The following is a 72,089-nucleotide window of genomic DNA, read 5'->3' as shown; positions in this document are numbered from 1 at the left end:
TCAATTAAAAAAATAAACATGCTGAATGCAGCTGCCCACACTTTTAATTGCAGCACCTTAAAAGTCAAAGCAGGAGGATCACTTGAGCCCAGGAGTTCAAGACCAGCCTGGGCAACATAGTGATACCCCAGTCTCTGCAAAAAAATAAAGAATAAATTAAAAAGTAAAAGTAAATATGAGCCTGTCTGCAAGTAGAAAAATAAATAACTAAATAAAATTATTGAGAAATTATTTTGCTCATGTTCTGTGCCAAGTACAGAAAAACCTCTACAGAGTTAAAGAGATGGAAAATAATAGCCAGTATCATTCAGCTCTTGCTATGTGCCCATTCAGTAATAAGCACTTGAGGTGTATTAACTCACTGAATCTCACAATCACCCTATAAGGAATATACTGTTAATATCCCCATCATTAGCCAGGTGCAGTGGTTCACACCTATAATCCCAGCACTTTGGGAGGCGGAGGCAGGTGGATCATGAGGTCAGGAGATGGAGACCATCCTGGCTAAAACGGTGAAACCCCATCTCTACTAAAAATAGAGAAAATTAGCCGGGCTTTGTGCCCGGCATAAAAATAGATATTAAAATAGCTTAATTTTAATTTAATTGATTTTATTCATGGTTCCATATATTCAGTTTCCTGAAGCCTCCCCAGAAGCTGAACAGATGCCAGCATCATGCTTCCTGTAAAACCTGTGGAATGATGAGTCTGTAGTCCCAGCTACTTGGGAGGCTGAGGCAGGAGAATCACTTCAACTTGGGAGGTGGAGGTTGCAGTGAGCCAAGATCGCACCACTGCACTCCAGCCTGGGTGACAGAGCGAGACTCTGTCTCAAAAACAAAAAAAAAGAAAAAAAAAATTCCCTGTCATACAGTTCAAGAAACAGGCAGAGAGAGGTTTAGTATTAAGGAGTAGCAAGTGGCAGAGATCATTATGTCCTACTGCCTCTGAAGACTCTGCCCTTAAAGAATTTTTAATTTACCCAGGAAGACAGACAGAGTCTTGAACCTGCTTGTCTAACATATGTCTCTGCTCCTGTCATCTCCCCCACCCACTCCCATGCTAAGGTACACATTCTAGTCAACTATTCAGGAGCTATTCTAGACAACTAGGTGCGCATTCTAGACAGCTATTTGAAAGCTGCCCTGTACAGTGGCTCACCTGCGTTGAAGCCGAGCACGTGTGCAACTTCCCTCTCCACAATCACCACCTTGCCTTTGCCCTGGATATAGGCGGCAGTGGCTGGTCTGTTGGAAAGCAAGATCTCAAAGAGCCTTGCGCTGAGCTGCACTGCACACAGGCACTGCTATGTCCCTTGCTTGGGGTCTACGTCCATCTTGTATGTGTGGAAGACTTGGTGGAACATGGTCTTCATTACCTATGAGGAGAAAGCAAGAGAATTGGGAACCTGGCTCTCTGCTTCAGGAAATCCATCATGCAGACTGACAAAAATACTTTCTCAGCATGATTTTAACAAGAACTCAGGAAGCTAACTAAATTTCTTACAATTGGTGGTGGAGGGTAAAACTAATGATTAAGCAGTTATTTAAATTTTTGTTTGTAAAGGACTAATAATTTAAAAATGCATATGGTGCAATCTTTTTTTTTTTTTAGAACAGAGTCTCGCTCTGTTGCCCATGCTGGAGTGCAGTGGTGCTATCTCGACTCACTGCAATCTCTGCCTCCTGGGTTCAAGCGATTCTCCTGCCTCAGCCTCCAGAGTAGCTGGGATTACAGGTGCCTGCCACCAGGCGTGGCTAATTTTTGTATTTTTAGTAGAGATGGGGTTTCACCATATTGGCCAGTCTGATCTTGAACTTCTGACCTCAAGTGATCCACTCACCTTGGCCTCCCAAAGTGCTGGAATTACAGGCATGAGCCACCGTGCCCAGCCTATATCTGGATGTCTTAATCTGAGGTTTGGGGAGAAAAATTACAATTCTATTTTGATTAACCTCAAACTGAAATGTAGCAGTTTCTTCCATTGTGGCACCTATGGTTTGTCAGTGGTAAAAATCATGAATATTTTTATATGACATTACAGTTGTTGCAGAAATCCCAAAGTATTGTTTATGCTAATTGTTTCCTGAAATTATGTAAGCTATTAGACTTGCCTCTAGATCTTGTTTCTTGAATTATTAAAGAAGCGCTTGTATTCTGTATAATAAATTTTGAAAACATCTTGATAACAATATTTAATTCTATAAATTTTTGTCATCCATATATTTTATTTTATGCATTTAAACTTATAATCCTGAGAAGGGGTCTGTAGGATTCATCAGACTGCCAAAGTGCTCCATGATGCAAAAGAGGTTGACATTTTACATACATTTTATATAAACAAAATTAAGTTTGTTACTGTCTTTCCTACAAAAGCACAATCCTATGAACTGTGTGCTGCTGTTTGTATTCTCATTATAGAGATGAGTTGAGACACAGACAGGTTAAGTAACTTTCCAGAGATCACACAGTAAGTAGCAGAACTTGCCTTTGAAGCCAGGTCCCAACTCTTTTTCTCCCCTGTGTGGGGGGACATGCTAATCTTCTCTGTGTCATTTCAATTTTAGTATATGTGCTGCCAAAGCGAGCACAAGGCCCTAACTCTTAATCATCATGTTAAGCTGCCTCTTCCAATGTGGTCCTTGCCCTTAAAAAATTTATAATCTTTGTTTTTGGGGTGGTGAAACAGGTCTCATGCTGTCACCCAGGCTGGAGTGCAGCGGCAACTACAGCCTTGACCTCACAGACTCGAACGATCCTCCCACCTCAGCCTCCCGAGTAGCTGGGATTACAGGTATACACCGCCATACTCTACTAATTTTTTTACTTTTGTAGAGGCAGGGTCTCGCTGTGTCAGCCAGGCTGGTCTCAAACTCCTGGGCTCAAGTGATCCTCCTGCCTTGGCCACCCAAAGTGCTGGGATTACCAGCATTAGCCACCATGTCTGTCTGAAACGTTTATAATCTGCTGAAGAAGACAGATTTGTTCTATCTGCCTCACTACCTCCTGCACACAATTTCACTTCCTTTCCTACTCCTATCCCCAGAGAGGTTTCTGAATTTGTTAGATTTTTATTAAATTCAGATGATATAGTCAGAACGATTTAATCTAGCTTAGCCTGCAGACCTTAGATGAAGAAGTCACCTAAATTTTCTTACATATGAATTAACTGGGCACAGAATTTTAAAGATTTTGTTAATTAGCCGGGGGATGTGCTGCACATGTCCATTAAGTGTTTGAGGTGATTGATCTGAGAAATTGTCTCTTGTAGACACTGATAGACATTATTCCAGGAGAGAAAAAAGTCACCCACACCCAATAAAGAGTACATCTCTGTTATATCTGCAAGAGGTAAAACAAGAAGAAAAAAAAGGGATTTGGAGGTAACCTAAAAATGTATTCTACAAGGGATACTGGCCTCAGAGTCTTTAGGAAGAAATAGGCTCCTCTGTTGGCAAATGACAGGGACTTTTGAGATGAAGGGCTTCCGCTGGTCAACTAAGATTCATACTAGGGCAGACTCTCTGCGATACCTGCTCATAGCTGTTCCTCTGATGCGTTGCAAAGAGAGCTCTGAATTTGTCTGACAGCAATGTGACCTGATGTGGTTTGGATCTGTGTCCCCACCCAAATCTCATGTTGAATGTAATCCCCAATGTTGGAGGTGAGACCTCGTGGGAGGTGATTGGATCATGGGGGTGGATCCTTCATGAATGGTTTAGCATCATCTCCTGATGCTGTTCTCATGATAGTGAGTGAGTTCTCACGAGATCTGCTTGTTTAAAAGTGTGTAGCACTCACCCCGCCCCATCCTTGCTCTTCCTCTGGCCGTATGAAGTGCCCACTCTCCCTTTGCCTTCTGCCATGATTGTAAGTTTCCTGAAGCTTCCCCAGAAGCTGAACAGATGCCCTCATCATGCTTCCTGTAAAGCCTGTGCAACTATGATCCAATGAAACCTCTTGGCTTTATAAATTACCCAGTCTCAGGTATTTCTTTATAGCAGTAGGAGAATGGACTAATGTGTGCCCTGACATAGGAATTAATTCACCATTAGTCCAACTCATTCAAGGCAACCCATTCCTCTTGGCCCTAGTCAAGACCTGACCCTCGTCCCACAAGGCTCAGCACAAATACAGCTTCCCCTGGAAGTCTTCACAGGCCCTCCAGAACACTTGCTGTGATTTATCTATTACCCTATATGTCTCCTTATAGCATTTATCTTTATTTTAGCTGAAAAAAATTATTTTAAGTGCGTTAGTCATTTAATGTCTGTTTCACCCAACAGAATGTTAGTGACTTTAGATAGGGACCATGTCTTAGTCATCACTGTAATCCTCAGTACCTAGTAAAGTGCCTGGCAAATAATAGGTGCTTAGTGAATAGTTGCTGAGTGAATGACGGCTTTCTGAAGAGAAGTTTGAAATGATGCAGATACTCTATCACCTGGCATGTTCTGCTCTGAGATGCAGGTTAGCAAGCTGCAACTATAAGTGGCTTATACAGTTAGGACAAAAGTATTTCTTATAATCAGACCTCCTGTCTCAGCGTGGTTTCAGGGCTAGTTAATTCCAGAAACCAGGTTCTTTTTTTTTTTTTTTACACAGGGCCTTGCTCTGTCATTCAGGCTGGACTGCCATGGCATGATTGTCCACCTTAACCTCAAACTCCTGGGCTCAAGTGATCCCCCTGCCTCAGCCTCCCAAGTAGCTGGGACTACAGGCGTGCAGCACCATGCCTGGCTAACCCAGCCTCTTTTAATCTTTTCATTCTGCTATTCACTTCAGGACATCAGCTGACTCCACTCCTGCTTCCAACATCCTGGCCATAATTCCAAGGTGAGAAGATTACATCCAGGAGCAGAAAAACATTCCTTCCTTGTGCCCTTGTTCAAGAATGAAGGAAATCTCCCAGTACACCCCTCATTGGCCAGAATTTTGCAACACACCCATCCTTGATCATTGGCAAGGGTGATGGCATTCTGATGATCACTTTAGACTAAACCAGACTCAACCTTGAGTCCAGGAAGGGGCGCAGTTTTACCACTGTCCTGGCCCATGAATGCAGTCATGACTGCGTTGGCACAAAAGATGCCGGGTGTGTGTGCTGATGCTGGGGTGAGAAGGGGAGTTTTATAAGCACCCAAGAATGCCTGCCATCCACCCTCACTGCGCATCAATAGGCTAGTAACATGCAGAAACTCATTAGAAGAAATATTGGCATCCAAATACTGTGTGTAGCCATGGAAGAAAAGTGCAATTTGCCTTAAAAACATTCCTATTTTTCAGGGTCATTCAGATGGCAATGGAGTGCTGATTAAATCCACTGAAGTCAATAATTCACTGCAGACAAAAAATAAAAAAAAAAGGGCCTCATAGTTGCTTTCACTGTAATTCAAATATTAATGGCCTCATTTTCAGAAGTTTAAAAGAAGTCAGATTACACAGATTTAGTGACTAATATAAAAACCAAAAGAAGGTGAACATTACAAGATACCAAGTCAAAATATTTACCATATAACAACAATAATAGCAGCAAGTAACATTAGGTATATAGTGTTTATTTTGTGTTTTAGTGCCAGGCACTGTTAGTGGTATACTGGCATTATTTTACCTGATCACAAATATAAGGAATTCACAGGCTGCCTTGATGGTTTTAAAAATCTTTTTATAGAGCAATTGGAATATTTATATTCAATAGGCAAGAAGAGAGAAATATGTAATACATAGTACTATAATATAACAATAATACAATAAGTATAATATATTGAGCCAATTGAAAGAACTAGGCACAGTGGCTTATGCCTGCAATCCCAGCACTTTGGGAGGCCGAGGCAGGCGGATCACCTGAGGTCAAGAGTTGGAAAGCAGCCTGGCCGGGGGTTGGAGCCAAGATGGCCAAATAGGAACAGGTCCAGTCTACAGCTCCCAGCATGAGCGACACAGAAGATGGGTGATTTCTGCATTTCCATCTGAGGTACCAGATTCATCTCACTAGGGAGTGCCAGATAGTGGGTGCAGGACAGTGGGTGCAGCGCACCGTGCACGAGCCAAAGCAGGGTGAGGCATTGCCTCACTCCAGAAGCGCAAGGGGTCACGGAGTTCCCTTTCCTAGTCAAAGAAAGGGGTGACAGACGGCATCTGGAAAATTGGGTCACTCCCACCCTAATACTGCGCTTTTCCCACAGGCTTAAAAAACGGCGCACCAGGAGATTATATCCTGCACCTGGCTCTGAGGGTCCTACGCCCACGGAGTCTCACTGATTGCTAGCACAGCAGTCTGAGATCAAACTGCAAGGCGGCAGCGAGGCTGGGGGAGGGGCGCCCGCCATTGCCCAGGCTTGCTTAGGTAAACAAAGCAGATGGGAAGCTCAAACTGGGTGGAGCCCACCACAGCTCAAGGAGGCCTGCCTGCCTCTGTAGGCTCCATCTCTGGCGACAGGGCACAGACAAACAAAAAGACAGCAGTAACCTCTGCAGACTTAAATGTCCCTGTCTGACAGCTTTGAAGAGAGCAGTGGTTCTCCCAGCATGCAGCTGGAGATCTGAGAATGGGCAGACTGCCTCCTCAAGTGGGTTCCTGACCCCTGACCACCGAGCAGCCTAACTGGGAGGCACCCCCCAGTAGGGGCAGACTGACACCTCATACGGACGGGTACTCCTCTAAGACAAAATTTCCAGAGCAACGATCAGACAGCAGCATTCGCTGTTCACAAAAATCAGCTGTTCTACAGCCACCGCTGCTGGTACCCAGGCAAACAGGGTCTGGAGTGGACCTCTAGCAAACTCCAACAGACCTGCAGCTGAGGGTCCTGTCTCTTAGAAGGAAAACTAACAAACAGAAAGGACATCCACACCAAAAACCCATCTGTACATCACCATCATCAAAGACCAAAAGTAGATAAAACCACAAATATGGGGGAAAATACAGAGTAGAAAAACTGGAAACTCTAAAAAGCAGAGCGCCTCTCCTCCTCCAAAGGAACGCAGCTCCTCACCAGCAACAGAACAAAGCTGGACAGAGAATGACTTTGACGAGTTGAGAGAAGAAGGCTTCAGACGATCAAACTACTCCGAGCTACAGGAGGAAATTCAAACCAAAGACAAAGAAGTTGAAAACTTTGAAAAAAATTTAGACCAATGTATAACTAGAATAACCAATACAGAGAAGTGCTTAAAGGAGCTGATGGAGCTGATAGAGCTGAAAGCCAAGGCTCGAGAACTACATGAAGAATGCAGAAGCCTCAGGAGCTGATGTGATCAACTGGAAGAAAGGGTACCAGTGATGGAAGATGAAATGAATGAAATGAAGCGAGAAGGGAAGTTTAGAGAAAAAAGAATAAAAAGAAACAAACAAAGCCTCCAAGAAATATGGGACTATGTGAAAAGACCAAATCTATGTCTGATTGGTGTACCCGAAAGTGACAGGGAGAATGGAACCAAGTTGGAAAACACTGCAGGATATTATCCAGGAGAACTTCCCCAATCTAGCAAGGCAGGCCAACATTCAGATTCAGGAAATACAGAGAACGCCACAAAGATACTCCTCAAGAAGAGCAACTCCAAGAAACATAATTGTCAGATTCACCAAAGTTGAAATGAAGGAAAAAATGTTAAGGGCAGCCAGAGAGAAAGGTCGGGTTACCCACAAAGGGAAGCCCATCAGACTAACAACAGATCTCTCAGCAGAAACTCTACAAGCCAGAAGAGAGTGGGGGCCAATATTCAACATTCTTAAAGAATTTTCAACCCAGAATTTCATATCCAGCCAAACTAAGCTTCATAATTGAAGGAGAAATAAAATACTTTACAGACAAGCAAATGCTGAGAGATTTTGTCACCACCAGGCCTGCCCTAAAAGAGCTCCTGAAGGAAGCGCTAAACATGGAAAGGAACAACGGGTACCAGCCACTGCAAAATCATGCTAAATTGTAAAGACCATCGAGGTTAGGAAGAAACTGCATCAACTAATGAGCAAAATAACCAGCTAATATCATAATGACAGGATCAAATTCACACATAACAATATTAACTTTAAATGTAAATGGACTAAATGCTCCAATTAAAAAGACACAGACTGGCAAATTGGATAAAGAGTCAAGACCCATCAGTGTGCTGTATTCAGGAAACCCATCTCACGTGCAGAGACACACATAGGCTCAAAATAAAAGGATGGAGAAAGATCTACCAAGCAAATGGAAAACAAAAAAAGGCAGGGGTTGCAATCCTAGTCTCTGATAAAACAGACTTTAAACCAACAAAGATCAAAAGAGACAAAGAAGGCCATTACATAGTGGTAAAGGGACCAATTCAACAAGAAGAGCTAACTATCCTAAATATATATGCACCCAATACAGGAGCACCCAGATTCATAAAGCAAGTCCTGAGTGACCTACAAAGAGACTTAGACTCCCACACAATAATAATGGGAGACTTTAACACCCCACTGTCAACATGAGACAGATCAATGAGACAGAAAGTTAAAAAGGATACCCAGGAATTGAACTCAGCTTTGCTCCAAGCAGACCTAATAGACATCTACAGAACTCTCCACCCCAAATCAACAGAATATACATTTTTTTCAGCACCACACCACACCTGTTCCAAAATTGACCACATAGTTGGAAGTAAAGCTCTCCTCAGCAAAAGTAAAAGATCAGACATTATAACAAACTGTCTCTCAGACCACAATGCAATCATACTAGAACTCAGGATTAAGAAACTCACTCAAAACCGCTCAACTACATGGAAACTGAACAACCTGCTCCTGAATGACTACTGGGTACATAACGAAATGAAGGCAGAAATAAAGATGTTCTTTGAAACCAACGAGAACAAAGACACAACATACCAGAATCTCTGGGACACATTCAAAGCAGTGTGTAGAGGGAAATTTATAGCACTAAATGCCCACAAGAGAAAGCAGGAAAGATCCAAAATTGACACCCTAACATCACAATTAAAAGAACTAGAAAAGCAAGAGCAAACACATTCAAAAGCTAGCAGAAGGCAAGAAATAACTAAAATCAGAGCAGAACTGAAGGAAATAGAGACATAAAAAATCCTTCAAAAAATTAGTGAATCCAGGAGCTGGTATTTTGAAAGGATCAACAAAATTGATAGACTGCTAGCAAGACTAATAAAGAAGAAAAGAGAGAAGAATCAAATAGACGCAATAAAAAATGATAAAGGGGATATCACCACCGATCCCACAGAAATACAAACTACCATCAGAGAATACTACAAACACCTCTACACAAATAAACTAGAAAATCTAGAAGAAATGGATAAATTCCTGGACACATACACCCTCCCAAGACTAAACCAGGAAGAAGTTGAATCTCTGAATAGACCAATAACAGGAGCTGAAATTGTGGCAATAATCAATAGCTTACCAACCAAAAAGAGTCCAGGACCAGATGGATTCACAGCCGAATTCTACCAGAGGTACAAGGAGGAGCTGGTACCATTCCTTCTGAAACTATTCCAATCAATAGAAAAAGAGGGAATCCTCCCTAACTCATTTTATGAGGCCAGCATCATCCTGATACCAAAGCCGGGCAGAGACACAACCAAAAAAGAGAATTTTAGACCAATCTCCTTGATGAACATTGATGCAAAAATCCTCAATAAAATACTGGCAAACAGAATCCAGCAGCACATCAAAAAGCTTATCCACCATGATCAAGTGGGCTTCATCCCTGGGATGCAAGGCTGGTTCAATATATGCAAACCAATAAATGTAATCCAGCATACAAACAGAACCAAAGACAAAAACCACATGATTATCTCAATAGATGCAGAAAAGGCCTTTGACAAAATTCAACAGCCCTTCATGCTAAAAACTCTCAATAAATTAGGTATTGATGGGACGTATCTCAAAATAATAAAAGCTATCTATGACAAACCCACAGCCAATATCATACTGAATGGGCAAAAACTGGAAGCATTCCCTTTGAAAACTGGCACAAGACAGGGATGCCCTCTCTCACCACTCCTATTCAACATAGTGTTGGAAGTTCTGGCCAGGGCAATTAGGCAGGAGAAGGAAATAAAGGGTATTCAATTAGGAAAAAAGGAAGTCAAATTGTCCCTGTTTGCAGACGACATGATTGTATATCTAGAAAACCCCATCATCTCAGCCCAAAATCTCCTTAAGCTGATAAGCAACTTCAGCAAAGTCTCAGGATACAAAATCAATGTACAAAAATCCCAAGCATTCTTATACACCAATAACAGACAAACAGAGAGTCAAATCATGAGTGAACTCCCATTCACAATTGCTTCAAAGAGAATAAAATACTTAGGAATCCAACTTACAAGGGACGTGAAGGACCACTTCAAGGAGAACTACAAACCACTGCTCAAGGAAATAAAAGAGGATACAAACAAATGGAAGAACATTCCATGCTCATGGGTAGGAAGAATCAATATCGTGAAAATGGCCATACTGCCCAAGGTAATTTACAGATTCAATGCCATCCCCATCAAGCTACCAATGACTTTCTCCACAGCATTGGAAAAAACTACTTTAAAGTTCAAATGGCACCAAAAAAGAGCCCACATCGCCAAGTCAATCCTAAGCCAAAAGAACAAAGCTGGAGGCATCACGCTACCTGACTTCAAACTATACTACAAGGCTACAGTAACCAAAACAGCATGGTACTGGTACCAAAGCAGAGATATAGATCAATGGAACAGAACAGAGCCCTCAGAAATAACGCCGCATATCTACAACTATCTGATCTTTGACAAACCTGAGAAAAACAAGCAATGGGGAAAGGATTCCCTATTTAATAAATGGTGCTGGGAAAACTGGCTAGCCATATGTAGAAAGCTGAAACTGGATCCCTTCCTTACACCTTATACAAAAATTAATTCAAGATGGCTTAAAGACTTAAATGTTAGACCTAAAACCATAAAAACCCTAGAAGAAAACCTAGGCATTACCATTCAAGACATAGGCATGGGCAAGGACTTCATGTCTAAAACACCAAAAGCAATGGCAACAAAAGCCAAAATTCACAAATGGGATCTATTTAAACTAAAGAGCTTCTGCACAGCAAAAGAAACTACCATCAGAGTGAACAGGCAACCTACAAAATGGGAGAAAATTTTCACAACCTACTCATCTGACAAAGGGCTAATATCGAGAATCTACAATGAACTCCAACAAATTTACAAGAAAAAAACAAACAACCCCATCAAAAAGTGGGCAAAGGACATGAACAGACACTTCTCAAAAGAAGACATTTATGCAGCCAAAAAACACATGAAAAAATGCTCACCATCACTGGCCATCAGAGAAATGCAAATCAAAACCACAATGAGATACCATCTCACACCAGTTAGAATGGCAATCATTAAAAAGTCAGGAAACAACAGGTGCTGGAGAGGATGTGGAGAAATACGAACACTTTTACACTGTTGATGGGACTGTAAACTAGTTCAACCATTGTGGAAGTCAGTGTGGCAATTCCTCAGGGATCTAGAACTAGAAATACCATTTGACCCAGCCATCCCATTATTGGGTATATACCCAAAGGACTATAAATCATGCTGCTATAAAGACACATGCACACGTATGTTTATAGTGGCACTATTCACAATAGCAAAGACTTGGAACCAACGCAAATGTCCAACAATGATAGACTGGATTAAGAAAATGTGGCACATATACACCATGGAATACTATGCAGCCATAAAAAAGGATGAGTTCATGTCCTTTGTAGGGACATGGATGAAATTGGAAATCATCATTCTCAGTAAACTATCGCAAGAACAAAAAACCAAACACCGCATATTCTCACTCATAGGTGGGAATTTAATGATGAGAACACATGCACACAGGCAGGGGAACATCACACTCTGGGGACTGTTGTGGGATGGGGGCAGGGGGGAGAGATAGCTTTAGGAGATATACCTAATGCTAAATGACGAGTTAATGGGTGCAGCACACCAGCATGGCACATGTATACATATGTAACTAATCTGCACATTGTGCACATGTACCCTAAAACTTAAAGTATAATAATAATAAAATAAAAAATAAAAATAAAAATAAAGAAATGGCATGCCTTATCTCAAAGTTGTGAGTTGCTCTGCACCATAAATATTTAAAGATAATATGAATGTCTTCAAATATTTTGAAGATGAGTTCACTAACCAATGGAAAATTGACCTGAACTTCCCTTGAATTTTCATAATCTTAATTTTTTACAAATTAATGTTTAATCATTGTCACATCTAATATGGAGATATTATCAATCTGTGACTGTATATCACTTCCAGTTTTGTACCACATAAAGAGAACACAATCAAAAAAAAAAAAAAAAAAGAAAAAGAAAGCAGCCTGGCCAACATGGTAAAACCCCATCTCTACTAAAAATACAAAAATTAGCTGGGCATGGTGGGGGGCGCCTGTAATCCCAGCTACTTGGGAGGCTGAGGCACGAGAATTGCTTGAACCCGAGAGGTGGAGCCTGCAGTGAGCTGAGATCATGCCATTGCACTCCAGCCTGGGTGACAGAATGAGACTCCTTCTCAAAAAAAAAAGAACTAGAATGAGCGTGGAGGTTCATGCCTATCATGCCTGTAATCCAGCACTTTGGGAGGCCAAGGTGGGTGGATCGCTTGAGTCTGAGAGTTTGAGTTCAGCCTGGGCAACATGACAAATACCCATCTCTACCAAAAAAAAAAAAAATTATTCAGGCATGGCGGTTCCCACCTGTAGTCTGAACTACTTGAGAGGCTGAGACGGGAGGATCACTTGAGCCCAGTAGGCAGAGGTTGCAGTGAGCCCTGATTGTACGACTGCACTCTAGCCCGGCTAACGGAGGGAGTCTCTGTCTTAAAAAGAAAAAAGAACTAATTTTTTTTTATTGATTTAGGAAAGTTAGGGCATTAATAAATGTGAAAACCTTAGATGGCACTAAAAATTGCCAATTTTTATTTGTTTGTTTTTGAGACAGAGTTTTGCTCTTGTCACCCAGGCTGGTGTGCAGTGGCACAATCTTGGCTCACTGCAACTTCCACCTCTCGGATTCAAGCAACTCTTCTGCCTCAGCCTCCCAGGTAGCTGGGACTACAAGGGCCCACCACCATGCCTGGCTAATTTTTGTATTTTTGGTAGAGACGGGGTTTCACCATGTTGGCCAGGCTGGTCCCGAACTCCTAACCTCAGGTGATCCACCCGCCTCCGCCTCCCAAAGTGCTGGGATTACAGGCGTGAGCCACTGAGCCCAGCTTAAAAGTGTCAATTGTTATTTAGTGTGAGGCAATGGTCAGCAGATCAAGGTAACCATTGAACCAGTTAGTGTCCTCTTCAATGTCACATCCCTGCCTGCCCTACCTCTGGGGTAAGGCTGCCCCTCCAGCACTACGCAGTGCGGCAGCCCATGAGAGGCCAGTCTTCTCCAAACTTCCCTGTTGGGAAATGGCACCACCATACTCCCAGCTACAAAAGCTCCATAGCTTGCAGCCAAGCTTGACCCTGTTGATTCTGTCCCAAAATGCGTGAATCCCATGCATGAACATTGGGTGTTGTCTGGGAGTGTTGGCTCACATTTACTGCCTCTGGAACCCAGCATGGTGGAACAGCTGCTCTTTCAAGTGATGCTGGTTGCTAATTGCCATGGCATAAAGAAAGAGAGCTCTGGAGGGTCGCACAATGGTGGTTAAATGACCTGTCGCTTCTATTCACAAAGCATTGGTGAGAGCAAGTTTCATAGCCCTACCCAACCACAAGGGGCCGAGGAAGCACAATCCTATGAAGGGCCCAGAAGGCAGGCAGTTGGAAGCATTCAGGAAACAGCACCATTCACCAGCTCCCCAGCCCTCTCGTCATTTCAAATACCTTTGTCACCCTATTTATTTCTTTCATAGGAAACCACTGTGAGAAATATCACTAACATCTTATTCATCATTTGCAGTTTTATTGTCTGTCTCCCCCTCTAGAATTGAATCTCCAAGATGACGCTGCTCTTGTCTGTCTTGTTTGACATTAGGTCTTCAGTACCCAGTGCAGTGCCTGCCACACGCTGGGAGCTCGTTCATTTACTCATTCATTCATACTACCAAATTATTGAACATATTAGTGTCCTTGAGTTAGCCTCACAAATTGTCACAAATTGGGCAGCTTACAACTAATTCATTTTCTCATAGTTCTGAAAGTCAAATGTCAGTCAGAAATTAAGGTATCAACAAGGCCACACTCTGCTCCCTCTGAAGGCTCTAGGGGGTGATCTTTACTTGCCTCTTACAGTCTCTGGTGGCTCAAGGGCTCATGGCCACATCACCCCAATCTCTGCTTCCATCTTCAATGGCTTTTTCCTTTCTGTTGCTTAAAAAGATACTTGTCATTAGATTTAAGGCCTACTCAGGTAATCCAGGGTGATATCATCTCAAGATTCTTAACATAAGTATATCTTCAAAGACCTTTTTTTTTCCCCAAGTAAGATCACATTCACAGGTTCTAGGGCTTAGGATGTGGACATGCATTTTGAGGGGGCCACCATTCAACTCACTGTAAGCACCTACTATGTGCCACACACCATTCTAAGTGCTGAGATGACCACAGTGAATGATATGAATACAAGTCTCTGACCTTATAGAGCTGAAACATTAGTGGGTGATTCAGAAAGCAGGCACAATAAACACGGGAAGTCTACACTGTGTTGGGAAATGAGTTCTACGGAAAACAATAAGGAAAGAAGGGGAGGTAGGGAGTTTAAGAGACAGGCTTTTAAATGTAAATACAGGTGGCAAGGGAAGGCTTCGATGGGAAGGTGATATTCGAGTAGACCCTGGAGAAAGGTGAGCTTGAAGATGATTTGTCACATAAACAAACAAAAGATTGACTCTTGAACTGTGAGCAGCACATATTTTCTCCTTCTCGTTTCACAGTCATTATCTTGCTCTGATTAATACAAATCATGAATCTTGAAAAAGCCACTTCTCCTGTTTCAGGCAAGGTGTTAGGTTATTAAATGAGATAACACTGTACTGGTCCCTTTAGACTTCACAGCAACCCTGTAAGGACAATGAACTCCCAAGAACCAAGAACCAAGCTGAGATCTTCTGACTACATCAGTGGTTTTTCAAAGCACAGTCTCCTGACCCCACAACATCAGCATCACCCTGGAGTTTGTTAGAAATGCAATTTTGGGCCAGGCACGGTGGCTCACACCTGTAATCCCAGCACTTTGGGAAGCCAAGATGGGAAGATCATTTGAGGCCAGTAGTTCAAGACCAGCCTGGGCAACAAAGCGAGACCTTGTCTCTAGTTTAAAAATAAGACAATTAGCTGGGTGTGGTAGCATGTGCCTGTAGTCCCAGCTACTTGGAAGACTGCAGCAGGAGGATGGCTTGAGCCCAGGAGTTCGAGGCTGCAGTTAGCTGTGATTGCACCACTGCACTCCAGCCTGGACAAGAGAGCAAATACTGTCTCTTAAAAAAAAGGCCCAGTTTGGGGGACCTCACTCAAGACCTGCTGGAGCCCATTCCAGAAACTCTGCCTTTTTGAACGCCAACTCGTCCCTGTGAGTCTGACCCCAAATTCCCAGAAAGTCTTGGACACTCAATCCAAATCCTACCTCCTTTCCTACCACCTCTAGCCAAGGATCTGAGACATATTTATCTCAGACAGGTCCCCAAGTGGTAGGCCAAAGCTAGCTTTCCCTAGCCCTGAAGTCCTGAACGGTAGACTGCTCACCAGGTGGAAATAAAGATTTTAAAATTAAGCATCTCCTTAGTAAGAATCTTCCTTGAAATAATAGGCTGCTAGATCCTAGCAACATCCGAAGACCTCATTAGAGAATCACAACATGCAGGAAAAAGGTTTTCCCCTCCCTGTCTTCAGAGGCCATCCACTGCCTTTCTCATTTACTCATCAGCTAGTATTAGCTGAGTACCATGCTTATTAAGTTCCAGACACTGTTCAGTCCTAAAAATGGACACTGAACCAAACAGACACGATCCCTGTGATTTTGGAGTTGCAGTCCAGAGAAGTAGACAGATAATTCATCAGATAGACAAACACATCACCAGATTGTGAAATGTGCTATGAAGAAATGAACAGGGTTCAGAGGTGGAGAACCACCTGAGGACTTTATTTTTTTAAACTATCCAAAGCAGTGGTTTTATTTATGACCTCTTTTTCTATTTTTAATTTTCATGGGTACATAGTAGGTGTATATTTATGAGATGTTTTGGTACAGGCATGCAGTGTGAAATAAGCACATCATAAAGAATGGGGTATCCATTCCCTCAAGCATTTACCCTTTGAGTTACACACAAGTCCATTATACTGCTTAAGTTATTTTAAAATGTACAGTTACTGTTGACTATCATTGCCTTGTTGTTCTATCAAATTGTCAGTCTTATTTATTCTATTTTTTTCATACCCATTAACCATCACTACCTCCATCCTAGCCCCCCAATGGTCTTCTTAGCCTCTGGTAATCATCCTTTGAGAGCCTTTTTTAGATCGGGTGGTTCGGGAAGGCCCTACTCACTGGTGTCCTGTTGTTTGCTGCAAGAACACATGAATGAATGAGTGAACGGTTCTTCACTTTATTCTCACACACATTTCAAGTGGCCTTCTTTTCCAGTTTTTATTTTTCCTTTGTCTGGTTTCTGAGAAACACTTGTTTGAGAAGCACAGGACAATGGATGTCCCCCACTTCAGCTATAACGGTGTTAACTCAGGCATCCCTCCTTGAACTGGCAGATCAATGACCAGTGTAGAGGGGAACTCAACTGCTTTGATGATCCCTGTTAAACATACACACACACACACAAACACATACACAAAGAGAGAGAGAGAGAGAGAGAGAGAGATTGAGAGAGAGACCGAGTGAGTTATTCCGGCATAGAAAAAGAGAAATGTGGATTCATTTTGATTGAAAAAAATTACTTTGCAATAATTTGTTTTTATTTTCCTATAACTCCTGCCGTTTCAATATGACTTTTTAAAAATATATATATATGTGCTTAGTGGAAAGGGCAGCTTTCCCAGCTTATTATCTTAACAGGTGCCCTTGAGTCACAGTTAGCAGTAGACAATTCAGCCTTTTTCAGGAAGCATTGCTTTCAAGGTTAGCCTACCTGGGTTATATCCCTGAGTCAACATTTAATCAGCAGCATGGCTGTAGGCAATTTAACCTTTCACTGCCTTAGTTTCTTCATGTGTAGAATACTACCACCTGCTAAGTAGGGTAATTGAAATTGCATATGTAAAGTACACCGAGGTTTCCTGGGGGTGACATTCATTCTACTTCTCCTAATTCCTTCAGATAGGCTTTGTACTACCTGGGGCACCAAAGGCCAGAAAAGCAATCAAGGCAGCAAATGGCCATAACTGCCAGCAAAACAGGTCCATTCATCAAAACCCATAGGCCAAGAAAATGACTGCTTCTCTCAGTTTCCAGCTCTAGGGTTCCTTCTATGCGGCTCTGACTCTAGGTAGAACCGGTGAGAAAAACTACTTTATTTTATTTTGAGACAGGGTTTTGCTCTTGTTGCCCAGGCTGGAGTGCAAGGGCACGATCCGTGCTCACTGCAACCTCCGCCTCCCAGGTTCAAGCAATTATCCTGCCACAGCCTCCCAAGTAGCTGGGGTTAGAGGTGCCCGCCACCATGCCCAGCTAATGTTTTTTATTTTTGTAGAGACGGGGTTTCACCATGTTGGTCAGGCTGGTCTCAACCTCCTGACCTCAGGTGATCCACCCACCTCGACCTCCCAAAGTGCTGGGATTACAGGCATGAGCCACTGTGTCCGGCTGAGAAAAACTATTCTTGAAAATGCCTTGCTTATTTACCTTGCCTACATCTGCGAAGACAATGAGTCTAAATTAACTTCCTGGGAAGCTTGATGCAACCAGCTTTTGGTTTTTTGTTTTGTTTTGTATTTTTAAGAGACCAGGTCTGGCTCTGTCATCCAGTTTGGAGTGCTGGAGTGCAGTGGCATGATCACAGCTACAGCTCCCAGCAGCCTCGACTTCTGGAACTTAACTGATCCTTCCATTTCTGGAGTAACTGGGATTACAGGCACGAACCACCATGCCCACCTAATCAATTTTTTTTTAAGAGACAGGGTCTGGAGTTCCAGGCTGGTCTGGAACTCTGGGCCTCAAGCAATCCTCCCAAGTAACTGGGATTACATGTGTGAACCACCATGCCTGGCTGCAACCAGTTTTAATTACAGCAATGAGTTCCTCATTTTTTCTTGAATAAATCTCCCCCTGCCCAAATCCCTCTTGGCTCCTCAGGCAAAGCTAACAAGACCATGTATTACTCCATCTGTAGTTCTGCTGCCTCATTTGCAGGTGGACAATTTTCTTCTCTTTTTTTTTTTCAACAAAGTCTCACTCTGTTGCCCAGGCTGGAGTGCAGTGGCGTGATCTGGGCTCACTGCAACCTCCACCTGCCAGGTTCAAGTGGTATCTTCTGCCTCAGGCTCCCCAGTAGCTGAGATTACAGGCATGCACCACCATGCCCGGCTAATTTTTGTATTTTTAGTAGAGACAGGGCTTCATCATGTTGGCCAGGCTGGTCTAGAACTCCTGACCTCAAGTGATCTGCCCACCTCGGCCTCCCAAAGTGCTAGGAATACAGGAGTGAGTCACTGCCGCTGGCCTAGATGGACTTTTCATTCATATAGTAGGAACATGAGGACAGGCCCCTGTCCAAGGCAGTTTATCTCACTTGAACTGTCTGCTGCTGTTGGATGATTTTGGCCTGTATTCTTCGTTCATCTTAATCTTCTTTTCTCAAGATTTAAACAATTTGAATGGTCAAAAACCAAAATTACGCCAAATTTAAAGATCTCAACTGACTTGATGATTCTAGGATAAGGCAATACTTCGTTCCATAAAATAGAATTATTTTATGGAGGAAGAGGAGAGGAGGCTGGCCTTGTAACACAGAGTAAGGCTGCAGAAAACAGAAACCAAGAACAGAGTGTGTACAGAGTGTATTCATTACTTTTCATAGTTAATTTTTCTTAAAAGGCATGTACAAGAAGACAGAACAATAGAAAAATTGAAGATTTAAACGGGCGTGTTTGGGAAATTGGTTATTTTTCCTTCTCCTGATTTCTAGGAAGGTCAGACAAAAACTTAGTTTAGGTTTGGTGACACGAAACTTTAACATGCGTGACTCCATTTTGATTTTTAATCAGTTCCATTGGGTCCTTGTGCAGGACAATGGCCTCTTATAATTTTTATCTAAAGGAAGTCTCCTCCATATTATTGTAACAGAATGCAGGTCCAGGTATTCGCCATTTGCAGAGTTCAATTAACAAGAGCAAACTCTGGTAGAAAGAAAGTGACTTTATCAACCAAAACTATTGAAGGCGAAGCAACTGGATTCATATCCAAAGTAACTGCTTCAGTTGTGGTTGAGGGGGAAGGCAGGGGTTTTAAAAAGGGAAAACTTGATAAGGAAGGCATGCAAGAATTGGGCTGAGTACAATGTCCTCGTGTCTTGTTCTGGTGGCCGCCCTGGGTCCCAGTCCACCTGGACATCAGGCTGACGTCATCTCAGCAATGGCCGGGTTGTTAATTCGCCACCTTGAAGCCATCTCTGGAACTTTGCAACTGGGTCTCCAGGCTTAGTCTTTTTCAAGATTAGCTCCTAGAACTTCTAATAAGACACATAATTAGATACTAGCATACAGTTAGATAAATGTGAAGAGAGTGAGAATGGGAGGGCCGTGGAGTCTATTTTAAGGATAAGGAAATGCTGGGCGCGGTGGCTCATGCCTGTAATCCCAGCACTTTGGGAGGCCGAGGCGGGCGGATCACGAGGTCAGGAGATCGAAATCATCCTGGCTAACACGGTGAATCCCCGTCTCTACTAAAAATACAAAAAATTAGCCGGGCGTGGTGGCGGGCGCCTGTAGTCCCAGCTACTCGGGAGGCTGAGGCAGGAGAATGGCGTGAACCCGGGAGGCGGAGCTTGCAGTGAGCCGAGATCGCGCCACTGCCCTCCAGCCTGGGCGACGAGCGAGACTCCGTCTCAAAAAAAAAAAGATAAGGAAAGGCTGCTGCAGTTTGCCTCAAGCTTATATCTTGAAACCCAAGAGAAAGGAAAAATAAAAATGTTTAATGCGTTTTGAAGCTAAGTTGTCCAACTACATTATGTCTATTTTCCCAAATACCTTTTCCTGCACTATGCACTGATTCATCATATTCAGTTTAATACCTAAGCCCTTACACTACAATAGTTAACCTTTTCATCAATATTATCCAATGCTTGGCACAGAATAGAACACTAAATAGAAAGTAACCATTGTCATTATTACTATTGGGACTGTCGTTATACATGTAAAAAGACTCTTCCTGTGTTCAAACTGTAGACAAGATTGAATGACAAGAGGTTGTCTTTACACCAATATTTAATATTTGAGTCTCCAGAGTCACCATATTACAATCAGGAGAATTAAAACATGATATCAAATTGCTCAGTAATGAATTTATCACCTATAAAATACCATAAAACATAACTTCATTATTGACAGTAACTTCTGATTTATCCCTGCCCATTATCAATATCTTTTTGATTGACCTAACTGATAGTCAACATCTAGCAATACAATGCAAGTACAGTCAATGTAAATAGATTGCAAAGCCGAATTGCAAATCTTTCCAAAAGCGTGGGCTTTCATAAAATCAGTTTGGGGGATTTCAGAGAACTGCTTCAATTATAGGTAAAGGAACTCACAGAAGAAAACTAGTTAACAACTGAGTTGGATAGAGGATGATGATGGATACTTAAATATATTTGGATTAAAGGGTTTAAAAAAAGCCACTGTTAAAAATTCATGAAGTTCTTGACTATTCTTTTGTAAACAGGACCCTCTTTATGATGTTAATGTTCAAGTCAATTGTGAAGGGTAAGGTCTGTAATGCTGTCACACAATTTTGTAGAAAAAATTAACCATCTCCTCCAAAAAATTAACATTTTATTCATTTTTTATTCTAAGATTCAGTGAAGTTGCTATTATGAACTACATTTGGATAAATATATAAACTTACTCTCATAATTTATAGCTACAGCTTTTCATCTATTCATAATAAAATTTTGATTACATTTTAGTAGGGTGTAAGGCCTTACTTTAAGAGAAAAAGTAATTTTGCGATAATGAAGATCTCTAGTATGTTAAAATGATGGTGCTGCCAGGCATGGTGGCTCAAGACTGTAATCCCAGCACTTTGGGAGGCTGAGGGCGGGCAGATCACTTGAGGTCAGAAGCTCAAGACCAGCCTGGCCAACATGGCGAAACCCCATCTCTACTAAAAAAATACAAAAATTAGCCAGGCATGCTGGTAGTGCATTCCTGTAATCCCAGCTACTTATGAGGCTGAGGCAGGAGAATCATTCATTTGAACCCAGGAGGCAGAGGTTGCAATGAGCTGAGATTGCACCACTGTACTCCAGCCTGGGTGATGAAGTGAGACTCCATCCCAATAAAAATAAAATAAAATGATTATGAGGATTGCCTGGAAATGTGGTTGATGCTTTGTAATATGATGCCAAGTGTTAAAAAATGGGAACCAAAGACTATAAAAAATTATAATCATGTAAAAGTATTTATATATTTGAATAAGAACTAAAGACAAAAATAAAAATGTATGTTAGTGTGGGGCAATTAAAGATAATTTCCTCCCTTCCTCCTTTTCTTCCCCCCAATATATTTTATTCTTAATAATTTTTGGCTAAATAAACAATAAGCTCAGAAGAATAATCCAATATGCATTTGAGCCATTGAGTCTGGAATGTTAGCAATGCTGCATGTTCATTAAGGACATCCCTGACTTAATGCTCAAAGGGTATAAATGACAGCCTCCCATGAGGCCTTGAGTGACCCTACCCCCTGGTATTCATGCCCTTGAAATCCCCTCTTCTTGCATGTGGGCTGGACTGACTGACATTCTTCTCATGTGAAGAACGTGGAGAAGAAATGGGATAGCACATCCAACATTAGGTCACAAAAAGTCTGTGGCAGCTACTCGGGAGGCTGGGGCAGGAGAATTGCTTGCACCCAGGAGGTGGAGGTTGCAGTGAGCAGAAACCACGCCATTGCACTCAAGCCTGGTCTACAAGAGCAAAATTCTGTCTTAAAAAAAAAGTCTGTGGCTTCAATCTTGGGTGCTCTGCCTCTCTGGCTCTTTGCTCACTTACTCTGAAAAAAGCCAGGTGTCCCACTGTGAGCTGTCCTATAGAGAGGCCCATGTCGCAAAGACCTTATGTCTTCTGCCAAGAGCCACATGAGTGAGCTTGGAAACTGAGTCACACGCTGCACATTCATGTACACAAGGGCTCCAGTTAAGCCTTGAGATGACTACAGCCCTTGCCAACACCTTGATTGCTGCCTTGTGAGAGGCCCAGAGCCAGAAGCAGGTTTTTTTTTTTCTCATATACTAAGCACATACAACTTTAATCAACACACCCCAGAAAAAGTACCAAATGTAAAAGTGAAAAAAATCTAGTTGACACAAGCTTAACTAATATCAGCTGCTTTTATATACAGCTGTGTACACTGAAAAAAGCTGTCCTATATGCATATACAAAAGTGGTTCACATAGGTCTGTACAGAACAGTAATGAAAACGCAAAGAAAACAGTGACATCATAAATGCTATTTTAAGCTACTAATTTGTGGGGGCCATTTGTTACACGACAATCAATAACATATATAAAAATTTATATTCAAATCTCTGGAAGTTTGTTCTTTAAGAGGACATGAAATTTACTTGATTTACTAATACTGTGCCTAGAAACATTTTTAACATCTCTGGGTTGAGAGTTACAGAAGTGCTTTTTAGAAATAAATAAAAACAAGAAGTTGGAGTGTATCAAGGAAGGGATTATTAGCTAAATGATTCGGGTGGCCTCTAGGAGCTGAAAAAGGCAAGGAAGGCCGAGCACGGTGGCTCAGGCTTGTAATCCCAGCACTTTGGAGGCTGAGGTGGGGGGATCACCCGAGATCAGGAGTTTGAGTTGAGCCTGGCCAACATGGTGAAACCCTGTCTCTACTAAAAATACAAAAATTAGCTGGGTGTGGTGTCATGCACCTGTAATCCCAGCTACTTGAAAGGCTGAGGCATGAGAATTTCTTGAACCCAGGAGGTGGAGGTTACAGTGAGCAAAGATGGCGCCACTGCACCCCAGCCTGGGTAAAAGAGTGAGACTCTGTCTCAAAAGCAAAAACAAAATAAAAAGGCAAGGAAACAAATTCTCCCCTCAGAATTTCAGAAGGAACCAACCCCACTGACAACCTTGATTTTAGCCCAAGGAGACCACCTTTGGACATCTGACCTCCCAAACCATGAGATAATAACTTTGTACTGTGTGACATCAGTGAGTTTGTGGCAATTTGTGACAGCAGTGATGGGAAACAAATAATAAAGCTGATTAAGCTTTAACAGGGCAACAGTTTCCTCATCTATAAAATGAGGATATTAAGTGTCTACCCAATGGAACAGAAGAGAGCCCTCAGAAATAATGCTGCATATCTACAACTATCTGATCTTTGACAAACCTGACAAAAACAAGATATGGGGAAATGATTCCCTGTTTAATAAATGGTTCTGGGAAAACTGGCTAGCCATATGTAAAAAGCTGAAACTGGATCCCTTCCTTACACCTTATACAAAAATTAATTCAAGATGGATTAAAGACTTAAATGTTAGACCTAAAACCATAAAAACCCTAGAAGGAAACCTAGGCAATACTGTTCAGGACATAGGCATGGGCAAGGATTTCATGTCTAAAACACCAAAAGCAATGGCAACAAAAGCCAAAATTCACAAATGGGATCTAATTAAACTAAAGAGCTTCTGCACAGCAAAAGAAACTACCATCAGAGTGAACAGGCAACCTACAGAATGGGAGAAAATTTTTGCAACCTATTCATCAGACAAAGGGCTAAATCCAGAATCTACAATGAACTCAAACAAATTTACAAGAAAAAAACCAACAGCCCCATCAAAAAGTGGGCGAAGGATATGAACAGACACTTCTCAAAAGAAGACATTTATGCAGCCAAAAGACACATGAAAAAATGCTTATCATCAATGGCCATCAGAAACATGCACATCAAAACCACAATGAGATACCATCTCACACCAGTTAGAACGGCCATCATTAAAAAGTCAGGAAGCAACAGGTGCTGGAGAGGATGTGGAGGAATAGGAACACTTTTACACTGTTGGTGGGACTGTAAACTAGTTCAACCATTGTGGAAGTCAGCGTGGCGTTTCCTCAGGGATCCTGAACTAGAAATTCCATTTGACCCAGCAATCCCATTACTGGGTATATACCCAAAGGATTATAAATCATGCTGCTATAAAGACACATGCACACGTATGTCTATTGCAGCACTATTCACAATAGCAAAGACTTGGAACCAACCGAAATGTCCAACAGTGATAGACTGGATTAAGAAAATGTGGCACATATACACCATGGAATACTATGCAGCCATAAAAAAGGATGAGTTCATGTCCTTTGTAGGGACATGGATGAAGCTGGAAACCAGCATTATCAGCATACTATCACAAGGACAAAAAACCAAACACCTCATGTTCTCACTCATAGGTGGGAATTGAACAATGAGAACACATGGACACAGGAAGGGGAACACCACACACCGGGGCCTGTTGTGGGGTGGGGGGAGGGGGGAGGGATAGCATTAGGAGATATACCTAATGTTAAATGACGAGTTAATGGGTGCAGCACACCAACATGACACATGTATACATATGTAACTAACCTGTACGTTGTGCACATGTACCCTAAAATTTAAAGTACAAAAAAAAAAACAAAACAAACAAACAAAAAGTGTCTACCTCCCAGGGCTCATGTGAGGATACTGAGTCAATATGCGTGTAGTTCACAGATGGCTCCTGCACGAGCTCTGAGGGCGTGAACTCCATTCCAGGCCTTTTTCTAGTCAATGGGCTGTGGCCTTTCTCCATCAGTGTCCCACAGGAAAAATTAGCCCTCCAGAAAATTATTACAGTGGCTATTTTCTCATTCCTCCCAAGGATGGCACAGTGATGGTACCTTAGATAGGTAGGGAAGAAGTTAATTCATTTCATACTTTGGGATGTAAGAGTTAAAGTAGAGGAAAGAAACATGAAAAGTGGCTTAACAGTCAAAGACAGGTTTACTCTACAAAACTAGAGAACTCTCCATGCCCCCCTCAGCAGGAACTAGCCAGAAAGAACACACTACCCCTCATCCTTTTTATAATTATAGGGACTGGATTGACAGAGCAGGAGGTCTCCATTTTGGACAAACACCACCATTTTAAGTTTCCCTTGATTTAAAAAAAAAAAAAAAAAAGCTTAAATCTAGCCCCAAAACATCAGCCTAATGGCTAATGTCAGCATAACCAGAAACATTCCAGCCCTAAGATAAGATAAAACCCCCTCCAACCAGAAATATGCCAACCACAAGACAGCCTCCCCTCTGACCAGTGACATTCCAACGCTGTAATAAACTTTCCCTCACATAAAAACATTCTGAACCTACAATAAGCTCCCCACTTCCTAAACCCTTAAATGTCTTTAGTCTGTAAAAGGAAATGTCCCAGACCAAAATTGGCCAGAAGCCCTGTTTATCTTAGAGAATAAACCTGTTTTTAACTGTTAAGCCGCTTTTCGTGTTTCTTTCCTCCTTCTCTAACTCTTACAAGGGGTATAGGGGTTTATTCTCTCACTAAAACCATTTGAGAAGGGTTGGATAGAAGATGGGGAGATGAACAAGGTGCCCTGTTCTAATTTGCTCACAGTTAAAGAGGTACAGGTGGAGTATTTCTAATCAGAAATGCTTGGGACCAGAAGGGTTTCAGATTTTTTTTTTTTTTTGATTTTGGAATATTTGCATATATATAATGAGATATCGTGGGGCTGGAACCCAAGTCTAAACATGAAATATATTTATGTCTGATATACACTTTATACACATAGCCTGAAGCTAATTTTATAAAATATTTTAAATAATTTTGTGCATAAAACCTATGATCCATCATAGGAGGTCATCTATGGAATTTTCCCTTATGGCATCATGCTGGCACTCAAAAAGTTTTAGAGTTTGGAGCATTTTGGATGTAGGGATGCTCAACCTGTAACATAACTAACTGAACAGTTTGATTAAAAAAAAAATGAAGGCGAGGTGAGGTGGCTCATGCCTGTAATCTCAGCACTTGGGGAGGTCAAAGCAGGAGAATCGCTTGCGCCCAGGAGTTTGAGCCCAACCTGGGCAATATAATGAGACCTCTGTTTCTACTAAAAGGGAAGAAAAATGATTTCCAAATTGCTGGGGCCCCAAAGCTCATGGAGGTGGGGTGATGGAGCGGATTCTAGATTCTAGGCTCCACCCCACCCTGAATGAATCAGTCTTCAAGGGAGGGTTCTGATACATTGAAAAATGACTTTCACCTTGAGATGCTTAACTGAAATCAGCTGGGGCTAAAGGACACCCTTTTCCCCCGGCTCACAAGGCCTAGGGTATATAAAGGGTAATTCAAAGGGGGTTTGTTTCATACGACTTTGAATTTAAGAGGGAGTTCAGGGTACATTAAGGGGGATGTGTCACAGACAGGAGCTGTGTTTTTCTTTAAAATTGTTCCTGAGAATCCTGATTTGAGTGTTTAGAAAGAATACTCAGAAGGAAAGTGATAGTGTAAAACTACTAACTAGCTAACTACAAACAGCTACAAGAAGTTCTGCTGGAGAAAACAAATGCAAATTTGCAGTAGGCTCAATAAGGGCAAAGGGAATTGAGAGTGGAAAATACTTGCTGTTTTCTTTGCTTCTTTGACTTATTTTTTAGTTGGTTGTAAATGGGAAAACTTGAATTTGTCTTCCCCACTCCCATTGTCTGCAGGTTCACCTTTAGCTTAGAAGGAATAAAGAATTTGCCAAAATTTCCTAACTTGTAGAATAGAAGTAGTCACCTTCAAAGATCATTAGAACAATCAAGAACAAACATTTCACAAACCTAGTAATAGGTAGACAATGCAGGGTTCATCTTAGCTCTCTTCTCTACTTTTCTTTCCTGAAGGTTAAAAACTGTCTAAACTTAAACTGTGCCAGCTACACTGAAATGCTGAGCAGTACGAAATTACCTAGTAGCGATGTTAGGGGAGAAGGGGATATTCCAGGAGAACTCCAGAAAAGTCAGCAAGCTTGTTCCCAATGTCTGGCCATGGAAGATCGGAGCAGAAGACTTAATTGAAATGGTTCCTGTGATACTGTTTTTCTTCAAGAAGTGTACTTAGATTCTATTCAGTGTGGTCATGAACCAGCAGGATTTGCATCACCTGGGCAGCTAGTTAGAAATACAAATTTTAAATTAGCTGGGCCTGGTGGTGTATGCAGATAGTCTCGGGTACCTGGGAAGTTGATGTGGGATGATTGCTTGAACCTGGGAGGTTGAGGCTGTAGTGAACCAAGATTCTCCACTGTGGAGTTACCTTTTTTTTTTTTCCTTTGTCCGTTGACAAAGGTTCTTTCTTTGACCAAATTTTAATCGGGCTTCTCTAAACCCTTTCCACCTAGGCCCTGACTTTTGGGCTTCCATTTTCATCTCTGAATTGTCCAATTTGGGCAGGAATCCTGCTAAGTCAGTTTGCCAGAATCCCCCATCCTGGAAATCTGATCTGGTCTTTGCTCCTCCGCTATCCCCAGGTGATACCTATTCTGGTCTGCTCGCAGCAAGAATTCCGTTAGGTTTATGCAGAATACTCTTACCCTGAATGTTTATTTCCTTTTTTTTTTTTTTTTTTGAGATGGAGTCTCACTCTCTTGCTCATGTCGCAGTGCAGTGGTGTGATCTCGGCTCACTGCAACCTCCACTTCCGGGTTCATGCAATTCTCGTGCCTCAGCTTCTCAAGTAACTGGGATTACAGGTGTGTGACACCACACTTGGCTGACCTTTGTATTTTTAGTAGAGACAGGGTTTCACCATGTTGGCCAGGCTGGTCTTGAGCTCCTGACTTCAAGTAATCCACTCACCTGTGCCTCCCAGAGTGCTGGGATTACAGGCGTCAGCCACTGTGCCCAGCTGACCCTTGATGTTTTTCTGTTAGTAATTTGTCATCCTCTGACTCCCTCACCCTCAAGGAGTCAAGGGATAGATCCTTAGCTATAAATCCCCACTTTTTTTCTTTTTGTATTAGGAGTTGAGCTCAATCTTCATTGCAAAACCCCATTGCTGTGGTTCCTATACCTATTGCAAACGTCCTATATAAAGTCTGCTTTCCTGTTCTTTAACAAGTGTCAGGAATTTTTTTCTTTAACACATACTGTAGCTTTTAAAAGGAAGTCACTGTGCATGGTCCACACTTGAGTGTGGAGTCGTGTGACTTTGAGAGTGAAATAGGTACATATATTACCTGGAATTGGTCTAGTTATTCTTAAATATACTTTTGTTTCTGTTACAACTCCTTCAACATCATATAGAGGATTGCTTTTTGAATGAGTTATAAGAAAATGTTATTGGAGTTAGCATTTTCTGTCATGTATGTATTTCTCCTAAACCACAGTATATAAGGGACTTCTTTGAACTGTGGAAGTCCTATGAGGCTGTAAGCCTTTATGGGCAGCAACCACGCTTAGCTGCCTTTGTGTGATAGGGTTGGGCAAATTTGAAAATATGGAATGTGCCATTTTACTTGTATTTTTTTTTGGCATTTCAAACGAAGTTTGATACTTAATTTCCTAGTTTCAATATTCTTATAAAACATGACAGTTATGTAATAGTATATAATCTTACAGTTATGTAAGAAACTACCACAGGGGAAACTGAAAATAACAACAAGAGGAGGGTTGCAATCAGAAAAAAATGTTAAAAAGCTCCTTAGAGGGGGTGATGATGGAAAACAAATGTTTGAGAAACATTGCTCCCAGATGATGGGTAACATGGGAGGGCCTAGGAGAGTTTGCTTAAAATAGATTGCCAAGACTGAGGTGTTTAAAAACATCAGATCTAGTCCTGTTTGCCCATTTGAGAGATGAGAAAACATCCAGAAAGATGTTGACGTTTTCATTCAGCAAATTTGTGGCAGGCCTAGTACAAGAGGTGGGAGTTTCTGAGACCAAGGACTAGTTCTCCTTCCAATTTACTCTTCAGCTGCAATCAAGCATATACCAAATGGCCCCAGGCTGGAGTGCAATGGCATGATCTCAGCTCACCGCAACCTCCGCCTCCCAGGTTCAAGCGATTCTCCTGCCTCACCCTCCCTAGTAGCTGGGATTACAGGCATGTGCCACCACGCCTGGCTAATTTGGTATTTTTAGTAGAGGCAGGGTTTCTCCATGTTGGACAGGCCGGTCTCGAACTCCCAACCTCACTCAGGTGATCTGCCTGCCTTGGCCTCCCAAAGTGCTGGGATTACAGGCATGAGCCACCGCACCCGGCCTACTGCTGAGTAGTTTTTGATCAAAAAGAACTTCTGTGCTTTGGGAGGCTGAGACCAGAGCGTGGTGGCGCATGCCTGTAATCCTAGCTATTCGGGAGGCTGAGGCAGGAGAATTGCTTGAACCCGGGAGGCAGAGATTGCAATGAACAGAGATCGCAGCATTGTACTCCAGCCTGGGCAACAAGAGCAAAACTCTCTCAAAATTATCAAAAAAACAATTATGTTGTCATCTTAGAACTGCTTTACTAATAAACCCAAATGGTCAGTGACTAAGAAAAGTTTTCTTGTCTATGAATAAACCATGCAATAGAGCAAGCATATATATAAGAGCAGAGGGAGAAAAATAGAATCCCTGAAATACATAGAATTTTAACTGAGCAATACTTTGACTCACATATGCAGCATGGATCGTTAAATGGAAGTGAGGAAAAGCCCCAGATCTCCCTCAATAATAAACAGAATGAAACAAAGGCAGTCATCTGGGCTTCCGTGTTAGACCCAAGGTTGGCGATCCATGGTCTGTAGGTCAAATCTGCCTGCTCCCTGTTTTAGTAAAGCTTTTGGAACAGAGCCACAGTTATTTGCTTGCGTATTATCTATGTCTGCTTTAGCCCTGCAACTCCCTCTTGGAAGGAGATAGCCTGTACTGCTTAAGAAATGGAATATAATCAGACTCTTTCTGATTTGAGGATTTTAAAAGGAAAAGCTGGCCGGGTACGGTGGCTCATGCCTGTAATCCCAGCACTTTGGGAGGCTGAGGCAGGTGGATCACAAGGTCAGGAGTTCAAGACCAGCCTGGCTAAGATGGTTGAAACCCTGTCTCTACTAAAAATACAGAAATTAGCCGGGCATGGTGGCAGGTGCTTGTAATCCTAGCTACTCAGGAGGCTGAAGCGGGAGAATCGCTTGAACCTGGAAGGCAGAGGTTGTATGGAATGAGACCATCACTTCTCCTGTTGGCCTTCCCACCTTCTCCACAACCTCCCCTTTTCCCTAGTTTATAAGACAGGAGAAAAGGGAGAAACCAAAAAGTTGGAAAGAAACAGAAGTAAAATAAATAGCTAGGCCACCTTGGCGCCACCACCTGGCCCTGGTGGTTAAAATAATATTAACCCCTGACCAAAACTACTGGTGTTATCTGTAAATTCCAGATATTGTATGAGAAAGCACTGTAAAACTTTTTGTTCTGTTAGCTGATGTATGTAGTCCCCAGTCACGTTTCCCACGCTTGCTTGATGTATCACGACCCTTTCACATGGACCCCTTAAAGTTGTAAGCCTTTAAAAAGGCCAATGATTTCTTTTTTGAGGAGCTCGGCTCTTAAGACGCGAGTCTGCTGACGCTCCCGGCCGAATAAAAACCTCTTCCTTCTTTAATCTGGTGTCTGAGGAGTTTTGTCTGCAACTCGTCCTGCTGCATTTCTTGGTTCCTTGACCAAGAAGCAAGGTGATTAACGCACGGTCGAGGCAGCCTCTTAAGCGGTTTAGGCATGCCCTGTGGAGCATCCCTGTGGGGGACTCCGACCAGCCTGAGCGATGCGGGTCCTGAGAGCGCTCCGGGGTAGGCAATTGCCCTGGTGGAACACCTCGTCAGAGCAGTGCGTGGCAGGCCCCCGTGGAGGATCAATGCAGTGGCTGAACACCGGGAAGCAACGGGCACTTGGAGTCCGGACATCTGAAACTTGGTAAGACTGGTCTTTGGAACTTGCCCACTCCATTTGAGTGGAAGCGTGGCCTGATCACCCACGGCGTGCCTATACCGGCACTTTGGTTTTTGTTTTTGACTTGACTTGAATTGCTTGATACTTTGGTTTTGGTTTTGACCTGGCTTGGATTTCTCGATACTCTGATTTTGGTTTTGATTCTGGTTTGGTGTAAACTGAAAAAGTGTGTTTGTGCCCTTTTTACCCGTTCTTTGTTCTGTGGTGTGCGTGTGGTGTGAGCTTGGTGTTTTGTCTCGGGGAAACATGGGTCAGACACAAAGTAAGCCTACTCCGCTAGGAAATATGTTGAAAAATTTTAAGAAGGGATTTAGTGGAGACTATGGGGTTGCTATAACACCAGGGAAACTTAGAACTTTGTACGAAATAGATTGGCCAACATTAGAAGTGGGTTGGCCATCAGAAGGAAGCCTGGACAGGTCCCTTGTTTCTAAGGTATGGCACAAGGTAACTGTTAAGTCAGGACACTCAGACCAGTTTCCATACATAGACACTCGGTTACAGCTGGTGCTAGACCCCCCACAGTGGCTAAGAGGGCAGGCAGCAGCAGTGCTAGTAGCAAAGGGACAGATAGCCAAGGAAGGATCCCCCTCTACTCGCCGAGGGAAATCAACTCCTGAAGTTCTGTTCGACCCAACATCAGAAGATCCATTGCAGGAGATGGCACCAGTGATCCCAGTGGTGCCCTCCCCTTATCAGGGAGAGAGTCTGCCCACTTTTGAGCCCACAGTGCTTGCGCCTCTGCAAGACAAACATATCCCTGGGTCACCCAGAGTAGACAAGAGAGAAGGTGAAGCCTCGGGAGAAACCCCTCCCTTGGCAGCTCATTTAAGACCCAAAACTGGGATACAAATGCCCCTGAGAGAGCAGCAGTATACTGGGATAGATGAGGATGGTCACATGGTGGAGAGGCGTGTTTTTGTGTACCAGCCCTTCACCTCTGCCAACCTTCTCAACTGAAAAAACAATACCCCGTCCTATACTGAAAAGACGCAAGCTCTAATTGATTTGCTCCAAACTATTATCCAGACCCATAACCCCACTTGGGCTGATTGCCACCAGTTGCTCATGTTCCTCTTTAACACATATGAAAGGCGAAGAGTGCTCCAAGCAGCAACTAAGTGTCCAGAGGAATATGCACCGGCTGATTACCAAAACCCCCAAGAGTGTGTAAGGACCCAGTTACCAGGAACCGACCCCCAGTGGGACCCAAATGAAAGAGAGGATATGCAAAGGCTAAACCGATACAGGGAAGCTCTCTTGTAAAAGGATTAAACTCAAAATCCCATATTTGGTTGATTTTATGTTGACGGTCTATAGGCTTTAGCTACTTTAGGGGGCTGTCTGGAGACCAAAGAAAATCTAGAGTCCATAGTGCTCATGTTTAAGGTGATGGAGAGTCCCAAAGACAGTTGTCTCAAGGACTTCTGTCAAGACAAATGTGGAAGCCAGACTGACAACCTTCTTTTTCTTTGGACTACGTAAACGTCTGTGGTTTCTAGACAGCTTGCGAGGCTGAAAACGTGACACTTCAAAAAGACATTTCAGATAAAGTGGGTGAGCTAAGTAACTGTTGTGCAATGAAAGGTTTGGCTCTCTTTTGTCCTGCTTGTGAGTGGCTAATGTATATGCCATCTCTGTTTGGACAACTCTGGTTATCGCCTAATGTGTGTGAGATGACACATCGGTTTCTAGAAGAGAGGATAATGGATTCTTTGATCGATTTCATTCGAAATAATCAATGTTTTGTCCAAAGATGGAGCACTTCCGGGTTAGTGCCAAGGCATGTTCATTGCATTACACAAATTGATGAGAGAAGTCATCGTCCCTCACACTTGCTAAGCTGATGATTCAGCCTGTCAAAGTGCCATTGTGCAGTCGGGTGGGAAGGTGACCTTCGCCATATATCCTGGAAGCCACCTGGCTGAGAGCTCTCTGTAAACAGGTTTCCAGAGGCAGAACTGACTGGTTATTAATGAGCTACTACTCAACCTTCCATCTTAGAATGGAGTGGATGAATAAAATGGAATAGGAAATACCCTCTGGTAGGCATAGTGGCTCACACCTATAATCTCAGCACGTTGGGAGGCTAAGGCAGGAGGGACCACCTGAGGCTAGGAATTAGAGGCCAGCCTGGGCAATATAGCAAGACCTCACCTCTATAAATAAAAATTTAGGCAGGTGTGGTATACACCTGTGGTCCCAGCTACTCTGGAGGCCTAGGTGGGAGGATCCTTGAGCCTGGATGGTCAAGGCTGCAGTGTGTGACGAAGTGAGACTCTGTCTCAAAATAATAAGACAGACAGCATGGCAAGCATATAAATCTTGGTACTTTGGGAGTTTGGATCTCCTTAGAAGGACACAGCTGAGTCTCCAAAATCAATGTAATTGAACCATTTGCACCTGTTTTACCAGAAGTCCATAATGGGCTGAGGAACGTCTGTTATGGCTACAAGATTTAGACTGAGAGCTTAAATGGATAAAAATAGGGGATTATAAACTGGAGTTTACAAGGCCCCTAAAACTGTGTGAAGTAGTTTGCGTATTTGCCTATGTGTGTGCCTTATGGAGGAGAGCACAAGCTTCCCTGATGGGCTTTGTATTATAATTCCACAAAATAGAGAATTAGTATATAAACCTCCCTTTTTTCACTTATTTCTCCACTTCTTGATTTCTTCCTGATTTTAAGTGGTCCTGGGTTGATACCTAACATCAGTCAGGGGACTCTGTTGCTACGTGTGGATGGAAAAATGAAAAATCCTGATCCAGGTCGTCATTGCGGCACCAGTGGAATCAAGGCCTGGGGCTCAGGGTAGAGAGCGCAGGAGTTGTGGGTTGGGTGGGATCCACAGAACTGACACGGGCATTTCAGCTCCTCTCCCCCATGCCTGGGAACCTTGGAGCCAAGCCCTCTCAGCCAGTGTCAACATGACCAAGGCTGTTAGCAAGGGCAGGAGCCTCTGACAAGCAGGAGACAATGGACTGGACCTGAGCCTGGACAACCTGAATGAAGGCCCTCAAGGAGCTGGCTGCCCTTCCAAAGGCCCCCATGCTGCATCTGTTCTGCAATAAATCTGGGGCTCTACTGTTGAATTTCCATGGCCTTACATGCCTGGTGAGGCTAGATTAAGAACGAGCTGCAGGCGGTGAGAGGATCGCTTGAGGCCAGGAGTTGGAGACAGCCTGGGCAACATAGTGAGACCCTGTCTGTACCAAAAAAAAAAAAAAAAAAAAATTGGCTGGGTGTGGTATGTACCTGTGGTCCCAGCTACTTGGGAGTCTAAGCGGGAGGATGGCTTGAGCCTGGGAGGTCAAGGCTTCAGTGAGCCATGATTGTGCCACTGTACTCAAGCCTGGATGACAGACCCTGTCTTGGGGGCAGGGCACACAGAGGAAGAAAAAATGGGCTGTAACAGTTGCCCACAGACTTGAGCCATCTGGTCAACCTCTAGCACCTGGTTCTCCTCAGCAGGCTGGCCACCCTGCCTGTCTGCTTTGCTTAGCTCAAGAACCTGAAGCGTCTGGACCTGTAGGATAACTCCCTGGATCCTCTCCTGGCCAAGGTGGCAGGTGATTGCTTGGATAAGAGGCAGTGTAAGCAGCACGCATACAAGGCGTCACAAGATGTGAAGGCCGTGCAGGTGGGTTAGAAGCAGGAGAGGCATCAGAAGTAGGAGAGGCAGAGAAACCCGAGGCCAAGCAGCGAGCTAAGGAACCTCAGGAGGGGGAAAGAAGGGACATCAGAGAAAGAAGGATACCTTCAAAGCAGTTAAGTGGATCAGGAGAAGAAACTCAAGAAGGAAACAAACCAGGGCCCGAAATGCAAGTCCCACTCCTGCTCCCACAAGCCACCACCCGGGACCCAATGTCCTGGCTGTGCTGAAGCTACTGCTACTGTCTTGTGTGGCCAGTGGGCTGGTTGCTCGTGGGTGAGAGAGCTGCAGCCTCTCTGCGCCAGTGTGAATGCCGTCTATGACAATGCAGTTGCAAGGTCTATGTCACCACAAGATCTTCCAGTGGGGTCTTCCAGACCTACTCTCAACCATGAGCTTGTCCTCAGCACTGCTGCCCGCCAGCCTGGGAGTTTGGATTCTTAGGGAATTGAGTTCTGCTGGATACAACCTTTCTGTAGCATTAGACCTTACCCACCATCACCAAATGACTGCTGATTGGCACTTGAGACCTTCTCCTTGTAGGAATTATTTCTTAGGGTTACCTGTTTTGGAATGAGGAGAAATGGGAATCGGGGTGTCGGGACGACGGTTACCTGCATGCCTAATGGAATAGGCTTGGGCATGGGGAGAGAGAAAACAGCCTTTTCTAGTTATACAAAGTTGTGTAAAGGCATGGGCCATTTCTACTAAATGGTCAGCTGTCACTACACATGTACTCTTTTTTTTTTTTTTTTTTTTTTGAGAAAGGGTCTCTGTCACTGAGGCTGGAGCGCAGTGGCAAAATCAAAGCTTACTGCATCCTTGACCTTCTGGGCTCAAATGATCCTCCTACCTCAGCCTCCCCGGTAGCTGGGACCACAGGCATGTGCCACCACACCCAGCTAATTTTTAAATTTTTTGTAGAGACAGGGTCTTCCTGTGTTGCGCACGCTTGTCTCAAACTCCTGACCTCTGGTGATCTGCCTGCCTCGGCCTCCCAAAATATTGGGATCACAGGCATGAGCTACCGTGCCCAGCCTAGGAGAAGTGTTATCGGGGGACCTGAGGAAAAGTCAGCAAAACTAGCCTAAATGGTAGTGGGGATGGGGAGGGATGTACCTATTTTCTTTCAGGACCTCAGAAATTTAAGCATTTTAGTGGCCATACAAAATGCCTGGCTATGAAAGGGACCTCATGACCATCCAGTCCAACATGATAATTGCAGTTGGAGAAACTGAGGCCTTCCATGACTACCTGTGGTCTCCCTGCTAGTTTGAGGCAAAACTGGATTTCCACTCTTTGTTCTTTCCTTTATATTATGTTGTCTCCTTTATAATGTCCTGAGAGAATGAAACTCTCACCAGAACTATGTCTCAGCCAAAGTATAGAATCATTCGTGATAGACAGATGAATGACCCAGATGGAAATCTCATGCCATCAGGTCTTGGGCAGCTCCCATAGAGTCCTGCTGCAACTTTTGTGCCTTCCATAAAGTGGCAACACTGTAGGCTCCTTGCCTCGATTTTAGAGCATTAACTCCCTAATCGCTAGTGAGCAAAGAGGCAGATCTCTGCAAAGCTACATTGTCTATAACAGCTCTCTTTGTACATGGTGTGACTAAGTACCTCAAAAGTAACCGGCTTTTGCAGGTTTTTAAGGATCAGCTTCATAAGACTCTGAGGTTTAGAATTGATTCCAGATCACAACTGAGGGGAATGAATGGAAACAGAGGAAATGAAGGGAAAAAAGAAGCATCGTGGAGCTGAAAAGCAGTACATCCAGCAGGACTAGTACTGATAAGGACAGCACTGTCTATTCTCTTGTCTCCTAGATTGAGCATTTTTCTGGCCTCCTTTGCTTCATCTTTTCACAACTGGATGAAGGGATCAGAAACAACTATGTCATAGTGCTCATTCCTGAAAACTCCCCATTGCAAGCTCCTTGCCTCTGCCTGGAGGGAGAAAGAACCTGCTATAGCTCAGAGATGAAGAGGGCAGAGTCTAGCCTTTTAGCCCTAGTGGCCCATTTGGATAGGACTGCTACTCATGACTGTCCTGATACTGGAAGAAAGGACTCTGTTAATCTTCTCCCTCAAGGATAGCTCTGCTGCATAGGCCCACACCCTGCTCAGAATCACTATACTTTAGTCTTCCTCCAAGCTCCAGAGCCGTTGGTACAAATGCTTTATTGAAACTAAATATGTAAGATTAAGACATATGGAAGTTAGCATAGTCATCACATCCTGTTCCTTGGTTAGCTGAGGCAGCTCAGTGGCTGAACCTAGTCAAGCCAACCCACAGGTTCATTCACGACTTCAAGATTAGATGCCGATTCTTTTGGATTTCTACAATTATTAAATACACGTCTGAGTGGGGGGAAAAACATCCGGATCCATCGTAAGACCATGCATCTATCTATTGGATGACACCTTGGTAATTCATCTTCTCTGTTCAACTGAGAGGGGGGGCATTATGCTGAGATCTTTTTCCTTGTCTTAAAATAGTTGTTTTGACCCATCTGTAAATATTTATATAATGTATTATACTAGGCTATGTGTGATATCTCTGGAGCATACAAAAAAGTAATCTGTAACCTCAATGGGCCTACAGTCCTTCTGAGGCGTAAATAGAAAGCAGGCCAGGTATGGTGGTTCACAGCTGTAATCCCAGCACTTTGGGAGGCCAAGAGGGGAAGGATCACCTGAGATCAGGAGTAGAGACCAGCCTGATCAACAGGGTGAACCTGTTGATCTCTACTAAAAATAAAAAAAATTAGCTGGATGTGATGGTGGGCACCTGTAATCCCAGCTACTCAGGAGGCTGAGGCAGGAGAATCGATTAAACCAGGGAGGCAGAAGTTGCAGTGAGCCGAGATCACGCCACTACCCTCCAACCTGGGTGACAGAGTGAGACTCCATCTCAAATAAGAGAAAGCAAACACTTTGGGTGTTTTCTTTGTGCCAGGCTCTTATAACCATACATTCCCCTATCTGCCAATCAGCAATTTGAGGTTACGATTGTCCATCTCCACCGACAATTTTGAAATCACAACACTAAAGCTTATCTTTGATCTCATAGAAATTAAGTGGTAAAGACAGGGAAGGGGGGACAACACATACCGGGGCCTGTTGGGGGTTGGGGCAAGGAGAGCATCAGGTTAAATAGCTGCATGTGGGGCGTAATACCTAGGTGATTGGTTGACAGGTGAGCAAACCACCATGGCACGCATTTACCTATGTAACAAACCTGCACATTCTACACATCTATCCCAGAACTTAAAATATATAATGAAGTGGTAAAGCGTACTTAATAAATGCCATGGATGTGCTTGTTCTTGTTCATACATTGAGGTTCTTCATTTCTCTTAAGGAATTCTCAGTAAACCCTGAAAGTCCTTTTAACTTTAAACATGAGAGAGGAGGACTGTTTCCATCCCAGGGACAGAAATATCAGAAGGATGAGAAAGAGGGAGCTGAGCAAGGACCTTCTGCTTTTCCCCTCCTGCTGGCCATTACACTTGTTTTAGAAGAAAAGGTTAATTCTGAGTAGCACGGTAGAATCGTTTTCGAGAAGAATACTAATACTCTGGATATTTCCTTTTTTTTTTGGAAGGAAACAAGCTGAGAGAAAGGGACTATGGATGCCATCCATATGATTTGTGACTAATGTGTCCCTTGCCAGTCTGCTCTCATGTTGACATGTGCCCAAAGCATTTCTGTCATGCTGCCTCTTTTTCTAGAATGTCAAGCCTTGATCACGCTGATTATTTACTGTGTTAATAACACATGCTGTGTTTGTGGGAATAAAATTTCTACCTTCTGCGTATGTGTCCACCTGTTGGGTTATACTGAGAACAATCGAAAAGAAAGGGCCTGCATGGGGAGAGCTCAGAAAAGGTCACCCCAAAACTCAGTGCCAGGAAGGAGACCAGTGCTAACTGAACATCTGCTTGGGTAAAACACTGCATTTGACACATCTACATCTCTCATTCCATTTAATTTTCAACAATAATCCTCTGAGCCTAGTACAAGCATACACAATTTTCAGGGAGGATACTAAGTTTCTGAGAAGACACTCACCCAATCTCACCTGGCCCCTAGTTATTGATGTAGCCCATATGTGAACTCGGCCAATTCTTACTCTTTTCCTCTACGGCAGGCTCCCTGCCAGTGTTTGTCATGGCAGGTCAGCACATGGGATACTGGATCTGAGAATCTGATCTCCAGGGATCTTCCCCTTATTCTGCTCCCCTTGGAGGATTCAGCAGATGCCTGGAGTGGAGGATAAATGGAGGGAGTCATTGTCTTCACATTTGGGAATATGTGCTCATATGAAATGATGCAAAGAAGGACAAAAATAGTTGGCCAAGTGGGGTGGCTCATGCCTGTAATCCTAGTACTTTGGGAGGCTGAGGCGGGGGGATCACCTGAGGTCAGGAGTTGGAGACCAGCCTGACCAACAAGGTGAAACCCTGTCTCTAGTAAAAATTAAAAAATAGCCGGGCGTGGTGGCAGGTGCCTGTAGTCCCAGCTGCTTGGGAGGCTGAGGCAGGAGAATTGCTTGAACCCGGGATGCAGGCAGAGGTTGCAAGGAGCCAAGATCATGCCACTGCACTCCAGCCTGGGAGATGGAGTGAGACTGTCTTCAAAAAAAAAAAAAAAATGTTAGCATTCACTTAATTGCATACATGTGTACATTGACTAAGGTATCTATGAGCATTCTTATTCAATCCTCCCAAGAACACAGAAAGATAAGTACCATAACAATTCTCACCTGTAGATAAGAAGCTGCACACTGGAGAAGTTAACTAGTCCCGGTCTTCTAGTTAACTACTAAGAAAAGGATCCTTGATTCATACCCAGGTCTGAGTTCTGAGCCTTAATTACTTTGTTGCATTGCATCTGGTGTTGAGTGATTATTCTGTCCCCATCAACAACTGGTAGGCCGCAGAAACCTTTTATTTATGGGCAGTTCAGGCAAGTAAATTTCATCACCTAATGACACAGCTTTTTTATTTAGAGAGCTGTCAACATGAGATAACCTCCCTCTCTGGTTTGGTGGTGGTTACTCATTTATTCAGAGCTGCTATTAATTTTAATTATTTGTTTGACCTTTGACCACCATAAAGTTCATCTGATTAAAAAAATTCTTTCTTAACACAGAAAATTGCTAATAAATACCAAAAGCTCTAGGTCAACAAAACCAGGCATGCTTGATTAAATATCCATGGAGCTTATAAAATATCTGCCTAGGCCCTTGGCATTTGTAAAGAGACATTTATGACTCCAACACAATCTTTGCTATCATTGGGCTATTGCTAACATATCAATCTTGACCATCAGCTTTGACTTTTCCTCTGGAAAAATAACTTAAGCTTTCTACATTTTCTACATTTCTGGCACAATACAGAATTCATGCATTTTAAGATACACACACTTTCTCAGCAAATGAGGCTTTTAAGAACTGAAATAATATAAATTCTGCACACTTTAAAATCCATAAAGCAACAGAAACCCTCCACAGGGGACAGGGAAAGGGAGGCTTCAAAGCAGGAGGAATGTACATTAAACATAAAAGGGAGTTTCCTCTCTCTGAGGTTGAAGGACAATGTTTGCCAAGAATTTCCTTCTTTGAAGATGACTGTGAATAGAGCCGGTTTCTTCTCTGCAGTAGTTTTTGGATTCAGGGAAAGAGTCTTTTGAATTTTTAAATTTTCATTCCATATATTCTTTTCTTAAATCTCTTGGCTGAGCTCTTAGTCTTTTGTGATGGTGTATGAATTGTTAGGCAAAAGTAACTTGGTGGAAAATATCTGAAAAAACTGAAAGGAGAAAGTGTGAAGTTATTCTGTTTTTGGTGAGAATTCCCCAACATGTGAAGATTACTTTTTGTTCTACTGTTCTGAGGTTGAGTATCCAGTCATAATCCACTCCCTGCATTGTAATTTGGGATGCAAGCTGGTCTCTGGGTCACAGATCCATTTTACTGGCAAATGCAAAAGTTAAGATGAGTCTTCCACTTAATGCAACTTTTTCTCTGTTCCCAACCCCCTTTCTTTGGATTTATTGAGGATGCATTCTAGCTCTTATATCTTTTTAATAACGTAGGCTGAAACTTAATGGAAATACTGCATTACTGAAATACTAAGCTCTCAGATCAGTAGGATGTGTCTAACAAGCACCAAAGTATTAAAATAAGTTGGCACATTGACATCCAGTTACATATATAAAACGTGGTTCTTGATTTAAAAATTACGGACCAAGAAGCAGCTTCTCCGCTCCTTCTGGAATCTCCACTTGGTTCAGCCCGCCTACCTCCACTCCTGCCTCTACTATGTCCATCAGGGTGACCCAGAAGTCTTCCAAGGTGTCCACCTCTGGCTCCTGGGCCTTCAGCAGCCTCTCCTACACAAGTGGGCCCAGTGCCCCCATCAGCTTCTCTAACTTCTCCCGAGTGGGCAGTAGCAGCTTCTGGGGTGGCCAGGGTGGAGGCTATGGTGGGGCCAGTGGAATGGGAGGCATCACCACCATCACGGTCAACTAGAGCCTGCTGAGCCCCCTTAACCTGGAGGTGGACCCCAACATCCAGGCCGCACCCAGGAGAAGGAGCAGATCAAGACTCTCAACAAGTTTGCCTCCTTCAAAGACAAGGTACGGTTCCTGGAGCAGCAGAACAAGATGCTTGGAGACCAAGTGGAGCCTCCTGCAGCAGCAGCAGCAGATGGCTTGGAGCAACATGGACAAATATGTTCGAGAGCTACATCAATAACCTTCGGCAGCAGCTGGAGACTCTGGGCCAGGAGAAGCTGAAGCTGGAGGCAGAGCTTGGCAACATGCAGGGGCTGGTGGAGAACTTCAAGAAAAAGTATGAGGATGAGATCAATAAGCGTACAGAGGTGGAGAATGAATTTGTCCTCTTCAAGAAGGATGTGGATGAAGCTTACACGAACAAGGTAGACCTGGAGTCTCGCCTGGAAGGCCTGACTGACGAGATCAACTTCTTCAGTCAGCTGTATGAAGAGATGATCCGGGAGCTGCATTCCCAGACCTTGGACACGTTTGTGGTGCTGTCCATGGACAACAGCCGCACCCTGGACATGGACAGCATCATCACTGAGGTCAGGGCGCAGTACGAGGAGATCGCCAACTGCAGCCAGGCTGAGGCTGTGAGACCATGTACCAGATCAAATATGAGGAGCTGCAGGTGCTGGCTGGGAAGCACGGGGGTGACCTGGGGTGTTCGAAGACAGATCTCCGAGATGAATGGGAACATCAGCCTCATCCAAGCTGAGACTGAGGGCCTCAAAGGCCAGAGGGCTTCCCTGGAGGCCACCCTCACAGATGCCGAGCAGCGTGGGAAGCTGGCCGTTAAGGATGCCAACGCCAAGCTGGGAGGCTGCCCCACAGCCAGCCAAGCGGGACATGGCACGGCAGCTGCGTATCAGGGGCTGATAAACTTCAAGCTGGCCCTGGACGTCAAGATAGCCACCTACAGGAAGCTGCTGGAGGGTGAGGAGAGCCGGCTGGAGTCTGGGATGCATAACATGAAGTATCCATTCGAAGACCACCAGTGGCTATGCAGGTGGTCTGAGCTCGGCCTGGGGGAGCCTCACAAGCTACTGCCTGAGCTCCAGCTTTGGTTCTGGCACCGGCTCCAGCTCCACCAGGGTCGTGGTTGTGAAGAAGCTTGAGACTCGTGATGGGAAGCTGGTGTCTGAGTCCTGACATCTGCCCAAGTGAACAGCTGCGATAGCCCCTCCCAGCCTTCCCCTCCTGCGGCTGCCCCAGAGCCTGGAAGGGAGGCTGCTGTGCAGGGGAGCACGGTGAATGGGAGACTCACCTGAGGCTCAGCCCTAGCCCTAAGCCCACCTGCAGGGGAGTTTACTATCGGGGAACCCCCCATTGCCCATGCCTCCAGCTACAAAACAATTCAATTGCGCTTTTTTTTTTTTTTGGCTAAAATAAAACTTGAGCTAGCTCTGCCAAAAAAAAAATAATAATAATAATGTTTGCTCCTTGTAGAAAGTGTAGAAAAATAAGAAAAAAAAATTCACCCACATTATGTCACCCAGAGGGTAACACTTATTAACCATTTAATGCAGTTTTTTTTTGTTTTGGTTCGGTTTGTTTTTTTTTTTTTTTTTTTTTTTTTTAAACAGAGTCTCACTCTGTTGCCCAGGCTAGAATGCAATGGTGCAATCTTGGCTCACTGCAACCTCCGCCTCCCGGGTTCAAGCTATTCTCCTGCCTCATCCTCCCAAGTAGCTGGGATTACAGGCACCCACCACTGCACCTGGCTAAGTTTTGATTTTTAGTAGAGACACGTTTCTGCATGTTGGCCAGGCTGGTCTTGGACTCCTGACCTCAGGTGATCCAATGCAGTTCCTTTCAATGCCCTGAGTTTGTTAATGGCTGCATGTTTAAAAATCTAGAATAGGCCTAATATGCTGGAAACTTAATGTTTTGTAGTAAGAAGACAAAATAATTTATGCAGTTCATTTGACCACAGTTTGTTTTTGATTACTGTGAAAGTTCTGAAAGTTACAGCTATAAGCAACCTTAACCTGTTTTGCATGTTACTCTTGCTTGGTACTTGATTTCTGGCGGGATGTTTTGTCTTTGACTTTGAGAATCTGCTCTCTAGACTTACATAAATATGACAGCTTGTGTTACTAATGCTAATAGATTAATTAGGTAATATGGTTTTAATAGGTAAAACACAACCCAAAGAGCACTGTTCCCGGACTTAGGCAGATCTGGACTCCAGTCCTGGCTCTGCAGCTTCAAACCTGTGCAGCCTTAAGCAAATCACCAAGCTCAAATCTCTTTGATTCTTAATTTCCTCATCACTAAAATGAGAGTAAAAACCTACATCATATGGTTATTGTGAGATAAAAATAGGTGCAGATTCAAAGAAAATCACCAGATAAACTTGAATTGTCACACAGTGTGACTTAGAATTCTTCTAAAAAATCAACATGTATCATAATATGTAAGTTTTTGTAAGTGAAAAAGCCCTACTGTTAAAGGGTTAAATGGTACCTGGCCTTCTATTTTTCCTTCAAATGATACCATGCTAAAAGACAAATAATGAATTAAGAGTGTTCACTTTTTGAAGGGAAACTATCGGTCTGATTTATGTTGCTCATTCTGGCTAAATCTACACCTTGGAAAATTACTGTCATTTTAATTTTCTTCCCATTGTTCTTGGAGTACTCGTGAAATTTATCATCTCTTCTCAGATCCACCTGATACTTCATTTTTAAGCAAGTGCTTCTAAAAAGATGAAGGCGTTTTTTATCTCCAGTTCTTAGAAACCAGTTTGCAGCTGGTGGTAATTTTAATTTTCTAAGCACCTCTTATGAGCAAAAAACTTTGTAATGCCTTTCTACCTATATTATCTCACGAAATGGTCACAAAAACATTAATGAAGCAGGAATATTACACTTTCTACATGTTTTTGTTTTTTATTTTTGAGACTGGGTCTTGCTCTGTCACCCAGGCTGGAGTGCAGTGGTGAGATCTCGGCTCACTGCAGCCTCCACCTCCTGACCTCAAGTGGTCCTTCCGCCTTGGTCTCCCTAAGTGCTGCGATTATAGGCGGGAGCCACTGTTCCTGGCCTCTAGATGTTCTTAAATATTCCCAGCAATTTACAGATGAGGAAACCAAGTCAACACATGAATTGTCTTGATTCCTGGCAAAAAGCTGGCTCGGTATCTCTGGCTTTTTTCCCCATTACAGAGAGCGAGGCAAGACGGTCATTCCATCAGTTGTCACTGAGTTCCTGTCATCGGCTGCACTGGGGAGCGCGAGGCTAAGAGGGGGCAGTCAATTCCCTCGGGTTCCTCCTCACCTGGGTGCCCAGGAGAAGGTGGAAGCCAGGCCGCTTCCCTTTCCTCTCCAGGAGGCCGAGCATGTGCTGCTGGAGGACACCTTACACGGGCGAAAAAGTGGCCCCTCTCCAGCAGCCCTTTACGTTGTCCAAGTCCACCCGCAGCGGCCCGGGGAAGCCAGCGCTGCAGCAGCTCCGCTCGCGGTCAACACTTCAGCACCTGGCCCTAGCGGACAGCGCCAAGCGTGGCTGCAGGCCTGGAGGCCCAGCCAGGGCCGCCGAGGGTACTTGGCCGCCTGGAACGTCCGAAGCAGCAGCACGGCCCTCAGCAGCCGGGTGCCGCGACCGGAGCCAGCGCCTTGCCGCCGTCCGGCCCCTTCGTCTCCGCGCCCATTGCCCGGCGCGTCCTTCCCTGGCCTGCCTTGAGCTGTCCCCTGGGATCCCGCGCTGCAGCCGCTCCCTGGGGCAGCACTCCACCCCTCGGGCCCGGACACGCTGTCTACCCGGGCCATTGAAATGTCCAAGCACATAAACAAGTTTGAGAAGGGGTTGCTGTAAAGGTACCCTTCCTCCAGGCTGAGGGCTCTAGCCGCCCTTGGAGTCTATCCTTGATGGCTCGTCTTGAGACCTTTTAAAAACTCCTTTGTTGTGCTCCCTACTTTATTTAAAGGTATGTTTCGGGAGGCTGAGGCACGAGAATCACTTGAACCCAGGAGGCGGAGGTTGCAGTGAGCCAAGATCAGACCACTGCACTCCAGCGACAGAGCAAGACTGTCTCAAAAAAAAAGTTACCAGTCATAAACCACTACAATTTTTTTTTTTTTTTTTTTTTTTTTTTGAGACAGAATCTTGCTCTATTGCCAGGCTGGAGTGCAGTGGCACGATCTCAGCTCACTGCAACCTCCACCTCCCGGGTTCAAGCCATTCTCCTGCCTAAGCCTCCTGAGTAGCTGGTATTACAGGCGTGCCCCACTATGCCCCGCTAATTTTTGTATTTTTAGTAGAGATGGGGTCTCACCATGTTGGCCAGGATGGTCTCGATCTCTTGACCTCGTCATCCCCTCACCTCAGCCTCCCAAAGTGCTGGGATTACAGGTGTCAGCTGCCACGCCCAGCCTATTTTAACATTTAATGCTGATCTCCATTGTCATGTATGTCTGTGTTTAGCGTATTCCCAGTTGAATTTGCACAAGCCTTTTCGAAAGCAATTTCGCACCATGAAACAAAGAGTCTATGGTAAATATTCTTTGATACTATAATTTCACTTCTGGAAGTCTAACAGAGGAGAAAAATCGGAAGTTGAAAAGTCAACCACACACAAAAATCACACAGATATTCCTTTAAAAACTAATTATAAAGATTTATTACAGCATGATACGCAAAACTAGAAAAATGAAAAATATTTTTACTTACTTAAATACTGATTTTTTTTTTTTTTTGGACAAGGTCTTGTTCTGTAGCCCAGGCTGGAGTGTAGAGGTGGAATCATGGCTCATTGCAGCCTCAATTCCCTGGGCTCAGGTGATCCTCCTGCCTCAATCTCTTGTATAGCTAGGACTACAGGCATGGGCCACCACTTCTGGCTTATTTGTTTATTTTTTGTAGACACAGGGTCTTGTTAATGTTGCCCAGGCTGGTCTTGAACTCTTGGGTTTAAGTGATTAAGTGATCCTCTCACCTTGGCCTCCAAAGTGTGGGATTGTAGGTATAAGCCACAACACCTGGTGTCTTTTGTTTTTTTTTTCTCTTGACCTCTGCTATTGAAACACAACTAAACATTTGTATTTAGAATGTTTAAATAAAACTTCAACCATAAATGGATTCAAAACATGGCAATCATGCATGTGCTAAATGGATTTGTATATTGGAATATTATGGAACCATGGAAAGTACATTATAAAAATGATAAAAAGTGCTTATTTTATGAGTAAAGTAGGACATAAATTTTTAGTACAGTTGGACGTAATCTCTGCAACTTTTATGGGTGATGGCAGAATTATTTAGACACTACTGGATACATGTGCTCAATAAATAGTAATTGGATAAATGAAAAGACAGGTGAAGGGTAGTTCCTAACATGTTTTTTCTACTCATAATTTTCTGTAGCAAGATATGTTGGTTTTATAGGAAACAGCACTTTTTTTTTAAAGATGCCATGTCTAGAAACTTTGTTTGTAAATTGTATTTTCAAATCTTGACTTTATTTTATTTGAGACAGGGTCTCACTGTGTCACTCAGGCTAGTGCAGTGGCATCATCACAGCTCAATGCAGCTTTGACTTCCTGGGCTCCAGCGATTCTTTCACCTCAGCCTTTTGAGTAGCTGAGACCACAGGCCTGTGCCACCATGCCTGGCAAACTTTTGTATTTTTTTTTGTAGAGACAGGGTCTGGTTATGTTGCCCAGGTTGGTGTCAAACTTCTCAGATCAAGCAATCCACCCACCCCCACCTCCCTTAAGTGCTGGGATTACAGGGGTGAGCCACTGCCCCGGCTTCAAATCTTATCTCACAGTTCTGTGAGTGATGGTTTAATTCCCACTGATAGATGAGGAAGTGGGGGCCCAACACCTTATTCTTCTGTGAAATCAGGTTGTAAGTGCCGTGTCTAGGTCTTCTGACTCCAAGTCCCTTGATATTTCCTGACATTGAACTTGGCTGGTATGTTCCAGGCTCTGGTTTTGGAGACAGGAAAAAAATTGCAGTCCCTGCCCTGTGCCTGGCTTGCTGGGTGATTTGGGGGTAAGTCACTTCCCTTTGTGTCACTTCCTTTCTTGGGCTCTTGACCTGGTGGTTTATAAAATCAATCTTTCCCACTGTTTCTTTCAGTGGAGAGAGGACTCTGTTAGGATGTTGTCTATCCTGTCTAACGCTCTCCTAGTCACTTTATCACTCATCTCCCTGTTTTTTCTTTTGTCATTTTCATCCTGTCAATTTACTATGTCCCTTTACCATGTCAATCTCTTGTTGACATTTTGTCATATTTTCAGAAATGATATTTATTTATTTGCTTATTATATATTTTACCTATCTAGATATAAACTTTGTGAGGACACAAGTTCTCTCTGACTTTTGCTCATCTGTATCTCCAAAATCTAGCACAGGGTTGGACTCACTCATGGTTAGCTCGGTAAGATACTTGTTGAAGTAATTGCAGGAATGGAAGTGTACGTGTGATAAAGATAAGATGAGCTTGCCTCTCCCACAACATCCCCTACTACTACTAGTGGGCTTACCCCCATTAGTCTTGTCAGGAAATAAAATGCTAGAGCAGTAGTTCTTGGCTGGGTGATTTTTGCTATCCCAGATGACATTTGGCAATATCTGGAGCTATTTTTGGTTGTCACAATTGGGACATGCTACCGGCATCCAGTGGTCAGAGGCCAGGGAGGTTGCTAAACTTCATACAATGCACAGGACAGCCCCATCCCACTCCAGCTCCTGATAAAGAATCCACAGATCCTAAAAGTCAATAGTGCCAAGATTGGGAAACCCTGTGCTAGAGAGATTGAATGAGGTTAGTTTGCTTATCTGTTTTAAAGTTTTCATTTGGGTGATTGTTTTGAAATAATTTCAAGCATACAGAAAAGTTGCAAGAATAGTATAAAAAATGACCTTCACCCAGATTCTCCAATTGATATCTTACCATATTACATTATCATTTTCTCCATATATGTAATTATTTTTTCTTTCTGAACTATTTAAGGGCAAGTTGCAGACATGATGTTCTGTTACTTCTATATAACTCAGTGTGCATTTCCTAAAAGGTTTTACATAAACAGCACAATTATCAATTATGATGAACCAATGTCATTATCTAATTTAAAACCTTATTCATATTTCACATATTATCCCAACTGTGTGTGAAGCAAGTGGTTTATTCCTCTTGCATTTGGGATGAGGGTGGAGCTTGAGTCCCTGGCTCTAACCCATTCCAGTGTTATTTAACAAGAATTAAAGCTTTACGCCAGGCGCGGTGGCTCACGCCTGTAATCTGAGCACTTTGGAAGTCTGAGGTGGGCAGATCCCAAGGTCAGGAGTTCAAGACCAGTTTGCCAACATGGTGAAACCCCATCTTTACTAAAAATACAAAAATACAAAAAATTAGCTGGGTGTGGTGGTGTACGTCTGTAATCCCAGCTACTCAGGAGGCTGAGGCAGGAGAATTGCTTTAACCTGGGAGGTGGAGGTTGCAGTGAGCCAAGATCATGCCATTGCACTCCAGTCTGGATGACAGAGGTGAGATTCCATCTCAAAAAAAAAAAAAAAAAAAAAAAAAAACTTCCCCTGGAGCCAAACACTGATGTTGAACTCCTGCAACTCACCAACTTTGTTGGGTTGAGTTTGGCCTTTGGATATCACTCTGAGTGATACCTTTAGACACTGAGTCTGGACCTATTAGTGGAATTTTGTGCAGTGAGGATGGTACCAAGCCTCCTTCTGGCTTCCAGCTGAAGCGTCAAATCCTACTTCAGCACAACACACATCCTTGATAAATGGGAAGCTTCATGATAATGACTTATAACAGGAACTAATATCTCCCAAATTGAGGGTTCTTCAGCCAGCATTAACCTGAACAGTAACAGAAATCCTTCAAAAGGCTTTTTAGGTTTTCTGTCTGCCTTGTTTCTATAATCTTTCTTGACATTTCAAATGAATTCTACCTGAAATCCATGAACCAACTTTGAATAGAAAGGCTTATAAGTGAATATTATTTGTCAGATACTAGATATTTGTTATTATGTAGTCTACTAAGACTTAAAATTTCATAAGACTTATTGGTTGCTCTTTTGTTCCTTCCCTTTTCAACTTTCCTTTGATTCTCTGCTGCAGCACATAATTTTTTTCCTCTATCCTAAGAGGACCAGTGTCAGGTACATTTCAGGTGATACATAAATGGTGGCTATTATAAGTGATGTCGCTAGAACTGAAGCCAATGTTTTAGTTCCCTGGGGCTGTTGTAACAAATCACCATACACAGGGTGGCTTAAAAATAACAGACAGTACATCCTGGTTAACACAGTGAAACCCCGTCTCTACTAAAAATATAAAAAATTAGCCTGGCATGGCAGTGGGCACCTGTAGTCCCAGCTACTTGGGAGGCTGAGGCAGGAGAATGGCGTGAATCCAGGAGGTGGAGCTTGCAGTGAGCCAAGATCGCGCCACTGCACTCCAGCCTCGGTGACAGAGTGAGACTCTGTCTCAAAAAAAAAAAAAAAAAAAAAAAAAAACAGACAATAGCCGGGTGTGGTGGCTCACATGGAGAAGAAAGGCAAGTGATGATGGAGCAGAGGCTAGGGTGATGTAGCACCAAGCCAAGGCACCTCAAGGATTGCCAACAACCACCAGAAGCCAGGAGAGAGCCATATCTGAGTCTCTTCTCCTTTTCTTATAAGAACATCAATCATTGGACTTAGAGTCCATCCTAATCCAGTATGACCTGATTTTAACACATTATATTTGTGTCGTCGCCCCTCAAATTCCTATGTTGAAGTCCTGATCCCTGTACCTCAAAATGTGTATAGTCATGGGCTGCGTAACGACACTTGAATCAATGATGGACCGCATATACGACTGTGGCTGCATAAGATTATATACCATATTTTTACTGTACCTTTCCTACATTTAGTTATGTTTAGACACACAAATACTTAGCGTTGTGTCACAATTACCTGCAGGATTTAGTACAGCAACACACTGTACAGGTTTGTAGCTTTGGAGCACTAGGCTACACCACATGGCCTAGGTGTGTAGTAGGCTATACCACTCAGGTTTGTGTGACGACACTCTATGATTGCACAACAAAAACATCGCCTAATGCCACATTTCTCAGAATATAACCCTGTAGTTAAGTGATTCATGATTGTATTTGGAGATAGGGCCTTGAAAGAGGTATTTAGGGTGAAATGGTATCATAGGGGTAGACCCTAACCCAATATAACTTATGCCCTTATAAGAAGAGATTAGGGCACAGACACACATAGAAAAGACTGTGAAGACACCAAAAGATGGCCATCTATAAGCTGAGAAGAGAGCCCCTTAGAAGGAACCAACCCTGTTGACGCTTTGATCTTGGACTTACAGCCTCCAGAACTGTGATAAAGTATATTTCTGTTTAAACCACCCTGTCTGTGTTACATTATTATGAAAGTCCTAGCAAACTAATGCAGTCTGCAAAGACCCTATTTCCGGCTGGGTGTGGTGGTTCATGCCTGTAATCCCAGCAATTTGGGAGGTTGAGATGGGAGGATCCTTTGAGTTCAGGAGTTTGAGGCATCATAGTGTGTTCTTGCCTATATAAAAATTTTAAAAATTAGCTGAGCCCCGGAAGTTGAGGCTGCAGTGAGCTGTGATTGTGCCACTGCCCTCCAGCCTGGGTGACAAAGTAAGACCTTGCCTCTAAAAAAAGACCCTGTTTCCAAATAAGATTATATTTGGAGGTTCTGGATAGAAATGAATTTTGGGAGTCTCTATTAAACCCACTATACACAGCATAAGTGAAAGACTGCAGTGAGAAATAAGGCTAGAGGGATAGTCTAAGACCAGATGGTGGACATCCTTGAATGCCAGGGTTAGGGTGTCTGGCCTTTTTTCTAGGTGTACCATACTCTGCCAAACTGAGGATGAACATGTGAGAAGCGTGGAGAGGAATGACAATGAATAGATGGGGAAGGTCTGTTGTAATTCCTAGATCATCTCATCCTTTGAGCATCCACGGTGTGTCAGAGTTAGGGAACTGGTGACCTTGAATTGGCGGGAAAGGCTTTCAGGGTGTGTCTAACCCCAAGGGGTTATGAATGTGTTCTCCTATGCCAATCCTGATGACCAAGTGCTGGCTGCTGGAATTCCACCCCTGACAAGGACTGTATGATGAATTCAGGATGTCTGCTGTGGACCACGGAGGGGGAAATTGGGGTTGCTACAGTCTGTTAGTTCCCTCTAAAACACTTGTTGAAATTTGGTGTCCATTGTAACAGTATGGAAGGTGGGAACTTTAAGAGGTGATGAGGCCATGAGAGCTCTGCCCTTATGAGTGGGATTAATGCCATTATAAAAGGGTGAGTTCAGCTCCCTGCTCTCTCTCTGTCTCATGCCGTTTCTTGTTCTGCCTTCCCCCCATGGGATGATGCAACAATAAGACCCTTTCCAGATACCAGCTCCTTGATCTTGAACTTCCCAGCCTCCAGAAATGTGAGCTGATAAATTTCTGCTGTTTATAATTTACACAGTGTCTGCTATTCTGTTACTACAGCACACACACACAAAGACAGGGGCCCAGGTGCCATGTATTTGAGATCCCTAGTTTGGTTCTTTAACCCATTGAATTGGTTTCTGAATGTCTGCCACAGCTTGTTCAGAGTCCATTTATTGTGATTAGAGCAACTGCTTTTGTTTATAACAGTTTTGGAAATCAAAGCTTTAAAAATATTTTGTTGAGTGTTCTATTGAAGTCTCATCCAAGTACTTCATTGATTGTTTTTTTCTTTTTTTAATCCGAACAGAGTAGCCAAATGATACCAAGTTAGAGGCAGTAATGTGTAAAATCGCTTTCATGAAGATGTTCTGGTTTATTTCCTTCAGTCCAGGGAGTAGAGCCCAGAAACCTCTCACTTTACAGAGGCTTTGATCTTCCCATCTCAGTTCGGCTACTGGCTGTTGAGTCCTGCATTCGTTAGCCATTCATCACCAAGAACATATCCCATGATAATACACTTGCTTTTGGCTCCTCTGGGTACAGTTTTAATGCAGTTTTTAGTTCTTCTTATTGTTTTTAATAAAGAAACCAAACTTCAGAAGAATGCAAAGTATTTAGGTATGGAGGTAAATAATAGATTTGTTATGAGTGAAAACAGAGAAGTTTCTTTTAAAGCTTTGTGTTGTCTGATAAAATAACTTGATCAAATTATTTAATTCATTGATTTAATGAGACTTAACATCATGCTTGGAACCTGGGGCATAGAGAATAGTACTTGCACTTAACCCTTGAAAAGAGGAAATATGTTGGTGCATTAACTCATTTATTCCATCAACAGTTACGTATTGAGCCTCTACCAAACGTCATATTTCTCTGGAAATATAATCAAAAAACAATTTTTCTAGCTCTGAGCTCTTGGAGTTCATAGTCTAATAAGAGAAATAAATATAAATGTAAAATCACATCTGAAAAATGGAAACAGGCAGGAGGTATTGGTGCTATGGGAATTTACAAGGGGATTTGATTCTGGCAGAGCATGTTACTTATAAACTTTCTATCTTATTAACCCTAATTTTGTTTGGGGTGACAAAATATACAACAATATTTCCTTTTCTAGCCTTTCATGGAGTTAGGGCATCCATATAGCAGAGTTCTGACCAGAAAAACAAATTGCAGTCTGCTGGAGGATGCTGGTCAAAAGAGGGGCAAACCAGGCTGGTGATGCTATTCTATGTGTCTTTATAACTTGAATGTGGATGTGATGTCTGGAGTTGCAGCAGACAACTTACGATTATGAGAAAAGGCCAACAGAATAGCAGAAACATCAATCCTGGCCTTATTGATTTTCTGAAACAAAGAATGCTGCAATTGGTCACTTTCAGACTTCTTGTTATGTAATAATAAAAATTCCTATTTGCTTAATCCACTGTTAGTCATATCTTATTTACTTGCAGCCAGGCACATTCTTAAGTGCTGTTAAAGGAGTCCAGACAATTTCCCCGAAGTCTTGATTAGCTAAAGTTTGAAGAATGAGCAAGGTTTAACTAGATGAAGGAAGAGTTTCTATGCAAATATTTGTGACAGGAGGAGATTGGTGCCCACAAAGGGTGGCAGTACAAAAGTAAAGGGAAGAGAGAATGGAGAGGGATGAAGGGCAAGACCTTGCAGCATTTCCAGGCCACATTAAAGTTTTGTTTTTAAGAAACTTGGAAAGCCATTGAAAGGTTTGAAGTAGGGGAGGATAATATGATAATACTTGTCCATTGTTAGACAAATGCAATAAGGGCTGTGAGTTATATAAGGTATTATGAATGCACAGAGGAAGAAATATGTCTTGCAAGAGGGCAGAAAAGGTCACCATTGTGCTGAATATTAAATAAAGAGAAGAAAGTCACCAGAAACAAAATGAGGAGAAAGAGTTCTAGAAAGAGGAAAGAGAAATATGATCAGAGTGCTTCTGGTGTAAATTAATGGTGCATTTAGGTTCCAATGAGTAGCATAGTTTGTCTCAAGTGTAGGGCTCCTCTATGAAAGGAATGGAAGGTGAATTTTAAAATGTAGGTATAGGCAAGATCATCAAACCTCTGAAACAAAGCCTGAGTTATAGTTAGGATGACCGTATAATTTATTACCCAAACTGGGAAACTTTCAGAGTGAAAAAGGGTGCTATAAATTTTCGAACAATTGTCATTTATCAGCACTCTCCAGGGCAAATTGGAATGTAATCTATGGTCACTCTACTTGGGTAGATTAAATATATTGGACAACTGGAATAATTGGCTTTTAATAAGACAAAATTTGCACATACCATCTCCCAACTTAAAACTGCATGTCCCACTTCTAGAAAGCTATCACAGATGCTAAGAACCTGCCTTTGGAGTTGCATATAATAATTCCAATTTATACACTTAAACAGTTAAACTGACTTCCAGCTTTTGAAGCTTTGAACTCGGCTTCCATTTACCAAATACGAGATGCATTTCTACTGCTATCTACTTATCTCCATGAACCCATTTTCTCTTTCGATTGGAATACAGGTCTTTCTAGTCTCATTTCTCTTCATGGCTTATGTTAATCAGAATTATTTTGATTGCAAGGGACAGAAACTCAACTGTGGGAGACATGCTGATCACCAGCAAGTATTCGAGCTCTCTACCTCCCGGGCACATGGCTAAATTGCACTTTCAGGTCTCTCTCAGAGTGGAAATGTTTACTATTTCTGTATCATATCATTTAATGGCTGCTGTGAGTCTCTCCAAAACTCTTTTCCTCTGCTGTAGAGAATAACAGTAGTTGTTTTTCCATCCTCTGGTTTCTAGAGTGAGCACAATGCAGAGAAGAGCCCCTTTTTAATGCACGAAGAATATGAAAATGAAGGGAAAGTAGTAACCTTTGCTGTTTGAAGCCACTCAGGTTTTGAGATTGTTACTGCATCATAACCTAGCCTATCTTGGCTAATATGCCAACTGAAACTAGCACAAATGAAAAGGAAAAATTGTATTCTGTAGTTTGGAGGAATTGTGGGGCAGCTCACAGAATGTACAGAAATAGAACCAAGGCCTTAGGGGATTGAACTGATGAACTAAGAACTATTGGAACACACACATTTTCTCCCTGTTGTTTTCTTTCCCTTCCCTCTCTTTCCGTCTTTGTCCCCTTATTTCTCATCACTGCTTATCTTTGTTTTGCTTCATTCTGCACATTGCACTCATCTAGAAAGAAAGAATTCTGCCAGAAGCCCTAAATTTACTTTGTCCTTATTGAACATATCCAGGGGAAAATGTTTCATTGCTCCCAGTTTCCAGGTGACAACCACTGGAAAATAATCTGATTGGCTCTGTGTGGGCTGCGGATTCCTCCCTGAACCACTCACACTGAGGGGAGAAGTGTCAGCTTTGCTTGCTGGCATGTGTGCACATGTTTTTGACTATTGTGTGTTCACTTTATAGTTCCTTAGCAGAATTTTATTTAAACTATTTTCCATTTTGTGGGTGTCAGTTTAGAAAAAATTAGATAGTAATTAACCTGCTTAATGCCATGTGTAATCAGAGATACTAATATTGTCTTCACAGACCCCTGCAGGTAGTCTTGCTCTCTTGCATGCTATGACTGACTTTCTCTGTCTCTCCATATTACCTATTACCATTAGTAGATACCCTTTGAATTTCTTGCATCAGATTAAATAAGATACTGAGCTTACTAAAATTTGATGTTATTTATTGCATGCCCCAAATACTAAATTTTGGGGGTTTCATTTGTTAGACATGCCTTTTTTGTTGGTGTTATGGAAGTTCTTGCTAATCTGAGAGAAGAAAATACTTTATATTTCTATTTGTTTAATTTATTTATTTTGTTACTGTCTTTTGAGATGGAGCCTCACTATATTGCCCGGGCTAGAGTGCAGTGGCTATTTATGGGTGTAAGCATAGTGCACTGCAGCCTCAAATTCTTGGCTTCCAGTAATAGAACTTTATTTTTAGATAAGAAATGCTGCCCAGAAATAAATGAGAGTTATATAAGATCTAGCACAGTACCTGAAATGTAAGGAGAATGCACTTACTTTCCAGTGTCTACCTATTGCATTATGGTCATTATCTTTAGGAAGACTATGGTTATGTTGGAGTACGGAGTTGGCCAAGGTCAACCAGATAAGTGGGAAAGAGAAAGAAGTCATTGAGCCTTGCAATAAGCCAGTTCTCCTTCAAAATACTAATTGAGCCTGAGTCTGTTATAGGTGTTTCCTTTAGCTTACTGATTTTTCTTGTTATCTCACTTAATGATGTGCATGGAAGCATCTTTGGTAAGTAGAAAATTGCTGTCTGTATTGTTCTTTACTCAGAAGAACTGTAAATCTTACCCTTGACTTTTGTGCTAGCAAGCAGCAGAACTACAATTAATCAGAGATGGTGTCTGGGCAAGTAGCTAAAACTTTAGAACCTTGCTACTCATGGTGTGGTCTGTGGTCTAGACTTTTGGTGTCCACTGGGAGCTTGTTGGAATCGGCCCAGCCCCATAGGATCTGTGGTTTAACAAGGGCCTCAGGTGATCTGCAAGCATTTAAAAGTTGGAGAAGCACTGCCCTAAAGATTAGAATCAGCTTCCTGGTAAGGTTTGGGGAGCCTAGACTGTTTGGGCTTCTAATATAACTGACATCTTTGGGAAGACGGGAAATGCCTACCTTCCCGAAGATGTCAGTTATATTCGAAGTTATATCACCTGACACTTACATGATACAATGTTCACATCCTCTGACCATGACCTTGTGGGGGAGACATTGCTAACTGCTTATGTCATTCTTTCCACCAGGCTTCAGGATGCTTCTCTACACTGTAGTTCAGACAGCTTTTATGGAGACATAAGAGTTGGCCTGAGGCTGGGAGCATTGGCTTATGCCTGTAGTCCCAGAGCTTTGGGAGGCTGAAGTGGGAAGATCGCCTGAGCCCAGGAGTTCCAGACCAGCCTGGGCAACATGGCAAGACCCCTGTTTCTACAAAAGTAAAAATTAGCTGGGCATGATGGCACATGCCTGTGGTCCCTACTACTTTGAGCCCAGGAGGTTGAGGATGCAATGAGCCGTGTTTGTGCCATTGCACTACAGCCTGGGTGACAAAGCAAGATCCTGCCTCAAAAAAAAAAAAAAAAAAAAAAATTGGCCTGAGAGTTAAAAACAATTTATTCCTGCCTGAAGACCAGTTGTTTGCTAGAGAGTACCCAACAGGCAAAACAGACCAAAGAGAAGTCTAGGTTAGGGAATCTTGTGGGTGTGGCTTTCAGCTGGCTAAGTAACAAAGTCGAGGTCATGAGTTATACCCAGGAAAAAAACCAGGTAATCTCTTAATCCACTCCTTCCAGTTTTGCTGTTTCCCATCATCTGCGCTTTGTCTTGCTAACTGATCTTGATATTCGCTAACCATCATCTTGATGTCACTAACCTTCATCTATTCCTTTGCATTAACTTACTCTCTTGGTCTTGTTGAGGCACTTTGGGAGGATTGCCTTATTTAATGGATAATCTTGAAATGTTGTCTTTTTTTTTTTTTTTTTTTTTTCAGTAGGGTCTCGCTCTGTCTGTTGCCCTGGCTGGAGTCAAGTGGTACAATCATGACTCCTTGTAGCCTCGAACTCCTGGGCTCAAGCAATCCCCCTGCCTCAGCCTCCCAAGTAGTTGGGACTACAGTCATGTGCCACCACACTTGGCTAGTTTTTAAATTTTTTTTGTAGAGACCATGTCTTGCTGTGTTGCCCAGGCTGGTCTTGAACTCCTGGCCTCAAGTGATCCTCCTGCCTCAGTCTCTGATGTTGTTGGGATTAGGGGCTTGAACCACCATGCTCAGTAACATTGGTTGTCTTTGTCTTTATTTGGGCCCTTGCAAAGGGGGAAGGAAATACACCTTCTGTGAAGTGGCCTCAGACTGAATGCTTCTCAAGGTCACCTGTTAGTCCAGATTGTTACTTCACCTAAGGAAATTGAGATACTGGATTAGAATCCACTCTCATTGCCTTTCTGAATGTGCTTTACCTTTTATTGTTCCCCATGGGTACTAAGTATACAGGATCTGAGTCAGCTTGTTAAGTTCCAGTGACAGTTCCACTATTTCCTGGCATGTGACTTAGGGCGACTTAACTCTCAGTTTTTTTCTTCTTCTGTAATATGAAATGATTCTAGAGCCTAATTCTCAGGGTTGAATTCTCAGGGTTGTTCCTCAAGATAAATGAGAATTATATAAGATCTAGCATACTACCTGAAATGTGAAGCGAATACCCTTACTCACCAGCGTCCACCCATTTCATTATGGTCATTATCTTTAGGAAGACTATGGTTACGTTGGAAGTAGGGAGTTGGCCAAGGTCAACCAGATAATTGCAGCTACATTTTTTGTTGTTTTGAGACAAGGTCTTGCTCTGTCATCCAGGCTGGGGTGTAGGGGCACAATCTGAGTTCATTGTAGCCTCAGCTTCCTGAGTTCAAGAAATCCTCCCACCTCAGTCTCCTGAGTAGCTGGGATCACAGGCGTGCCTTACCACACCTGGCTAATTTTGGTACTTTGTGTAGAAACAGGGTTTCGCCATGTTGCCCACGTTAGTCTTGAACACTTGAGATCAAGTGATACGCCCACCTCAGCTTCCCAAAGAGCTGGGATTACAGGCGTGAGCCACTGCACCCAGCCTCTGCAGCTAAAATTTTTTAAAAGTTTCCCTCCTCTAGCCGGACCATACCTCTTCATTGCCAGGTAAAATTGTTCTCTGAGTATATCCGAATCACCAGTTTGATTAAATTCAGGGTAATTCCCATCAAACTCTGCCAAGTTTAATATAAACCAACATATTTTGAATAACTGTGATTAACACTCGAACACATTTTCTATTGATCAGAATTCAGGCTTTATTATTGAGCAATGAAAAGAGCTAACACTTAATTCCAAGCATGTGCAGTTGAAGTTTGCAAAGTGGGATATTGTTCACAAAACACATTCAGTGTTTAAAAACGATTTATTTGAAGAACAGAATATATTTAAAATTGTTTGCTTCTAAAAAGCCCATTTCCCTCCAAGTCTAAACTTTTTAATTTAATATTAAGCAATGAAGTTATTTTGTACAATGTAGTTAAACAAGCAGAATAGCACTTGGCAGAATAAAAAATTGCATAGACGTGTGCAATTTTCCAAGATAGCATTCTTTAAATTCAGTTTTCAGCTTCCAAAGATTGGTTGCCCATAATAGACTTAAATATATAATGATGGCTAAAAAAAATTAAGTATACAAAAATGTAAAAAAGGAAACGTAAGTCCACTCTCAGTCTCATAAAAGGTGAGAGTAAGGATGCTAAAGCAAAATAAATGTAGGTTCTTTTTTTCTATTTCCCTTTATCATGCAATCTGCTTCTTTGATCTGCCTTAGGATTACCCATTTAAGTTAGAGGTTGTAATGCAATGGTGGGAATGAAAAGTTGATCAAATATACACCTTGTCATTTCCTTTCAAATTGCGGCTGGAAACTTCCAAAAAAGGGGTAGGCATGAAGAAAAAAAAAAAATCAGAACCTCTTCAGGGATTTGTGTTCTGATATGGCAGACAAGATACAAGTCCCACCAGGAGATGGAGCAATCCAAAAAAAGGGTAATGGGCTAACAAGGTATTATTGCCAGCATGGGACAGAATGAGCAACAGGCTGAAAAGTTTTTGGATTACATAGCACCTAGAGTCTCTGATTTAGGGAATTCTTGTTAATCAAATATATGCTAAACTTCCAAGGGAAAATCTTTCAGGTAGCCTAAGCTTGCTTTTCTAGAGTGATGAGATGCATTGCTACTGTGATTTTTTGAAAACAGACTGGGTTTATACAAGTGAGAAAGACTAGAGAGAGATTTTAGTCTGTTTAGCATAAGCCATTTTATCTGCATGCACATGGATCAATATTTCTGATTCCCTATACCCCAGGAAGGGCAAAATCCCAAAGAAATGTGTTAGCAAAATTGGCTGACGCTGTCATATTGCTATGGACATTGATCCTGTGTTGCAATTTTTTAATAAGTAAAAATTACAATTTTTACTTGTCCTTAGAGATCATCAACCTATAAGTTATGATGAATCTTGCTTGGAGGACACATTGGAGAAAGGCCTATTGAGGGATGGTGAACTCGCATATGTACCTCTTGCTGCTGCGACAGGCCTCATCACTCCACTTGCCCTGAGCTGATTGGGAGAACAGGACACAGTTTTCCCGCTTGCCACCGTTAGGCTGTGCACGGTCCCAGTTGAGGAAGGAGATAGCGATTCCGTTGACATCAACAAACTTGCCTTCCGTGACCATGTCATTGATGCCCAGCCAAAAGTCATTGACACCTGGCAGGCTCCTTTTACCATAGTCTTGGAGGGCGTTGATTTCGTCGGAGTTCCTGGGGATAACCAGGATTCCTCCTTTGGAAATGCAGTCTTCATTGGCCTCATGGAAATGCTTCAAGCCTTCTGAAGCAAGGTAGCATTTCTTGTGAACTTTAGTGCCTCGGAGACAGACTGTGAAGATGTGAAATTTAACACATTAAGATGCATTTTGAGTGTATTATGACTAGGGCTGGACCTGGCAAATAGCAGTAAGTATTTGTGGAATGAAGTATGATAATGATGAGACAACAATTACAATTTTCTATGTGCCAGACAACATGCTACGTACTTTACATAAATTAAGTCACATAATCTTGACAACTCCATGAAGTTATATTTTATTACCCCTATTTTTACATATCAGGATATTTAGGCTTAGAGAAGTTGTTGCTCGTAACACCTTAGCTTTTTTTTTTTTTTTTTTTTTTTTTGAGATGGAGTCTCCCTCTGTCGCCCAGGCTGGAGTGCAGTGGCGTGATCTCGGCTCACTGCAAGCTCCACCTCCTGGGTTCACGCCATTCTCCTCCCTCAGCCTCCCGAGTAGCTGGGACTACAGGTGCCCACTACCACGCCTGGCTAATTTTTTGTATTTTTAGTAGAGACAAGGTTTCACTGTGTTAGCCAGGATGGTCTCGATCTCCTGACCTCATGATCCGCCCGCCTCAGCCTCCCAAAGTGCTGGGATTACAGGCCTGAGCCACTGCGCCCAGCCACATTTTTTTAAAAGAAGTAATTTTTGCAGCATTTGACATCACAGCTACCCAAATGCAGGTCTGCCCTATCCCAAGACACGGCCTTAAACCTCATGCTGTTCTGATATATACCTGCTTGCTACACTGTGTAGCTCCATTTATGTGCTGGATTTCTTTGGGAGTTTTGGAACTAACTGATATTTAATATTTATTTTTTAAAAAATGCTGGGCATGGTGGCTCACGCCTATAATCCCAGCACTTTGGGAGGCAGAGGCGGGCGGATCACAAGGTCAAGAGTTCAAGACCAGTCTGGCCAACATAGTGAAACCCCGTCTGTATTAAAAATACGAAAAATTAGCTGGATGTGGTGGTGTGTGCCTATAATCCCAGCTACTCAGGAGGCTGAGGCAGGAGAATCATGCGAACCTGGGAGGCAGAGGTTGCAGTGAGCCGAGGTTGTGCCATTGTACTCCAGCCTGGGTGACAGTGCGAGACTCTGTCTCAAAAACAAATAAATAAATTAATTAATTAAATTCTAGTTTTGCATGTGGAGAGACAGTGGTTTTCTTTTTTGTTTGTTTTTAATTTTGTTATTATTATACTTTAAGTTTTAGGGTACATGTACGCAACGTGCAGGTTTGTTACGTATGTATACATGTGCCATGTTGGTGTGCTGCACCCATTAACTCGCCATTTAACATTAGGTATATCTCCTAATGCTATCCCTCCCCGCTCCCCCCACCCCACAACAGGCCCTGGTATGTGATGTTCCCCTTCTTGTGTCCATGTGTTCTCATTGTTCAATTCCCACCTATGAGTGAGAACATGTGGTGTTTGGTTTTTTGTCCTTGAGATAGTATGCTGAGAATGATGGTTTCCAGCTTCATCCATGTCCCTACAAAGGACATGAACTCATTATTTTTTATGGCTGCATAGTATTCCATGATGTATATGTGCCACATTTTCTTAATCCAGTCTATCATTGCTGGACATTTGGGTTGGTTCCAAGTCTTTGCTATTGTGAACAGCACTGCAATAAACATATGTGTGCATGTGTCTTTATAGCAGCATGATTTATAGTCCTTTGGGTATATACCCAGTAATGGGATGGCTGGGTCAAATGGTATTTCTAGTTCTAGATCCCTGAGGAATCGCCACACTGACTTCCACAATGGTTGAACTAGTTTACAGTCCCACCAACAGTGTAAAAGTGTTCCTATTTCTCCACATCCTCTCCAGCACCTGTTTCCTGACTTTTTAATGATCCCCATTCTAACTGGTGTGAGATGGTATCTCATTGTGGTTTTGATTTGCATTTCTCTAACAACCCCATCAAAAAGTGGGCGAAGGACATGAACAGACACTTCTTAAAAGAAGACATTTATGCAGCCAAAAGACAGTGGTTTTCTTAAGCAGATAACTGAGCCTTGGTAATATTGTTTACATTATTCAGGATAAACCGAACATAAAGATAGTTTTAGGCCATAGCATTGGAGAGTCAGGCCTCAGAGCCCATAGTGCCTGGGTTTAGGTCTCATCTCTGACATTTAACTAGCTGTGTATATCTTGAACAAATTACTTACCTTCTTTGTGCCTCATTTTCCTCAGCTGTAAAATTAGGATCATAATAGCTTAAGTTGCTGAAGGATTAATGGATTTGTGTTTATAAAGAATTTCTAGTACCTGACTGTGGGTAAAGGATGAACAAAACTCACCTTCTGCATAAGCATTTGACTGTCTTTTAACTTTCTAATTCTATTCCCCTGGAAACCTGATAAAGGGAGTATATCACCCTTGTTACTAGGCAACATTGCTTGTGGTAAAAATGACCCCAGGTTGGTAACATGCATCTGGCCTGGGAGTTATAAATACTTGATGGAAAGCCATAACTTCAGTCTTCCCTGAAGGCAGTAACTTGTAATGAGACAAGTCTCTTGTGAGGACCTTCAACACCCTGCTTTTGAAATTGCTACAAAGGATATTAGCTCCTGGGGGGGATAAGCCTTGTAAACCAGGGCTGTTCCCAAACCTGCCCAGCATGACTCACTTCCTCACCCCTTGGAGAAGAGCTCTTGGGCAGTAACGCATGTGGCTGCATAACAGTGGGGAGGAACACTGGCCCTGCCCTGTTGGCAAGCTGCAGTTCTAACCCATGTCTTCCAGCATCTTAGGCTGGGTGTGGCCCGAGTGAGTCCTGGCGGCCTGATAGACACTTAGGTATCATCCAATAAGTGCTAATCATTTTAGTCATTTCATACTTGCTTCATTCTGTTTCACTACTCTTTAGAGAATAAGTATGAACTGACTTTTCAAATGTATTCCTGAACTACTTATTTTTATTTCTATGCCACCCATATATAGGAGAATGGTGTTGTAAACGAAGCTGATTTCCTAAAACAATCATCTCCCAGCATTGGGGCCCTCTTATTGGCCACATTGTTGATTTGTCAATGTTTCTTTTAAAAAGACGTCTCCCAGAAATTGACCCAGAAATTTTCCTGTCTCCTTTGGGACAAGGCACTGAGAAGGTCTGCACCTTACCTGTCTGCAGGGCTTGCATTTCCTTCAAGGCATTGACTTCTGTCCAGAGCTTTTCAATTTGAGTCTGCAGATCTCCATCCTTGTCTGGGGAAAATTTTAGGGTGGGATGGGGTAGGTGGATGAAAAGCATTTGATTAAAATAAAATCAAGCTTTGGAATGTAGGACCCAAGGCAATAGTGGTTTTGGTGAACCTGAGCCCACTGTATACAAAAAATAATGCATGAAAATAACTTGGGGCTGGCGAAGTGGCTCACGCCTGTAATCCCAGCACTTTGGGAGGCCAAGGCGGGTGGATCACTTTTGAGGCCAGGAGTTCGCGACCAGCCTGGCCAACATAGCAAAACCCTGTCTCTACTAAAAATATAAAAATTGGCTGGGCATGGTGTTGAGTGCCTGTAATTCCAGCTATTTGGGAAGCTGAGGCATGAGAATTGCTTCAACTTGGGAGGCAAAGGTTGCAGTGAGCAGAGATCGTGCCACTGCACTCCAGCCTTGGTGAGGGAGTGAAACTCCGTCTGAAAAAAAACCAACCAAACAAACAAAAAAACAATGAAAGAAGGAAAGGAGGAAAGAAAAAAAGAAAATAACTTGGACAAGAAGATTCCTAAGAGCTTCATGGCGATCATAATACTAGAAGGTCCTTCTGTGAGATGAGGCTCCTTCTATCTCTCCAGGCCCATCCTGTGACTTTAGGCTTGTTGATTTTCAGGGGGCTGAGAATGAGCTCGATCTCATCATTCCTGTGTGTTCCTTCTGCTAGGATCACTCTTGCTCCAGCTTTCCTGTATTCTTAGCAAGCTTAAATATCTCCTCTTCTGAGAAGGCTTTCCTGATTACCCTATAATTTAGTATCCCTTCTGCTAATCTTTCTTTGAAACTTATTTTTCTTCATTCTCTAGTCTCAGTTCACATTTTATTTTATTCCATATTTTATAGAGTATTCTCTATATTTTCTATTCTTTATTTTACTTTATTTCATCTGCCTTATTATTCTTGGTGCTTCTGATGCTTAACATGATGCTTGGCACCTAACAGGTGTTCATAATATTGTCTAGTGAATACACACTTTATGGTATAGAAAATTGTTTTCACTTGTTCTTCAAACACAGCTATGAAGGGAGAAAAATTGGATTCCCATTGAAGAATGAGGACAAGTCCAATGAGAGTGTCTCGAAAGATACATGGCAGAATTCGTACTCTGACTGATTTGGGTCCCCAAGTCCCCTGTCCCCAGTGTTCCTACTCAACCCATGCCTCAGGTATGGTGGCTACTAGCATGGTTAAGTGCTAAAGGCTCATATAGAAATACGTCTATATTAGGTATTAGCAACTAAAGTCTTGTATGTTCCTGGATGAGGCTAAAGGATCTTTACAGCTGTCCTTGACCAATCTTGGCTATAAGTAAGTGGCAGAAAACAAGCAATCTTGGCTAAATTGAAATTTCAGGCGTAATAAGGATTCTTTTAGAGATTGACAGCTTGTGAGGTCTTCAAAAGCAGGAATTATAAATCATAATAAAAATTATTAAAAGCCTCCACATATTGTTAGTCAGAGATCAATTCTTTCAGTAGTGTTTTGTGAGAGACACTATCATTGTCTCCATTCTGCAGAAGAAATAGAGTCCCAGAAAGCTGAATTCACCTGCTGAAGGTCACCCAGCTAGTAAAGTGCAGAATCGGAATTTAAATTTGCCCAGCTCCAGGCCTGTTCTCTTTTCATCCCTCTTACCTGCTTCTGCACGGTGATTCCCTCTACCTTCTTGGTCCTGAGCACATGGCCCCAGATAGAGAAGATACTTAAAGCTTGATATGAACTGTCCCCAGCTGCTTCTTTGTGGGGATACCATGGAGGAAGTCTATGTTCCATATTGGATTTTTCAGGACAGTGTAAAATTCACAGGTGCTAATTCACTTTCCCCTTAAACATGTGCTTCATAAGTCAGGTGTTTCCTCATTTGGGTTAGGAAGCTGTCTTCTGGAATATCCAGGGGGGGCCCCTGCCTCTGTTTTACTTAATGCTACACATCAGTTCTCAAAGCATCCCACAGCTCAGCTCAGAAATACTATAACCGAAAGATTTTTATGTATGCGACCATTTAATCCAGAAAAAATGTAAGGACGCATTCAGAATGCAAATTCATCAGCTGGTCGGGGCCGAGCTTGCGAAGACTACTGAAGACTTGCTTCCAAGGTATAAGCTGTCACCTCTAAAAATGTCATCCCCCATCCCTCTAAGCTTCCTGCTCCATTCTCCTTAAATAAGTGGTCTCCACTGGGAGATTGTAAACATTGTAATTAACATGAAGACACATGAATTGATATTAGGCTCCTGGGAGATGGTTATGAAATTCATTATCCAGGGACTGGGCTGTAGCTTCCATCCTTTGTAGCTGATGTAGATGTCTTTTGTATACAACAAACAAAGGGAATATGTGGAACAACTACTGAGCTGTGAAAGTCATATTTTATTCATGAATGCAACACATAAATTGAGACCTATGAAGCAAGTACCAGAGAGATCTTGTGTTTGAAGCTAAATTCTGAAGTTGCTATTTTGAGTCCCCCAGAAGGCTCCCTTTCATTTTATTGTTGCTCTCCAGAGGTAGACACAGTGTAGAAACACAAAAGTCATTCCCAGAAGACATGGCCAGTAAAACCATTATATGATGTTGGGTTATCGAAGTATATGAGAATGGGCACTCCCATACACAGAAGATGGGAAGACAGATTGGTGTTATCATTTGGAGGGACAATTAGAAAGTATAATTAATCTGTAATTTTACTTCTGGAAATGTCTCATAACATCCTAACATGGGGAGCAATATGTATGCAAAGCAGTTACTTGGGGCTATTGAATCAAAAAGAGATGTATTGGGAGAGATCAGATTAAGTGATGACCCATCCAAACAATGGAATATTATGCAGCTGTTAAAATGAATAAAGTATTGCTTACACTGGTAACTATCCAAGGTTTAATAGATGAAATAAATTTATTTGCCTAGGCAAATATTCTGCATAGCCAATTCTTATTTTGTTAAAAATACGTATTTTAATTGTGCATTTTAAAAATTCTGGGAATAGGCAGGGTATGATGGCTCATGCCTGCAATCCCATCACCTGAGGTCAGGAGTTTGAGACTAGCCTGGCCAACATGGTGAAACCCCATCTATACTAAAAAATATGTATATACAAAAATTAGCTGGGCGTGGTGGCGAGCACCTGTAGTCCCAGCTACTTGAGAGGCTGAGGCACTAGAATTGTTTGAACCTGGCAGGTAGAGGTTGCAGTGAGCCGAGATCACACCACTGCACTCCAGCCTGGGTGACAGAGTGAGACTCTGTCTGAAAACAAACAACCCTACAAAAAACAAAGCACAAGACTTCTGGGAATAGTATTACCTGATAGTTAATTGTGGATAATTTTGTGGTGAGGATTGGGAGAGAGAAGATGGCTTTCACTTTTGATCTCGCAAACACTGGTATTATTATATTTCAAGGTACTTAAACTATTTTAAAAGTATATGGATGGGTGGGGATATAATTGCTTGACCGGTTTAGGTTTATTGCTTCACCTACTGTAGAATCTACTTTCTTGGACCTAATGGCAAAAAGTAGCAAAAACTATACTGAGGGAATGACATTTAAGAGGTATGTAGCCAGTCAGTTTTTTTTTTTTTTTTTTTTTTTAAAGCCTGTGCATGCACCTGTGGTTATGAGGGAGGGAGTGGGTAAGAAGGAGGTAAAGAAGTGGGAAAGAAGGTGGGGAGAGAGAAGAGAGTGGGAGGAGGAAGGGGAGGGAGGTCCCTGGATAACCTGGATGTGACCTAAGCTGCGATTACTTCAGAAACACCCACACAGCACCCACATGCACACGCAGTCACGTTCAGACCCTCTTCACACATTCCTACTGGGTGATCACCACTCTCACGAGGAGTGCCACTCCATCCAGGGGTGAAGAAACGCTGGCTATAGAAATGTGCCACATCACCCAGTATCTTCTCTCTCCCCTCTCCTTTTGATATCATCTTCAGCAATATGTTTCATCTACTCATGAGAAATATTTTAATCTTTCACTGAAAGAAGTACAGTATTTCGTAAGGAAAAAAGATTCCACTTAAGAAACCTTGCACTAGCCGGGCGCGGTGGCTCACGCCTATAATCCCAGCACTTTGGGAGGCTGAGGCTGATGAATCACGAGGTCAGGAGATTTAGAGCATCCTGGCTAACACGGTGAAACCTCGTCTCTACTAAAAATACAAAAAATTAGCTGAGCGTGGTGGCAGGCGCCTGTAGTCCCAGCTATTTGGGAGGCTGAGGCAGGAGAATGGCATGAACCCAGGAGGTGGAGCTTGCAGTGAGCCAAGATTGTGCCACTGCCCTCCAGCCTGGGTGGTAGAGCGAGACTCTGTCTCAGAAAAAAAAAAAAAAGAAACCTTGCACCAGACCTAAATTTTGTAAATAAATGTCCCTGAAAAATGGTACTTTATAATCATTAAAGCACAAGATCCCTTTTTACCCACCAGCCATCTGTCATGTCAAATAGACTTTAACCTTGTTGAAATTTGTGTATGTGTGTGTTGTTACTAATGAAGTGAAAATCAGGAAATAAAGTCATAATCTGAAATATCCTGAAATGAAAATGATGCAGATGATGTGATAAAACATGACCCTGTGTCTTGTATTTTTCTTTTGCTTAGGTTTCAACATATTGCAAACACCTCGCTATCATCATTGCTCTTTTCAATTTCTTTAACCTGTTAACCCAATTCAAGTCACTCAAAATTTGAATTTGCCGGGAGATTCAATTTTGCATCACAATGCCTTCAAATACTAGATGACTTTGCATATTGACTTTTTTACGTTGGAGAGATTCAATGTCTCTGACATGAAAAAGTTTAAATACATGGTATAGGTTGTCCTTATGCTGCCAAGGATATGGAAATACAGCTAATGATAACTAATGACAAAACAGGAAGTCACAATTACCAAAAGCTCTATCCTCTGCTACACATTGAATAAGATTATAGTTATCTTAAAATATAACTGAATTGAGTTACTCAATATCTACTAGTGAAACAGTGTGCTCTGTTAATACATTCCTCTTGCCCCATATTAATAACACCAGATGTTCAGATATCCAGGTGAGCTTCCTCTGAAGCACATTCTATTTAAGCCTACCTAACAAAAAATATACAATACAGAATTCTTATCAAATTTTTTCCCTGTTTTTTTTTTTTAAACCCAGCAGCCTGGTTTCTTTAAAATAAAGTATCCCAGACAATTAAAAGGTCACTAAATCCCCTGAAATGCCATATAGGGATGATGGCATGGTGCCATCACCAAAGACAGTCTCCTGGAGGAGTTTGGAAATTAACATTGTCCAGCACCTCCCCACACTGTCTAAGCCTAGAATTTTGCTTGACTGAGAAGCCCCATTACCTCTCACTCGACGTTTGCTGTGCTTCCGGGCTTTTAATCTGGACGCGTGGCTGGTGGTCTGGTCCAGGAGTAAGGTGATCACCAGGATGCAAATTACAAGTCCATTCTTTGCCATGGCTCTGGGGCAAGCCTGCTGAGCCACGTTGCCAGCCCCCCTAAAGCAGCTATGGAGAGGTAGACTACACAGCTACATCTTGCTCTGGGATGCCTGGGGCTGGCTTATAAAAGTGAGCTTCGGAGGTTGGCTGGAATCCTGCTGACGAAATGTTTGAATGCCTCTGCTGGCCACAGTATAAGGTGGCCTCTTGTTCTTGTGCCTCATGTTAGGCTATTTATTTAATTTCTGCTGCATTTCCTAGTGATTTGCCTTTTTGGAGTGTGTCAAAGTTAACTACAGGTTTTGCCTGCTTTCTTTTTTTAAATTTAAACTCTGAGAAGCTTGGGGTCTTTGTTGAAAAATTCTTTGATTTGGAACTCTGAAACTCACTAAATGTTCTGGAAAATGGATTCAATTTAGTTTTCAGGGCAAAAAAAAAATTGCAGAAAAAGGAAAGTTACTGCGTGTGTGTGTGTGTGTGTGATGCCACAGCACCATTCATTTAAGCCAGCGTGTCTACTCACACTCATGTGTCTGCACAGCTCAAGTGTAGCTTGGAAGTAGTTTTCTCAGTGGGATTTATGGAAATTGCGGAAATAGATACTCGACGATAAAATATAGGGCTTTCCTCCCTTAGGATTTTGTGGACTCATCAAGAATTACTTCCTTGGGGCTGGGTATGGTGGCTCACACCTATAGTCCCAGTGGGAGGCCGAAGTGGGTGGATCCCTTGAGGTCAGGAGTTCGAGACCAGCCCGGGCAACATGGCGAAACACCGTCTCTACAAAAAATAAAAAAAATTCATCAGGCATGGTGGCACACACTTGTAGTGCCAGCTACCTGGGAGGTTGAGGTGTGAGAATCACCTGAATCCCAGGAGTTCGAGATCACTGCACTCCAGCCTGGGCAAATTACTTTCTTGGGAAAATGTACCTTAGAGTGAAAAGAAAATTTTAAAAAGTGAATTATTTCCATTAGAATAAGAATTAATGTAATATATCAATAGTTATTTTTTCAGGTCCTCACCAGCCATTTTTCCTTGAACACATTAAACAACACTTTCAAGTACATGATGTAATAACAGAGAAACGTAGTGAGAGACTTACTGGGCGTGGTGGCTCACGCCTGTAACCCCAGCACTTTGGGATGCTGAGGTGGGTGGATCACTTGAGGTCAAGAGTTTGAGACCAGCCTGGCCAATATGGTGAAACCCCATCTCTACTAAAAAACGCAAAAAAGTTAGTTGGGCATGGAGGCAGGAGTCTGTAGTTCCAGCTACTCTGGAGGCTGAGGCAGGAGAATTGCTTGAACTCAGAGGGCAGAAGTTGCAATGAGCTGGGATTTTGTCACACCACTCCAGCCTGGGTGACAGAGCCAGACTCCTTCTCAAATAAAAAATAAAAATAAAATAATGTAATGAGAAACTCAATTATTCCTACCTTTAACCATAGGCTTTAAGGGCAAGTTTTGGGGACCTGATAGGCTTTTGCATCAAAAGCAATGGACTTGCATTTGCATTACAGGAATAGCCAAGAGGGAGGAATTTAGACCCAGGGAAAGGCCTTCCTGCATTCCACATGGTTATTTGGCAGACCAGGTGCAGATGGAGGGCAGTGGTTGCAGATTTGGAAGGTCTGAAGGACCAAGCTCATTTTGTCTTTGTTTTTTCTTTGAGAGAATACAGAAAGAATCAAGGAATGAGTGCTTCCTTCTGAATCTTAATGCGAAAAACAACTGTCTGTTTCATCTTCATTTCCTCCAAGTTAAAGCCATTTTGTAACTTACCAATATAGTAACACCATAGTAAGACCACCGACGTAGGAAAGTCTGACATGATTCAGCAAAGTAACTGTACAATTAAAGATTTGACCTCCAGTGTTGACTCTTTGTACTAACATGGGCAGTTTATGCGTGGGCATTTAAGAACATTGTGAAGACAGGGCTGAGCTCAGTTCACAACCTACCGCTTAGCTGTGTGATCTCAGGCAAGTCAATAAACCTCTATAAGGCTTCTTTCATCTTAACAATGGGGGCTAGGAATGCTTATTTTACAGGGCTGTTGGAAAGATTAAATGAGATAATGGCTATGAAGCACTTAGCGCAATGTCCAGTATTTAATAATAAGATCCTTACCATTAATTACAATGGTACATACAATTTATGGAATGCCATCTTTTTAGTCTTCACAGCAAGCCTGTGGGATAAGTAATAATATTATCTCCATTTTAAAGGTGATTGAGCCTCAAAAGTTAAGTGGTTTTTGTCTAACATCACTAAGATCTCAAGGAACTGAGTAGAAATTACAATCTAGTTTTGTTTAACTCCAGAAGACCTGGGCTGTGAAAATGTGCTTTGGTTTGAACAGGGGAAAAGATCAATGATTTACAACTGATCTTACAATTGATCAAAAATTTTCTTTGCCATCTTCCTAAATCCTTTAAGAAAAATTTCAAGTTATGGGCCAGGTGTGGTGGCTCGTGCCTATAATCTTAGCGCATTGGGAGGCTGAGGCAGGAGGAGTGCTTGAGCCCAGGACTTTGAGACCAGCCTGGACAATATGATGAGATCCTATCTGTACAAAAAACAAAAAAAATTAGCTGGGTGTGGTGGCACGTGCTCATGGTCCCAGCTTGCTTAGGAGGCTGAAGTAGGAGGATGACTTGAGCCCAGGAAGTTGAGGCTACTGTAGCCTCAACTGTGGTGACCCATGTTTGCACAACTACACTCCAGCTTGGGCAACAAATTAAGACTTTGTCTCAAAACAACAAAATATCTTGAATTAATGTTGTTATATTTGTCACAACTGCTGAATGGATACTGATGTTAGTATTAACTGAAGTCCACAGGTTACATTAGGATTCATTTTGGTAGTATTCGTCCTGTGGGTTTGGACAAATGTATAATGTCGTACAGAACAGTTTCACTGAAACTATTAGCTATTAACTATTCACTGGGATATTTAACCCATGCTTTTTGTTCTAATTAAATATTTGAGAATTTACCTCTTCCTCACTTCCAGTGCCTGGTGCTCCTCAGAACTCTCCTCTGGTTGCTCTAATTCCCCTATACTCTCTCTCTAGAAGACCTTAATTCTTCTCATGGCTTCAGAGTG

The 72,089-nt window shown here is 42.6% G+C and overlaps 1 protein-coding gene and 2 pseudogenes across 1 annotated transcript; 1 reads left to right on the top strand and 2 right to left on the bottom strand.

The window, feature by feature from the left end:
• Positions 1-2,528: 2,528 nt before the first annotated feature.
• On the bottom strand, positions 2,529-2,591 carry LOC129016476 (U6 spliceosomal RNA; annotated as a pseudogene).
• Positions 2,592-41,136: 38,545 nt separating this feature from the next.
• On the top strand, positions 41,137-42,527 carry LOC129015183 (keratin, type II cytoskeletal 8-like; annotated as a pseudogene).
• Positions 42,528-58,690: 16,163 nt separating this feature from the next.
• On the bottom strand, positions 58,691-69,076 carry CLEC3A (C-type lectin domain family 3 member A). The gene is made up of 3 exons (XM_054454356.2): positions 68,881-69,076; positions 63,443-63,526; positions 58,691-60,340 (listed from the first exon to the last, which is right to left on the bottom strand). Exons 1-3 carry the CDS (start codon positions 68,993-68,995, stop codon positions 59,946-59,948), a joined length of 594 nt encoding a protein of 197 aa, XP_054310331.2. The 5' UTR covers positions 68,996-69,076; the 3' UTR covers positions 58,691-59,945.
• Positions 69,077-72,089: the final 3,013 nt, after the last annotated feature.

Source organism: Pongo pygmaeus, chromosome 18, assembly GCF_028885625.2.
Source record: "Pongo pygmaeus isolate AG05252 chromosome 18, NHGRI_mPonPyg2-v2.0_pri, whole genome shotgun sequence".
Lineage (NCBI taxonomy): Eukaryota > Metazoa > Chordata > Mammalia > Primates > Hominidae > Pongo > Pongo pygmaeus.
The sequence above is the reverse complement of the archived record's forward strand: the minus strand, read 5'-3'. Positions and strand labels throughout refer to the sequence as shown.

Excerpts from the sequence above, each read along its gene's own strand:
- CLEC3A (XM_054454356.2), bottom strand. The coding sequence starts at position 68,995 with ATGGCAAAGAATGGACTTGTAATTTGCATCCTGGTGATCACCTTACTC. Across the intron at positions 63,527-68,880 it reads CAGCAAACGTCGAGTGAGAG|ACAAGGATGGAGATCTGCAG; the intron begins GTAATGGGGCTT and ends AATTTTCCCCAG. Across the intron at positions 60,341-63,442 it reads AATGCAAGCCCTGCAGACAG|TCTGTCTCCGAGGCACTAAA; the intron begins GTAAGGTGCAGA and ends ACATCTTCACAG.